The sequence below is a fragment of the Malus sylvestris genome, chromosome 3 (genome assembly GCF_916048215.2).
Source record: "Malus sylvestris chromosome 3, drMalSylv7.2, whole genome shotgun sequence".
Classification (NCBI taxonomy): Eukaryota; Viridiplantae; Streptophyta; class Magnoliopsida; order Rosales; family Rosaceae; genus Malus; species Malus sylvestris.
The window spans coordinates 23,428,841-23,487,340 of NC_062262.1; the positions used below are offsets into that span (position 1 = coordinate 23,428,841).

At 39.5% G+C, this 58,500-nt stretch overlaps 4 protein-coding genes, 1 long non-coding RNA gene and 1 other non-coding gene across 8 annotated transcripts; 2 read left to right on the forward strand and 4 right to left on the reverse strand.

The window, feature by feature from the left end:
* Nucleotides 1-1,885: 1,885 nt before the first annotated feature.
* On the forward strand, nt 1,886-9,174 carry LOC126615350 (uncharacterized). The gene is made up of 12 exons (XM_050283171.1): nt 1,886-2,315; nt 2,597-2,664; nt 3,332-3,415; nt 3,581-3,874; nt 4,457-4,596; nt 5,226-5,313; nt 5,629-5,811; nt 6,812-6,973; nt 7,722-7,915; nt 8,044-8,194; nt 8,448-8,613; nt 8,760-9,174. The coding sequence occupies exons 1-12, from the start codon at nt 1,931-1,933 to the stop codon at nt 8,825-8,827; spliced, it is 1,983 nt and encodes a 660-aa protein (XP_050139128.1). The 5' UTR covers nt 1,886-1,930; the 3' UTR covers nt 8,828-9,174.
* Nucleotides 9,175-17,712: 8,538 nt separating this feature from the next.
* Nucleotides 17,713-24,680, reverse strand: LOC126615349 (origin of replication complex subunit 1A-like). Its single transcript, XM_050283170.1, has 16 exons — nt 23,726-24,680; nt 23,485-23,620; nt 22,008-22,160; nt 21,771-21,908; nt 21,536-21,687; nt 21,337-21,436; nt 21,104-21,226; nt 20,862-21,023; nt 20,647-20,704; nt 20,253-20,431; nt 20,042-20,156; nt 19,051-19,121; nt 18,857-18,952; nt 18,629-18,705; nt 18,084-18,167; nt 17,713-17,945 (listed from the first exon to the last, which is right to left on the reverse strand). The coding sequence occupies exons 1-16, from the start codon at nt 24,568-24,570 to the stop codon at nt 17,882-17,884; spliced, it is 2,553 nt and encodes an 850-aa protein (XP_050139127.1). The 5' UTR covers nt 24,571-24,680; the 3' UTR covers nt 17,713-17,881.
* On the reverse strand, nt 22,023-22,100 carry LOC126617535 (small nucleolar RNA snoR28). Its single transcript, XR_007621408.1, has one exon. It is a non-coding gene; the product is annotated as a small nucleolar RNA snoR28 (small nucleolar RNA).
* Nucleotides 24,681-36,694: 12,014 nt separating the features above from the next.
* On the forward strand, nt 36,695-38,139 carry LOC126617379 (uncharacterized). The gene is made up of 3 exons (XM_050285433.1): nt 36,695-36,784; nt 36,860-37,359; nt 37,433-38,139. Coding segments are annotated over exons 1-3 (1,173 nt in total). The 5' UTR covers nt 36,695-36,783; the 3' UTR covers nt 38,105-38,139.
* Nucleotides 38,140-45,881: 7,742 nt separating this feature from the next.
* LOC126614764 (uncharacterized) lies at nt 45,882-46,736 on the reverse strand. 3 transcript variants are annotated; one of them, XR_007620513.1, is made up of 2 exons: nt 46,526-46,736; nt 45,882-46,252 (listed from the first exon to the last, which is right to left on the reverse strand). It is a non-coding gene; the product is annotated as an uncharacterized LOC126614764 (long non-coding RNA). The 3 variants fall into 3 exon arrangements; XR_007620515.1 differs by having other exon boundaries at nt 46,435-46,736; XR_007620514.1 differs by having other exon boundaries at nt 46,344-46,736.
* Nucleotides 46,737-52,708: 5,972 nt separating this feature from the next.
* On the reverse strand, nt 52,709-57,434 carry LOC126614757 (polyadenylate-binding protein RBP47B'-like). The gene is made up of 8 exons (XM_050282412.1): nt 57,120-57,434; nt 55,058-55,541; nt 54,815-54,894; nt 54,594-54,724; nt 54,202-54,298; nt 53,880-54,041; nt 53,572-53,669; nt 52,709-53,144 (listed from the first exon to the last, which is right to left on the reverse strand). Exons 1-8 carry the CDS (start codon nt 57,303-57,305, stop codon nt 53,054-53,056), a joined length of 1,329 nt encoding a protein of 442 aa, XP_050138369.1. The 5' UTR covers nt 57,306-57,434; the 3' UTR covers nt 52,709-53,053.
* Nucleotides 57,435-58,500: the final 1,066 nt, after the last annotated feature.

Sequence of the window (58,500 nt, forward strand, 5' to 3'; positions counted from 1 at the left end):
GAGGACCATTTGAAGATAAGAAAGACGGGCGCCATATATTATCCTGATGCGGCTCACCTGTATTAGTCCTAAGACTTAATTCTAAGCAAATGTTAGATAGGCAAGCTATTTTTAGAAATTGATGAAAGAAAAATGTTGGATATAATGAAATCTCACAAATACACCAAAGACAATTTTCACAAGTGGGAAATCTTCAAAGTGTGCAAATTTGAATACAATCAATACCTCTATAAAAGAAGAGGCAACAGAGCTACTTGTTCAGAGATCGAAAAGGCACAACTTTCTGAATTTCAAAAGCCAGATTTTCCTAAATAAAGTTCGTTGGCATTTTTCAGACGCAATCTCAACTTTTTTAGATATCGCATGCAACTTTGTCAAAGATCTCTAACAAAGTTGAAAACGCATAAATCTTACTATTCCAACTACAACACTATTGCTGACAAGTGTGGATGACAAAGCCACATCCACACCACTACCTGCTATAGAGAAATTCCTATATATGTCGACCTCTATCTTCCATAACAAGAAAGACCTGCAAAAGTATCTAAACTCTTCCCTCGCTCCGAAAATGCATCTGCAACCAATCCTCTCAACATACTCAGTATTCTTTCTCTCCGAGAATACATTTTCAAAACAAGTCATACCAAAGCAATAGTACCTCATATCATCAAGGACGAGAGCAAGAGTATCTCATATCATGCACTCTCCCTGTCATTTCCTTTGTCCTTGTTCTTACCTGCAAGACAAGGATAAAAAAAGCAATCAGTCAGAACCTGCAATCAACCTTCCGGTAAGGAACCGATTGCCTGAAAACTTTCCTGATTGCTTACCTAGTATTGCTCTCGAGTAGTCATCTTCAACTGTTGATGGAGCTGGATCTCTAGTCACCAAGAAGTGATGAACCATCCAAATGCAAGGGTTGCATTCCACTCCTGCATCAAGGGACAAATACTACAAGAGAAGATGCCACACATGCATGGGAGAAAACCGGGGAAAATACCACTTATGCAAGGAGAACAGATAAGGCAAGTAAAAATGATACATTGAAACATGTGGAGACAAGCGCAACAAACACGTGCTGATTCATCCCCGACAAAGCCGAAGATCACTTGCCACGCGAAGCTCCTCATAGTCCAATTTCATTCAAAATCAAGCTTCAAAGGTCCTTGAAGAAATCACAAGTCCGATTCAAGATCAAGTGTCCACCAACCTTGAATCAAATTCCGCTCCAAATAAAAGGAGTAAATTCAAACCTTTGATGCAAGTCTAGCAGAAAGCCCTCCAGCCCAGTTCAAGAAATAGCATGTGGAAAGTCAACAAGTACAACAGATGTGTTACTACTCGTCAGGGGGAGCATCCAAAAATAGATCAAGGTTTTAACGAGTCAATCGAAGACTTATGGCCTTCTAAGGAGGAGTGTTATAATATTATGAGCCATTCAATGTGTGGATGGCCAACCCACTACATCCCACTCATTCTACTCTACATGTCCTTCCACTAGGAGCTGCCACTGCTTGCTTTTGGTGCTCTTGCTTTGCCTATAAATCAAAGGAGATACCAAGAGAATAAAGAGAAGAAAAAGAACGGAAGAGAGAAGCCAGAAGGCTCATGGCAGAGAGAGGAAAAACAAATGAGAAAATAGAGAGTTATCTTTGTAATCTTATTATTTCAAATTATAAATGAAAGCATAACTACTGGCCCGAGGACGTACTCCAGTCACGGTGACTGTAGAGGAACCTCGTAAATTTTATGCCTTGTTTATTTATTCCATTGCACACACCATCAATTTTACAACAATTTTAAGTTAAAACTCCTATTTGGCTAATGATTAATTGTATTTAACAATTTATAAAATAAGCATAAACCCCAAAATGGAATTGGATAAACCTCCCACCCGCCAAACCCCGAATACGCAGTCTCACACAAAAAAATGGCAGCCCCCTCGGAGCTCTTGTGCTACAGAGGAACCACCACTTCTCCCTCTCTCTCCAAAACTCTCTCTCTCCTCTCTTCCCCATTTCCAATTCCCAAATATTTCTCTCGCGATCTCCGCACTCCTTCCCTTTCTCTCCACACTTCTCTTCACACTCTTCCTTGCTTCGTTTCCCGCCTCCCTGCCAACGAATTCAATATCTCCTCCACAGCAGATGACCAACAACAACAAGAAGGCGATGGCGAAGAGGAGGAGGAGCTCGTTGACGAGTCCGACGGCGGCGGCGGCGAGTTATTGACGGCCGACGTCGACGACCTGGAAGAAGACGCTCGATACTTAGTTGAAGAGTTCTCTTCCTCTTTGTCCACCCAACTCAGAATTGGTGTGTTTTTTCTTGTGAATGGAAAAACCCAGTTCATAATTTGATTGCATATGCAAACCCCAATTCGTAATTCGATCGAGTTATTCCGGAAGCTGCTGAATTTTTCCCAAAATTTCTGCTTTAAGTAGTGGGTGTCAAAATATTTATTTTAAAAAGATTTTCATTAAGAATTTTACTCCTTTAAACTTTGACAAAATAGTGAACTTGGGTTTTGGTGGAATTTTCTCGTTTAGTTTGGGATAATTGATGGGTAAGTTTCTAATGTGTCTTGATGGTTTCAGAAGATGACAAAGATGACCAAGAAAAAGTTGGTCGAAAGCAGAGGAATCAGAAGAGTACAGTTAAAACTGTGAGTATCTTCTCATGGTTATTTCATTATTTATTTATTCAGAAGAAACTAATGAGAGTTTATGTTTGGTTGATGCTCACGGATAATGGTATTACCGGTATCCTTCTAAAATTTTGGTGTTATTAAGATTGAGATGTCAGAACCATACAGCATATTCGAGCTGCTATTAAGAATGAGATATCAGAACCATAAACTGTAAGAAGTTAGTTGAAACTTGCAACAGATGTACGGTGCCCGAGGTCTCCAGGCATGACCAAGCTAGTTTAAATGAGTTCAAGATCTTCACGTTACAGTGGTTACCATGTTTCCAGCACTTAGGACCGTAGGCCCTTTATCTTAGGAATTGATAAAAATGAATATACTTCACTTGAAGGATCATAAGTAGGTGGGACTTCAAAAAATTACTTCAGCCATTGTTTTGATTAATCGTTTTTCGCAAATAGTTTCATGAGCAATTTTTTGGAGTGAGACTTTGCATATGGCCTCAGTTCTGTTTATCTTATACGTCTGGAGAACTTTATTATATTTTTCTTTTTATATTCCAAGTATACTGTTGATTATAGGATCAAATCAAATATTATTTTCCAATGGTGTAAGTTGGGGAGTCATTGTGTTGGAATGAAGGAAAAAAATATAAGTCTCTAAACCATTCAAATTTCAATTACAGATCCCTGACCATCTTCTTCCAAGGGTTGCAATTGTTGGAAGACCGAATGTTGGCAAATCAGCATTATTTAATCGTCTTGTCTCGGTACTTAACCAGAATCTGCCCTTTCATTTTCTAGTCATCATCAATACTTTTATACAATTAACAATTTCAAGCTTCCAGATGCAACTATATCTATGCTTGTACCTCTATAAATTGACTTCCCTTTTGCTTTCCTTTTCCTATTTCTATATTTGTTATGTATCTCAGGGGAACAAGGCAATTGTAGTGGATGAGCCAGGGGTTACTAGGGATCGCCTGTATGGTAGATCCTTTTGGGGTGACCATGAATTTATGGTGGTGGATACTGGTGGTGTACTTACAGTTTCAAAGTCCCAGGCTAATGTCATGGAAGAATTAGCTATTTCAACAACCATTGGTATGGATGGAATCCCACTTGCCTCAAGGGAGGCAGCTGTTGCTAGGATGCCCTCAATGATAGAGAAACAAGCTACTGCAGCTGTTGAAGAATCATCTGTCATTATATTCCTCGTTGATGGCCAGGTACAGTTTTTGGTAAATATATGCAGGACAACTGCAATGTGCCTTTTAGTTTTGACTTTCAGCTTCTTTGTGTTGAAAAGGAATATAACCTTAAATTCCTTTGAAATTCTAAATATAATCATATTCAAGCATTGGCCAGTGATACTGGTCTGAAAACTTTTTAAAAGTTAACAAGTAAATTTTAATATACTGAATAAAGTTGATCATAGAAATTGTACAATAGTATAAAATATACACATGATACAGGTTTACGATAATAAGGTGGAGGAAGTGAATTGACATTTTTTTCTTTCAAGACTTGACTTTTGGATGTCATTAAATAGCTTGGTTTTGGCGATCTTTGTGAAAGACTTTCAAATTTCTTTTAAGTGTCATTCATTTGATTGGTGGGACTTTGAGTTGAATGCAATGTGGTTTTGCTTGAGTTATGTCATTCTGATTATGATAGATTTTCCCATCATGCTACTTGTACTGTTATTCCTATTTGAACTTTTGAAGGTTTTTAAATTAAAACATACTTTGGTGAATATTGGGTTTATAATAGTAAAGATTTTAGTACATGGTATTGACAGTGTTAAACAGGCAGGTCTAACTGCAGCAGATGAGGAAATTTCAGATTGGCTACGTAAAAACTTCTCAGATAAGTACATCATTCTTGCAGTTAACAAGTGTGAATCTCCACGTAAAGGGATCATGCAAGCATCAGAATTTTGGTCATTGGGGTAAGCTAAACTCTTGTCCATTTTGTTCACGTATGTTACTTTACTAAATTTTGAGAAAAGGGTTCTGGTTAAATGTTTTTATTTTCTTGTAAAAAGTAAAACTGATAAATAGTAATGTCTTCAGGGTACCTTGGTTTTTCTTCAATACATAATAACGTAGGATTGGATAGTAAATTTCTCTATTTCTTTCTTACAACACCTGGGGTGTGGATTATAGGTGCAGGGTTGTGCTTAGGTGATGCATGATAGCATCATTCTGGGTTTAAATACTTTTTTTTTGTTATGTCTGATACACTTTTCACCGATATAGTCTTGTAAATGTTTCAATTTAGCCCTGCTTTATTACCAACTTGGACAAGACACTAAAGACTCAAGAAAAAGGGTAAATAATCTGATAATCAAAAGGAAAATTTGACTTATCTCGCAAGTTTCAAACCGTACCAATCTGTTTGTTTATAATTAGGCATGTGAATATTGAACCGTCTTGATAAGAAAATACAAGAACTAATGCTAGGATAAATTTTTATTGTTCCGATAAAAAAAACTCAGGCACATTTCAATTCTCTAGCGGACACAATAGGATACTAATATTAATTTATGAAAGGTACGGTTTTTGGTTGGTTGACCAGGTTTTCACCACTTCCTATATCTGCTATATCTGGAACTGGAACTGGAGAGCTTCTTGATCTTGTGTGTTCAGGGCTGAAAAAGAATGAGGTTTGTAATCAGTGATCACAGAAATTTTAATGTGGGTATATTAATAATTAAGTTTGACTGTCTTTTGTTGAATATTGAATTTCAATTGGCAATTGGCTTTGGCTTAACTGTGCCACATATTACTCACTTTTCAGAGTACTTTGAGCTTGTTAGTGAACTTTTCAGTTTCAATAGTAGAATCTTTTCATGCTTCTTATTATTTACTTGAAATTTTTGGTGCTTTTCGTCATCTATTAAGCCCAAAGATGCATTTCTTGCCTTGTTCTATGAATATTTTCATTTCTTTATGATTTAGTTTATTATGCTTCTATATAGGACCCGGAGGATTTTGCTGAACAGGAAGAGTATGTTCCTGCAATTGCAATTGTTGGCCGACCAAATGTTGGTAAAAGTAGCATTTTGAATGCATTGGTTGGAGAGGACAGGACAATTGTTAGCCCAGTCAGTGGAACAACCCGTGATGCTATTGATATGGAATTTACTGGACCAGATGGACAGGTTTGATTGGTTTACAATTTACATTCTACTATACCGCCTATTGTTGACAGTTATTACAAAAATCTATTATGTAACATAACTAATCTGAAACTGAAGAATCAGCAAATAACACTTCAGATTCGGTGATTTTAATACCATTATTTATCTCCTTATTAACTGACGTTATATATAAGTTTCCTTTTTGGATTTCTGCCTAGGAATGTCAAGAGACTTTGTACTGAAATCAATGATTTGCAAAACTTTGACTGCATACTTGTATGTCGACACTGAACCATGAATCTGATCTCTAGCATAAGCTGTTCATTTACTTGAATTGCATTATTCTTCTTTTACTGAATTCATGTATTGATTTTGTTGACTGAATCATGGAATTGGGTCTACAAAAGAGCCTTGCCACTTTCGAGTTGTTCAATCTCAGATAGCTAAAGCTTGTTCGTTTATTTTCCTCTGCCTGTTGGTGTGTGCTGTTATGCTGGATTTTCATTCTGTTTGGTATTGACACATGGAAATTATTCTAACAATAGGCAGTCTAGAAATTAATTCTTTGCCGACAAATATATCGAAATCCTATTTGCCTCTCTTTTAACTTCTCTTTCTTATCTGTTTTCCCCTTCCCTTTGTCTTCTTCTCTTTCTCTCCATCTTCTCCTTCTGTCTATTGATTCTGCATCTTGATCCGAGGAGTTGCATCAAGGCCAATTTTGAGCCTGTTTAAGCAAGCTCAAGTGTAGGTACAGCTCTGTTATCAACATACCAAGCCGAGCTCAAACAAGTAATAGCTTGGTTCGGATCAACTTATATGCACTCCTAAGTAGGATCCTAAAGCTATTTTGGTTCACATGCTTGAAATCTTAGCGGACAACTGTCAGAGCAATTATCTATTATATTATTCTATTTTACTTTCTTTCTGATTCCCTCTTGATGTTAAGACAATCCATTATTGATATTCAAATTTACTTGGATACTTATAATTGCAACATTTTTTTTTTCTTATCTTGCAGAAATTCAAACTAATTGATACTGCTGGAATCAGAAGAAGAGCCGTCGTTGCTTCATCAGGTAGCATGACAGAGGCTTTATCAGTAAATCGAGCATTTCGTGCCATTCGTCGTTCTGATGTTGTGGCTCTTGTCATTGAGGCCCTGGCTTGTATCACAGAACAGGTACTTTGTCCATTCTTCTTGAGTTATCATTTCTGTAAATATCTGAGAACATGCCTACAGTTTCCTGCCCGCATGTGCGCATGGTTACAAAAGTACAAACTAAGTCAGATATTGATTAATGTTTGAAACTTTTTTTGTACAAATACAATGCATTAATCACATTCAAGCGAAACCAAAATTTGAAAAAAAAAATCAAGTTAAGGTGGACAAACTTCTCAAAATAATCGTGATATAACTTTATGGATGTTTTAGCTATATGTTGAATCTTTTCTGGTATTGTAATTGTAACAAAAATACTGTGTAAATGGAATCACGTTCCTCTCCATACCCTAGCAAGTCCTAGCAGATTTGAAAGGCAGTTTCATTCATGCCAACCTAGCACTTTGCACATGTGATGCATGTGAACGGAAATAGAATTTCTATTGAGCTTAAGGAAGTTGCGGTTTTCCTGAATTGATTTGAGCTTTTTGTGCGCCTTCTTGGTGGCTGTTCTAGTTTTATCTTGTCGGTGGTTTTAAAATAAGTTTCGATGAACAAACTTTTGCATATTGTATTTCTCTAAATCTTCAAGAGTGAAAATAGCTTTTCTTTTCTCAATTTTTAAGGATTTTAATTTTATTTTTGTAAGTATAGCTTCTATATAAAATTTGAAATTTAAACGGCATCTTGGAATTTCAATGAAATGAGATGTTTACTTTCCACAAGTAAATTTCTTTTAACTATATTTCCTTCTGTATTGAACTCCTAGGATTGCAAGATTGCTGAGAGGATAGAAAGAGAAGGCAAAGGTTGCCTGATAGTTGTAAACAAATGGGATACCATACCAAATAAAAACCAGCAGACTGCGACATACTATGAGCAGGATGTTAGGGAGAAGCTTCGTATCCTTGGCTGGGCACCTATTGTATATTCAACTGCAATAGCTGGTCAGAGTGTTGATAAGTACGTTCTGAAACAGCATCTCTTTTATAGCTTAACTTGCATCATAGTTGCATTCTTCAGCTAACTTCTTGTAAACCCCAAGAATTCATTTCATATTGCTGATATTTTGGCTTGTGGAGTGGCTTTAGGATTATTGATGCTGCTAGCACAGTTGAGAAAGAAAGATCAAGAAGGCTTAGTACTTCTGTAGTAAACCAAGTGGTCCAGGAAGCACTAGCTTTTAAATCACCACCGAGGACACGAGGTGGCAAAAGAGGCCGCATTTATTACTGCACTCAGGTACTTGTTTTGTGCAGGACTCTTTCATTCCTGTTCATTACATATCTTCCCAAGTGACACCCTTGTTTATGCAAACTTTGGATGTTACCGTCCACAAGATTACGAGAAGTTCTTGGAATAAACATTAATGATGTGCCTATCTTTATGGTAGTATCTGTTCTTTTGAACTTGCATTGCGTGTCATAAACAACATATCCGGTATTTTCTTATGAACATAACAATAGATTGTGTATTTACTTTGTTTCATGTACAGGCAGCTATAAGGCCACCAACATTTGTGTTCTTTGTCAATGATTCAAAACTTTTCCCCGAGACATACCGGCGTTATATGGAGAAGCAACTCCGTTCAGATGCTGGGTTTTTAGGCACTCCAATTAGGCTTCTATGGTCTAACAGCAGAAAAACAGAAAAAGAGGAAGGTCAGTTCTGATGTAGCCTGTTGTAACGCTCACACATACATTTTTCTTGCATGCATGCCCACATGAATTTCCATGTTTTTGTGATGCTTGAATGCCGTAGAAGACAAATAATCACCTTTAAGGACTGTAAAATCATATGTTTGCAGGAAAAGCTGCAACGCGAGCACAGGCAAATCTTGTGCCACGTGACCGAAAATTGGAGTTAGCTACATGAAGCATGTGTCGTATCATCTCATAACCAGCAAGGCATTTGTTTTGGAAAGGCTTTGTGCACGGGGAAAACTAGTTAATATCAGATGCCGAAGGTAAACTTGCAATGTGGTTCATGTAAAACTGTTCTCCAGTTGACGCTTCGGACTTGGTATCAGGAAGAATTTTCGATGCAACCAACCCATCTACGGAAAAGAACTGTAATTTCATGTATGTACCCAAGTTTTGATGGCTTGGAGCTGTAGCCTTTGAATTGTAATTTGAAATCAATGTAAATAACAAATATGATACGAAGATCCAGACGTAGAAGATGTCATCGATAATCAGCATATGCTTAATCCCTTCTCCTCCTGATCCCGTCTTCGAAACTATTTAAACATTTTACATCGATATATTCTGTTCCATTAACTAATGGCTTCAAGGGAAATGAAAGTTAAACTTAACCAAATGGTTTTGATATGTATTTGCGAATCCGATAACCCGAACCTGAACCACTTTCCGTAACTATCAAGTGCTGATGAAGGTGAGAAATGAAGGAATTCCACTTCCAGGCAGATATATTTTGAAGATATTAGAGGTAGCCTCCTTATGAAACATGGCCATCAGATTCCATCTGAAGCCTTGTTGTGCTAGGATAGCACCAAACCAATTGGAACCAACTCAAGCTAACCCGCAGGAAATATATCAAATGGAATGCAAGAACAAAATATAAAAGACACCAAGAGTTTAACGAGGTTCCTCAACAATCAGTGTAACTGGAGTACGTCCTCGGAGCAGTAGGAGCTCACCCAATAATCCACTATCAACCAAATGAGAGTTGACAAAGTGTTGGCAAGCTCACAACCCAAAACCCCAATACAACCAATAACTCTCACACACCAAAGAAACAAATAGAGAGAAATATAATGAATAATTTCTTCTCTATACGAAGCTCAAAGCTAATACACAAATACAACTTTGATTGAGTGAGAACTAACCAAGAAAGAAAATCACCTTCCTTTCTTCTCTTCAAATGGGGGTTGCAGCACCTCTTTTCTGCTGTGTGTTTGCCCTCTATTTTCTGCTCACTGTTTTTCTGCTCTCTTAAACAAAAGGGCAGCAGCTCCCCTAATCCATAACCTAGCCATTCCCGTGGCTTTTCACATGGGCCAAAGAAAAAACAGGACTTTAGACAAGGTGCCTTTTTTTCTCCCCAAAACAAGGAAGGGACACAATGATGTTGTCCACCTTTTCTTTTCTTTTATTTAATCAAAAGTTGGCCACTTGGCCACTAATTCAACAATCTCCACCTTGGCCAAGTTCTGAAAACGCCATGATAAGCCAACCAACACAATCAACACAAAAATTACTCCCAAACACTAGCAAGAGAACAACTCATGCCGAGCCAAATGCTCCAAAACTCCTACTGCTCAACGCCTTCTTTATATAGGCATAATGTGAGCCAAGTTCAAACAGTGAACAAACTTGGCTACACCAACAACCTTAGTCAACATATCAGCGGGGTTGTCTTTAGTTGAAATCTTTTGGAGAATAATCTCTCCTTCACCAACAACTTCACGAACAAAGTGATAGCGCACATCTATGTGCTTGGTCCTCGCATGATGAACCTGATACTTAGCCAAATAAATGGCACTCTGAATATCACAATGTACCTCCACCTGCTTCTGATCAACCCCCAAATCTCTGATCAGCCCATGTAACCAAATGGCCTCCTTTATAGCTTCAGCAACTGCCATATATTCAGCCTCTGTAGTAGACAAGGCAACAGACGACTGCAAAATGGACCTCCAACAAACTGGTCCTTTAGCCATAGTAAACACATAGCCTGTAGTAGACTTCCTTCCATCCAGATCACCTGCATAATCTGAATCAACATAACCAACTGCAAAATGACCAATACCAGAGTTATTCCTCTCAAAGCATAAACCAACATCTCGAGTACCATGGAGATATCTCAATATCCACTTAGCTGCTTACCAATGCTGTTTACCTGGATTATGCATATATCGACTCACCATGCCAACTACATGAGCAATATCTGATCTAGAGCATACCATTGCATACATCAAACTACCAACCAAATTTGCATATGGTATATTTTTCATTTGCAGCTTCTCTTTATCAATTTTAGGACACTGTAGAGAACTCAATTTAAAATGAGGAGCCAAAGGGGCACTAACCAGTTTGGTTGAATCATGAACTCCAAACTTCTGAATCAACTTCTCAAGGTATTGTCTTTGATTCAAACTGATCAAACCCTTCTCTTTATCTCTAGTGATCTCCATGCCAAGGATCTTCTTCGCTTCACCAAGATCCTTCATCTCAAACTCATTCTTCATTTGCTTCTTCAATTTCTCAATCTCTTCGACATTCTTTGAGGCAATCAACATATCATCAACATATATCAACAAATAAATGAAAGACCCATCTTGCAACTTTTTGAAGTACACACAATGATCATATTGACTTCTAGAATAATTTTGGCCTCTCATAAATTTATCAAACCTCAAATACCATTGCCTTGGAGATTGCTTCAAGCCATAAAGTGATTTCTTCAATTTGCAAAACAAATCCTCCTTCCCTTTCACTATATACCCATCCGGTTGACACATATAGATCTCTTCATTCAAATCACCATGTAGGAAAGCCGTCTTCACATCAAGTTGTACAAGCTCAAGATCATACTGTGCAACAAGAGCTAACATAATGCGAATTGAGGAGTGCTTCACAACCAGAGAAAAGATTTCATTGTAGTCAATGCCCTCCTTTTGTGCATACCCTTTAGCAACTAATCTTGCTTTGAATCTCACATTACTTTTCTCATCAGCATCTTCCTTCTTGGCATACACCTATTTGCAACCGATAGCTTTCTTGCCCTTAGGCAATTTAGCTAACTCCCAAGTTTTGTTCTTCAAGAGAGAATTCATCTCATCACCCATGGCATTGCACCACCTCTCATTCTCCTCACTCTCAATAGCTTCCTCGAAATTGGATGGAATATCATCAATGATAATAGGAAAAGCAAAAGCAACATAGTCACTATATCGAGCTGGCTTGGTAATTTGTCTCTTTCCTCTGTTCTTGGCAATAGACTCTTGAGGTGAAACTTGCTCTTCAACTTGAATAGAATCTTCAAGTTCAACTTCTTCAACATCCTCATGGTCTCCAACTTCTTCACTTGTAGTGGCTTCAGCATCAGCAAAAATAGGATTTGAAGTACCAGAGGCAACTTTCTCAAGCTCCACCTGTTGGACATCTTTCACATTCTTCTCAGAGTCTTTGAACATACTTTCTTCATCAAATGTCACATCTCTGCTGATTACAAGTTTTTTCATCTCTGGGCACCACAACCTGTAACCTTTGACACCACTACTAAAACCAAGAAAGATAGGTTTTTTGGCTCTAGGATCAAGTTTATTTTCAGTCACATGAAAATAAGCAGGTGAACCAAAAATACGGATATAGTCATAATCAGAAGAAGGTTTTCCAGTCCATACCTCCATTGGTGTCTTGCCCTGAACAGCAGCTGAGGGTAACCGGTTGATGATGTGACATGCATAATTAACTGCCTCTGCCCAAAATGACTTGCTTAAACCCGACTGAGACAACATACATCTAACCTTCTCAAGCAAGGTTCGATTCAATCTTTCTGCAACTCCATTTTGTTGTGGAGTTCCCCAGACACTAAAATGTCTCACAATCCCTTCCTCTTTGCAAACTTTAAAGAAAGGGTCGGATGTGTATTCACCACCATTATCCGATCTCAAAATCTTAATCTTTCTCCCAGTCTGGTTCTCAACCATTTTCTTCCAACTCAAGAAAATGCTCAATACCTCACTCTTGTGCTTCATAGTGTAGACCCAAGACTTTTTGAATAATCATCAACAAAGGTCACGAACCAATGTCTACCACTCAAAGAGGGAGTCTTTGTAGGACCCCAAACATCTGAATGCACATAATCAAGAATGCCCTTCGTCTGATGTACTGCAGTACCAAACTTCACTCTAGTTTGCTTTCCCAAGACACAATGCTCACAGAAATCAAGCTTACAAGTCGTGGCACCTTTTAGAAGACCTTGTTTCACAAGCCCTTATAAAGCTTTCTCACTGGCATGGCCTAATCTCATATGCCACAGTCTAGTAGTATCTGAATTGGATGTGCCCATATTTTCTGAGACTACAGACGCTTCACTTGTCACAATGCTTCCTTGCAATAGATACAAATGACCACATCGAGGAGCTTTCATCACAACAAGTGCACCATAAGTAACTTTCAATGTCTGTCCATCTGAATGAAACCTGAAGCCCTTGGATTTTAAAGTGCCCAAAGAAATAAGATTTTTCTTCAAATTCGGTACATACTGAACACCTGTCAACTCTTTAACCATACCATCATACAACTTCAAACGAACTGTACCAATCCCTTTTGTTGTATAAGGATTGTCATCTCCCATGAACACAACACCACCATCAAACTCTTTCAAGCTTGAAAACCAATCCTTGTGAGGAGTCATATGATGAGCACAACCCGTATCCAACACCCATTTAGTTGCACAATCAAATGATGAGGAAGTGGTTAAAGCAAAATAAAAAAAAAATCTGTTTCAACCTCAGCAACATTGGCTTCAGAACTTTCTTTTCCTTTGGTCTTCAACTTAGGACAATCTTTCTTCCAATGACCCTTATTATGACAAAAGGCACATTCATCCCTTTCCAAGGTTTTTCTACCTTTAGAGTTTCCTCTAGGTCGAGAGTGTGATTTTTTCCTACTAGAAGATGACATCCTCTCAGATGATCTACCTCTAACAAATAAAGCTTCAGAGGTACTATCATGATTTTTATCTCTATGCCTCATTTCATAATTCATCAAGGCATTTGATACATCTTCAAATTTCACAATTTCTTTACCATGCATAATAGTGGTAACAAAATGCTCATAAGAGTCCGGCAAGGAATTCAACAATATTAAGGCCTTATCTTCATCCTTATTATCCTCATCTAAATTTAACAAGTCGGCAATTAACTTATTAAAAGCATCAAGGTGCCTAATCATTTTTGTACCTTCTTTGTATTGGAAGCGGTAGAGTTTTTTCTTCAAGTGTAGCCGGTTCTCTGCACTCTTCGTCATATACTTGTCTTCCAATTTTTGCCACAACACACTTGCTATTGTCTCCCGCATCACAAAATAATTCTAAGTTTTTGCAAGGCACAACCGAATTAAAGAACAAGCCCACAAATTTAATTTCTTCCATTCCGGCTTCGACATAGCTTCTGGCTTCTCTCCCAAAGCGGCAAGTAGATCTTGTTGAGCCAACACATCTTTGACCTCACATTGCCACATCCCGAAGTTGTTTGTGCCATCAAACTTTTCCACTTCAAACTTTGCATTTTGCACCGTAGTTCTTGCAAACCCGGAGCTGCTTCCAAAAGGATTCTCGTCTTGCTTGTCTGACATCTTTGGCAACTAGACAGTACCCAAGAGCAACCAGTGCTCTGATACCAATTGTTATGCTAGGATAGCACCAAACCAATTGGAACCAACTCAAGCTAACCCACAGGAAATATATCAAATGGAATGCAAGAACAAAATATAAAAGACACCAAGATTTTAACGAGGTTCCTCAACAATCAGTGTAACTGGAGTACGTCATCGGAGCAGTAGGAGCTCACCCAATAATCCACTATCAACCAAATGTGAGTTTGCAAAGTGTTGGCAAGCTCTCAACCCAAAACCCCAATACAACCAATAGCTCACACACACCAAAGAAACAAATAGAGAGAAATATAATGAATAATTTCTTCTCTATACGAAGCTCAAAGCTAATACACAAATACAACTTTGATTGAGTGAGAACTAACCAAGAAAGAAAATCACCTTCCTTTCTTCTCTTCAAATGGGGGTTGCAACACCTTTTTTCTGCTGTGTGTTTGCCCTCTATTTTCTGCTCACTGTTTTTCTGCTCTCTTAAACAAAAGGGCAGCAGCTCCCCTAATTCATAACCTAGCCATTCCCGTGGCTTTTCACATGGACCAAAGAAAAAAAAGGACTTTAGACAAGGTGCCTTTTTTTCTCCCCAAAACAAGGAAGGGACACAATGATGTTGTCCACCTTTTCTTTTCTTTTATTTAATCAAAAGTTGGCCACTTGGCCACTAATTCAACAAGCCTATTATGTGCCGAAACCTGAGATCGAAAACTTGGTAAGGGAAATGCTAACTTCTAGCATGTATTATCCAGCTAGAGCCAGGCAGCAGTCTTGTTGCTTCTTCGGGCTTGTCCTATTAATTCACAGTTGAACAAGTTCAGCTCATTCCTGGCTTCAATCATCGATTCATAAGAATAAAAACAACAATAACAAAGTCTTATCCCACCAAGTGGGGTTGGTTGTATGAATCCTAGAACGTCATTACGCTCAGTGATGTGTCATGTCTTCCGTTAGATCCAAGTACTCCAAGTCTTTTCTTAGAGTCTCTTTCCAAGTCTTCCTAGGTCTTCCTTTACCCCTTCGGCCCTGAACGTCTGTAGGTCTTCGTTTCACACAGTGTTCTAAAAATCGGCCTAGGCAGCCGCCTAGGCGCTGGGCGGGGTTGTGCCGATGCGATTAGGTCCAAATTGTTCAGAAAAATTGGGGAGCTGTTAGGCGCCCGCCTAGGCGCTCTTAGGCGACCTGGGTGGTCTAGGCAGCTGTCTAGGCAGCGATCTAGCGGAGTGAAATGGTTTGCTGGGAAAAAATTCGCTGCTTTGACTCCCTTTCTGTGTGTAGTGTGCACCACGACTTTCGTAGCTGTGGCGACTCCCTCTCTCTGAATTTTGAAATTCATCGAAGAAGAGGAAACAAAAAAGAAAAAAGGGGGGAGAATTTAGATTTATAGAGGGAAAACGGAAAAAAGAAAAAGATGAAGAGGAAATGGAAACAAGACGAAGAGTATGAAGAAAATGAAAGAATAAAAAAGAATAGAAGTTTCCGGTTTTCAAGGGTTCAAAATGGGCTCCTTGGTTTGGGAGTCTGACTGTCTTTGCTGATAGGGGTGGAATTTTTTGCCAAATTGCCATGCCAACCGAATTGCCAACCGTGCCATACCGATTTTGTGCCAAATTTTTTGTACCAATCGGTAATGGTACGGTATTGTACTGTACCGAAATATCATGGTATGGTATTGGTAATGGATACCATTACCACGGTATTACCGTACCATACCGAAAATACAATATAATTTATAATTTATATAATACATACTTATATAACACATATTTATAATATTCCAATAATTTGAAAATAATACCCTACTTATATTAGCATTGTTGTTGGTGACTTTGATCTCTTAAAATTGTGGAAATCAAACACAAAAGAGTTTAATTCTTTCACAAATAGCCAAAATATCTTTGTAACCCCCACTTCTACTGTTGCTAGTGAAAATGCATTTAGTTTAGGGAGGAGGGTTGTGAACCCTTTTAGGGTATCCTTGACTCCTAAAATAATGGAGGCACTAGTGTGTACTAGTGGTTGGCTTAGGGCAGGTGAAGTAAACTTCTATAAGGACCAACGGAAGATATGCTTCAATTTTACAAGGAAATAGAAGAAGAGAAAACAAGAAAGATATGCTTTAATTTTTTTAGTAAATTTGTTATTAAATGGTTTTCAACTTTAATTCTTCTTGCTACTAATTAATATGTTTTCTTTGTTTGTAATGTAGGCTTGACACAAACTCAATCTTCTACAAGTTCAATGCCTCCTCCAAAAGCTTCGACATCTCAAGCTTGAATAACTGATCAATGAATTCTCTTTTTTGAAGTTTACTTCCAATTTTCATTTGGTTTGAAACTTTAATTTCTATTTGGATTGTTAACTTCTATTTGTTTTGGTTCGTAACTTCAATTTGGATTGTAAGCTTAATTTTCATGATGAATCTTGATGCTTCATTTGAATTATTATGTGTGTGAATTGTGAATGATGAATAATAGATGAATTTAATCTATAATGTATGAGATAAAGGTACAAAAAAAAAAGTTTTGCCCTTGAATTGGGTTAAAAAAACAAAAACATATTTTGTCCCAAAACAAAATGGCAATTACCATTGCCATACCATGCCAACCAAACTTTTGGCAATACCGAACTTCGGTATACCGAAAGTTTGGTACGGTAATGGTAATAGATTTTACCAAACCGAAAGTTTGGTACGGTAATTGGTACAAGGATTTTGGTACGGTAACCGTACCGAACCCACCCCTATTTGCTGATGTGAGGCATGGGGACTAGGGTTGCAGGGGAGGGGTCACACCACACACTGTGGGTGGCACACAGATTTAATATTTTGATGTTGACTTGTCTACACTAGTTTCTTAACGATAAGGAAACCCTAATCAAACAAAACTACCAAGCTAATTTAGAGTAAATTTCCTTAATTAACCGATAATTTAATTAGATGCATTTTGATTCGTTGTCATTCATTTCAAGAAACGGTTGTGCAGCTATACCACCCACATTGTGCTTGGGGAAGGATGCATATGCACCTTTTCATACCAACCCATGGGATTTTTACTTATAATTTTTAAAAATTAGATATAGTCATTCAAAATGTTAAATTATATGATATATATATATATGCTTGATGTATTTTTAAATTTTGGATTTGTTGGATATTATTTTTGTATTTTGTCATTTTTTTATTATCTTATCGATATACTTCATACAACTATAATTTTTTTGTAAGTGTCAATATGAACTTATTTACAAGATATACAAGAAATTTATCTAAATCTGCCTAGACGCCCGCCTAGACCCTGCCTAGCCGCCTAGGCGCTAGGCGCCAGCCTGCCGCCCGACTAGCGCCTAGCGTTTTTTAGAACCTTGGTTTCACATATCCAAACATACAAATAAAAACAAAGATGCTTTCAAAAAAAATATGTTCCTTCTGTTTAAATTTCTCAAGTCTCACTCAAATAATTTAAAACAAATGTAGTTTAGGAAAAATAATTAAAGATGATAGTCAGTCCCGAAAGGAATTTATGACAAGAATGTATGTAAATGAGGAGGTTCTGAAACTGATTGAATCTGAAAATCAGAGATACTTGGCCAACCAAGGTAGCTCCTTGTTGTCTTTGAGTGCAAACGCTACATCGTCACTGAAACGCAGCCATTTCAAAATCATATCAGCAGCGAGACCATTGCAACTACTAAGGTCACGAAAGCCTACGGACAAGCAACCCGAGTCTAATCGGTTGCTGCAATGCTAGGACTGGACAGTGGACAGACGAACTAACCTTGGAAAGTTGAGCTGCAACTTCTGCAACCTGTGCTTTGCTCCTGATTCACACAAAATAATTCTGCATTCGCCGAGCTTACAACTGCCAAAAACAATACAAATGAGATATATCACATAATGTAAGTATATATAAACTTAATCGGTACCAACTCTAGAAATTAAACTCTAGTCGTTCGTTCTCAGTGAATATTCTTTAATAAGACAATTGCAGATACAAATAACATCATCCTTTTGCAAGGATCAGTCTGAACAAAGGGCCTCAGTCATAAATGTTACGTCCAAAATACACAAAAAACGAAAACACTCGTTTTAAAACGGAACATATCATATTTTGACCATTGCTCCAAATGAAGGGCCTATGAATAAGCTTGGGATTGCGCTAAAAAGTTTGTAAAACTCGCAATATTCTCTTAGTCAAAAGCCAAAACTGGTACAGTTGGACAAACACTCACATGACAATAAGAAACAGAGGAGATCAATAAACAACTATGTTCCTACGTACAAATGTATGTAGAGAAGAATTAAAATCATAACACGTCTTACCCTATCTTTAATAGTGTGTCATGTCCAGGAAACGCTTCTCCATTGCTGGTACAGAGACATGAGACTGTCATTGCCAACTGCAACGAAAAAACATAACTAGAATGAAAACACTATTACATACAGATTAATCATAAACCTCCGGCACTGAAAGTCTACAGCGAAGGCATCAAAGAGACTGGTAAACCAAAAAATCAAAACAAAATGGTGTCTACTTATATTATACTTCACCTTTTCAAAAGTAGTTTCTCCCATTCCTGTTTTATACAGTTCATACACCATAGCAGTCAAAAATACTTTACTCAGTTTGGAACAAGTTTTCATCACCTGCAAGGAGAAAAACAAAGACGAGTTAACGTTAATATAGAATAAGTTTGAACAGCAGAAATCATTGTTTGTCAACAATTTGGCATAAGTTAACTCACTTGAATATGAGGTGCCTGGAACATTTCTTGGATGGCTGCTTCCACCTCTGCCATACCAACAAGGGTTTTTCCTGCAAAGTGGAAACATATAAATCCTGTAAGCGACGAGAAAAAAGCTTCACAAGAAAATTAATAACTTTAATTCCTTGGTTGCATTATCTCAAGATTATTGGTTAAAAGGCTGCTTATTCAATATGTTCCAGAATGATACATTAGGAATATAATTCAATTTCCTCTATATTTTGAGGAGGTCCCAATATGGGGCCATGTTGGAGGAGAGAGGCAAATATAAATTCCCTTGAGAAAGAGCTTGTGCATCTCTAGAACCAAACTATCCACTTCAATGCATCAATTAAAATCAAATGTTTCGTGTCCTTGATCTAACAAAGGTGCAAATTAAAATATTCATACCAAGCAAATCAAATTTACAACTATTGGGCATGAAGGGAATATCTTCCCAGTTCCCAGTTTCTAGTGATCAAGAAGTCCTCAAGTAGAAACACAATACTTATATTTCAAGACAGATTGGAGAATGAGAGGTTTTTAGTATTACGGCCCGAGTATCAAGTGATGATCGTGGATGGTTAAATTATCACTCTATGTTCTGTTCATGTGGTAAGTGGAAACTAAAAGCCGAGATTAGTTATTACTTATTAGTTTGAACTAAATGAAAGCAATAAGTTGAGAGTTCAAAAGTGTGAATTGTGATTGAAAGCACTCACTCTTTCCAAAATTTGCAGGACATTGACAAATACGAATAACTTAAGATATTTCTCTCTACTAGATCATTCCAGGAATTGAAGCTTATCAAACATAGTGATAGAAGTTGAAGGGAGAGCGGGGAGTGTAGGACAGATTACCAAAACAATAACAGAGCAAGGATCTTTCAGTTCAAGTTTCCTACTTTAAAGGAGTTGTTCCTCATTGTTTACCTTGCACCATCAATTTATGAATACGCTAGTCTGATAAATCAATGGTTAAAGTTCAATACCTTCAGATGCATCATTAGGGGTTGAGGCTAGTTTCTTTAGTCGATAATCTGTGATTTCTGCTGCACGCCTGCATATCTCCAGTGCACGACGTGCATCCCCTGAAATAGCTGCCACCTGAATATATTATCAAATAATAGGCTGAGTGTCCAGTGCGAGCATCCAGTAATGACTTTATACAGTTTATGACGAAACAGAGAACATACAACTCACCTTTCTTGAAGCGAACTCTATAGCTTGTTGTTTAAATGCATTAATTCCTTTAAGGCGGCTCGAAACTATTTCTTGAAGCTGTTGGTAATTATAGGGGCCAAAGCAAAGCCTTTGGATTCCCATACGACTTGAAATACGAGGAAGCAACTTCTCAGGAAGATCCATGGTATTTGCTATGCCTGAACAGGTTTTTTATTATGACAAGTTAATGCTCCAGTCATATAAAATCTCATAGTCATCAGCATTATTTTTGCAAGAACTGTTTTTTTTTTTTTCTTTTTCAACTTGCCTTTCTGTATTTGAGTATCCATTTATCTCAGAAAAGAAGGATCACTGTGAGATAAAAGAGTGCAATCATCATTCAACAAGGATGTGTACTGGAGATAAAGTTTACCTATTACAACTAACTTTGAGTGTGGCTTAGTAGGCCAGTCAAGAATGTTGTATAGAACCTGAAACCAAAAAAGGACTTGTATATTTCAATAATACGCATAGTAAAACAATCTATACCATATATAACTGCATGACTGGGATTATATTTAACAAATATTCACATCACAAAATACAGACACTGCTAACTGATAGACTGATAGGGGAAAAAGTAGTTACCGACTGGTTTCTGGTCAGGAGAAGATCGAGTTCATCAATGAGAAGAATACAAGGTTTGTCATCCTCTTTACCAATTTTCTTTCCTTCAGAGAACCGCTCATTTAGCAAGTGGAGAGCCTTTTTCCAACCAACTCTGTGCCCGCTTAACGCTTCATATATAACCTGTGACAAACACAAGTATTACAAGGTAACAATGGCATGCCAGCATGATAAGGTGTAGCAGGTCTAAATATAATTTTTACCCTGTAGATATTCTCTGGTGATGCCAACTTCAGACCATTTATCTCCACAAAACAGTAGGGTCTTATACTTCCGGCATCAACTTCAGACCTTAGATTCTTCATTACTGCTAGCACACTCATTGTCTGCGGTTACAGAAAGATATGACAAGAATAAGTGAAACTCATATCATGCATCATAAGTACATAAAAGAAATTTATAGGCAACGTCACAAACGCTTCTCAACGGATCGTACTTTGCCAGTTCCAGGAACACCATGAATGTACAGGCAACGTCCCAAACACTTATCATCGGAGATAGAATCTTTGATAAATGCAGTTATTTCCAACATTTCTCTGCATGCAAGCAGGTCATTATTACAAACAATGTTACAATAATACAAATAAAAGAAGAAAAAGAAGAAAAAAAACCTTTAACGAATGACTCTCACATACTTATCCCTGCAAGGCAAAGACTTAGGCAAGGATGACAGCAGAAGTGCTGCCTTTGCTATTTCAAGATCAGTCTGCTTGTGGCATCTTACGTGCTCTGGGATTTTCTTCATTCCTATCTTTTGAAGTCCAAAGAACCGCCCCTTCTGTGAATTCTGTAGATACACAATTGCATAGTTTAGTTTGAGGGAGAATACAAACTAAATCCCAGGTATGAGATGGAAGGTAGTGTCCATACTGCAGCCAACTCATGAGCTCGAAATGGTTTAGCTAGTATACTTTTGATGCTTTCCTCGTCATAGTCCATGTCTTCTGAATCAAAGTCCAAGTCTTTGCCAACTTTCCAATCTTCATCACTTCCAGCTTCATCATCATCCTACCAAATTGTTAAAATCCGTAAATTTCAACTCAATTTCAATCCATTTGGATTTAGGTAGTATGTTCAATGCTGCTTCTCATTGCCTGAAACACTTACCCCTTCACCGTCATCAACTTCAGCAAGACGCTTGAAGCTGTGCCAATGAATATCATATTCATATTCGCATAAAAAAACATCATCCCCTTCATTGCTTGCTTTGGCATATTCTTTAGGATTCATCACAAAACAATGTCGAAGAATAGATTCCATCTGTGAAAATATGAATTCATCGTAGACATTTTATAAGTTAGTGAAATAGCTACCAAAAATGTTGAAGAATAGATTCCATGTTAGACGGCACAAAAAGCATGCCCTCCAGTGCAGAAATGTAAGAGGCACCTCACCAAAAAGTTACCAGTCAAAGGCATACACTTCATTCGCATATCTAGTTGTTAAATTGCAATAGTTCGTTATAGGACTTCTGCTAAAAATTGCACCTATTGCTTAGCCTTCCAACTTTCCAATCTCTTCTAAGCTCCAAGAATGCAAATCACTGCAGACTAGCCTTTCCCTCTTAGAAAAGCCCAAAATAAATTTAGAGATATCCGGTAAGAACCCCACCTTTAGCATGTTCTGCCAGCTTTCAATATCTTTAGGAGCTATCTAAAGGAAGGAAAACTAGTCATATACAAACAGGAAAACTAGTGGTATACAGGCCTATTCGACTACCCTAGCTGCTTCAGCTTCAGCCACTCGAATTTTTTATATTCCTTTTTTGGTCTTAAGAATGCTGGTTTTAAGAATGAGTGATTGCCCTTCTCCGACCCTTACTGCCCAACCTGAAAGCGGACAGCTAATGCGGTCCCAGAAAGAGCTGATTTGAGGATGAGGAATTAGCATTCCAACCCGCTTTCTTCCTTTACCTAAAACTAGTGGTATACAAGCCTATTCAACTAACTTAAACAAGAGAAGTTGCTTGATATATGGTTCTCATCTTCTCATTCACAAGTTTTTTCAACTTATTCAGCATGATCCTGTAAACTTAATCAGCATAATTCTATGAACTTAATCAACAAAATTTTGTAAACTTAATCACCACAATATTTTAAACTGAGTCTGCCTTTGCACCAGAGTATGACTTCATGGAAGACCAACTCCAACTTTCTCCATAAGGAAAATAAAGGTATACTCAATTTTGCACTATTTTGAACTCATAAGATACTAATAGAAATCGCCTGCCAATAAAAGTAGTCAAAACTGCACAACCTGACGCGTTTGAAATGCAGGCGGGTCACAAGGGAAAAGAAATTACTGAACATCAAAAACTTATGTGAAAATCTGTGTGCATCACTTAACTTATAAAACCAATGTGCAATCAACTCCCTTTAAACCAAGAGTTAATCCTACTTTATATGTATTGGTTTTGGCTAAATATGTGTTTGTTAATCTATTTTGGCTTCTTTTTACTCTCGGGCTAAGCATATGTCCCATCGTGGTTATTCAAACTGAAAAGGATCCTTTCATGAAGCAATCACAGCTATACAAGAAATAATTCTTACTACAACAATAATCAAGATTTGTTAGTATCTCTCACCTCAATGTCAGCAAAATCATTTGTGCGATAAATTTCTCTCCGCAAATTATGAGGTTGTCTTCCAGTTGCAGTCTCTTCTGGGATTATATACCAACGTACCCGACACCAATAGCTTCCATCTACTTCTTTCCATATGCTGCACAATTTCAAATACACAAAGACCAAAGTCCACATGCATTACAATAAAAAACTACAGCAAATGTCACACCGTACACAAAATTAAATCAAATTACAAATCTACCTTTCAATGTGGGCAGCCCACAAATCGCTGGAGAGAAGCCTCTCCCTCAATGTTCTAACCAGCTTCTTCCCCTCTGGAGGTGTCGGAAGCTGGACCTTTTTACCCAACTTGTGAGCCTCACAAAACCCGCAAATCCAGTCCCCTTCAGGAACATCCTTCAGTGGAGGTTTCAAGCATTTCAAATGAAACCCACCTAAGCAATCATCACACTCAATCATCAAAACCTTCCCAGACTTAAAGCAAACCCTACATTCCTCCACTTCATCCAAATCCTCATCCGAACTCGCATCCTCTCTCCTCCTCACATACACGTTATCCCCTACTTCAAACTCACCCCCATCATACACAACCTTCTTATAATAAACCCGTCTTTTCGGCACTGACTTAACGCTCTTGCTCTCCTCAAAATTGACATTTTTCGAGGCCCTAGAACGCGTAACCACCGTGCTTTTCTGCTCCCTTTTCCTCTTTTTAATCTCCGACTGCCCTGGAGTCACAGGAGATATTGAAATTTCAACCTCGGTCAAATCTGCCTCCTCTTTATCCTTCCACATCTTGCCCTTCTCAGCAGATTTTGGGGTTTTTGCAGTTCCCGCATTTCCCCCTTTTCTTCGTGTTTTGCCCGAATCATTTCGCAATTCGTGTTGAGGCGTCGCGTCTTTCTTCGGCGAATCTTCAAATAGCTTCTGGGAAGTGGCGGAACCGGCCTGCAGCGAGGCCCGGCGAGCCGACCGGCGGGGAGTAGGGGTTCGTGGAGTTGTGGGAGTTAGAGGCGGCGGTGGCTTGGAATTGGAACGCTTGGATTTCTTGGGGGACTGCAGGACCCTCTTCGGAGTGTCTGCCATGGCCGCTCAGACTCCAAGCGTGCAGAAACGATGGCAATGTAATTGGAGAAAAAAAGATTCGAAACGGACACAGAGAGCGAATTTAGGGGTTGAAAAATGGCGGGAAAATTGCTACGGAGGGAAAGTATGAGATCCGAATCTGATACGGTAACCTTGATGGCCCACCAGCTACTGCTACTTGGCCCATTGCCCTCTTTCCCCATTTTTCATGTCACCCTTGGAATGACAATTTTCTCCGTCGTGAGTACCCAAACGTTACGGTCCATTTGTGATAAATAATAATAATAATAATAATATCGTATCACAATATTTTTTTTTTTTTAAAGAAGACAACTAGTGACAAGTTATGATTATCCACTTATTCCAGAGGCCTGGAAGACTTATAAAACCATTTCAGCCTCTCCCTAGTCACAAGTCTGATATCCACATCAACTTAAATCTCAATTATTTAACTGGTCACAATTGAATTTGACAATATATATTAATCTAATCAAATATCGACGATGCATGTAGGCTAAAATAATTAAAAGGGAAAATTTATTTGAACCCGTCTAACCTCTTTATACACCCAACTTAAATTTTAAATGTGAAATGTCTTTATTACCCTCTTACATAATTACTATCAAGTACAAAATAAAATTAACAAGAAAAACAAGATTTATCTATAAACTCATACCCAATAATGAAACCCTAACCATCACTTAATTTTTCTCCTTCGTTATGCTATAGCAAAAATATGACAACCCGTCCCAAATTTTATATTTTTATTAATTTTTAAAGCGTGACTTTACGAAAATGCCCTTAGAGGCGGGAGTATTGACTTTCGTGGACCAACGTATAGTGAGACGTACGAAATATTTCTATAGTATATTCCTGAAGTTCTCGATAAAAATTTTGTGTGTGTGTATATATATATATATATATATATATATATATATATTGCTATTTTATATCTTCGCATAAAAAGATACTGTTATTATTATTATTAGGAGGATGTGGAGATTATAGAGGAAAAGAAATGAGAGAACCAGCAGGGGAGGAGGAAGGGTAGAACTGCCCAACCGGTGAGAGAGAGAGAGAGAGAGAGAGACATTAGCTGAATCAGGAGATGAGAGAGCAAGGGCTGGCCAATCAGAAAGCAAGAAAGGAGGGAAAGGAGAAGGGGGAGAAACGGGGGAAAGGGAGAAACAAGTTCCCCAACCCGCGTGACCCGTGCATCCATATCTCCATATTTTCCGGTGGTTTTCCACTAGATTTCTCACGAATTGGATCAAGACACCACCACCAATCATCTCCTAGTCCTTTCATCTTCCATTTCCACCCAAATTTGGAAGGGATTTGATTGTAAGTTGGTGAAAAATACCCGTGGGTGCTGCGGGGAACCATGTGTTAAATCCATCAATTGTGAAACCATTCAATTACCACCACTAGAACACTCCCCTAGAACCCAGGAATAAAGCCCAAGCTGTGGTGAAGACGTTGGAACACCAAGGATGTTGAATTGAAGAACACCCATTATAGGGTTTCCGATGGATTTGAGTGAAATTGGAGCTCTTTGCAGCCAAATTGGCCTTGGTCACAGGTATGAAAGTTGCTCCACACATCGAGATCTTCATTTCTGCAAAATTTGGTAATTTTTAGAAATAATTGAATTTTCCGGCGAGTTGGGGCGGCCGATCGCCACCTACGGCGGCGCCTGACTAGTGGGCCGCCAATGCTATTTTTAGGCTATGTTAAATGTCTTGAATTCAGTTTTGATATTTGTATATCGTAGGTTGATTGTTTGGACCTAAACTCATTAGGATACGCTACTTGGTAAAGATATGAATTGAAGATCCGACCGTTGGATCGTCACCAAACTTTAGTATATTATAGTACGTAATAATTGAGGACCATAGGAACTTACGGATCTAGAATATGATATACGGATCTTCCCGAATTGGATTCGTAAGTTTATAAAATAACAAGTTAACTACCACTTGGTTTTGGCAATTGGCGGAAATCCGACCGTTGGATCGTAATGGGACTTTAGGATGTTGCTCTAGAAGTATAATGTGGGTCTTTGGAAGCAACGGATCGAAAATCCGTGGTGCAAATCATTCGAATTGAATTACATAGAGATGCGTTTGATGTGAATTGTGTATTTTATTGGTATGAATTCTGAGATGTGATTGATAATTGGTCATAGGCGACGATGGTTCGTGATGTCTCGATATGCGTGCTAGAGAGTCGTAGCGCGGATCTCAAGTGAGTGGGTCTTTTCCTTTCTATCGTATATTATATATATGGTTGACAATTCCACAAACGTTTATAAATTGATTATTGCATATAATTACTGTGAATGCTTTGAAGTACTATTGCGAACTACGAATGGCTTGATCCCTATTAGGGTACGTAGGCAGTCTAACGAGACGTTAGATGCAGCCATACTATAAATGAGACTAATTAATTGAGACAATAGCCTTGTTTGGGAAATTGTGCAATGTGAGGGACATTGATGGAAAATGTGAGATTTAACCTTATGATTTTATTGATGCACAAAATCAGTGAGGACTTTGGTACAACAGAAAATGTTAAGTTTGTAACCCTCGCTAGATTGCTCCGGTCACTAGTATGGATAAGTATGTAAATTGATAGAGATAGGGAAGCAAACACAAGATGTATGTGGTTCACCCAGACTGGCTACGTCCACGGAATATAGGAGTTCTCATTAATTGTGAAGGATTTACACAAGTACATAGGTTCAAGCTCTCCTTTAGTGAGTACAAGTGAATGATTTAGTACAAATGACATTAGGAAATATTGTGAGAGAATGATCTCTATTTATAGAAGAAAGTTTCTAGTTTCATTCTGACATTGACACATGTTGTGTTGTGATTGGCTTCTGATGTTGACATGTGTCGCGCTATGATTAGCTTTTGATGTCGACACATGTCGCGCTTTGATTGGCCTTCTGGTTGGAGGGAAACTCTTCTGGGTCCTTGATGGTATAACGTTGACCTGTGTTCAGTAGTTTCGGGATTGGTCAAGTATGGTACAAACAGTGCTCCCCTAAGTTCCTGAGTGAGGGAAGCTCCTCGGTTGGGGACTTGCAAGATCCAAGCCATTGAGTAATCATGAAACTTCTAAGTACCGAAGTGTGGTATCATTTTCACTTGCCTTATCTGTCTCATATGTAGATGTGGCATCTTCTCTGGAAGTACTTTTCCTCCATCCAAGGGTGGTATCTTTAACCGATGAAGATGCACAAGGTAATGTATCAATTTCACTTACAGCTTACTTGTAGTTTCGGGCTTGGTCAAGTGTGATACAAACCCTATAGTAGGAGTCCCCCAAGTCGCCGAACTAGGAGATTTGCTGAAAGAGGTAACAGACAAGGTAAGCAATCAGACTTCCAAGCAAGCAACCTGGATCGGAGGTTCGACTTCGGCTTTCGGTTAATTGTTCTCATTCTCCTTGTGTCGTAAATAGCACTAAGGATAAGGAGAAGCAAATGGAGAAGAGATGATATGAGATACTTTTGTTTTTGAAGAAGTAACTTTCCACAAGCTTATTCTTGAACTGGGCTGGAGGGTTTTCTGGTTCCCTTCAGAGTATAAGGCCGACTCAAGAATTTGAGGGTCAAAACAAGTCCATCAAATCTAGAGTACGTTCGACCTTGATGATATTGGATACTTTTGCTATTGACAAAATAGTAGATGTATCGGCACGTGTTCTGTTATGCTTGTCTCCACATGTTTCCTTGTATCCTTCTCACTTGCCCTATTTGTTCCTCAGGTAGATGTGGTATCTTCTCTGGAAGCATAAGATGTTGAAGATGAGTACTCAAGAGCAAAGCTAGGTAAGTAATCAGGCAATGGGTTCCAGGCAATCAGTTCCTGACTAGAAGCTTGATTCCAAGTGCTAACTGATTGCTCTTTTTCTCCTTGTCTAGCAGGTAAGAACAAGGCCAAAGGAAAAGACAGGGAAAAAGCATGATATAGGATACTCTTGCTTTTAACCCTGATGATATGAGATACTCTTGCTCTGGTGTGGCTTGTTTGCAGAGGTATTATCGGGAGGAAAAGAAGCTGAGTATTTCGAGAGACTCTGCTGAGAGTGCCCTCTTGGATGTGAAGAAAAGTTGAGCATTTTTTTTTATTTGCAGGTTTGCTTGGCTGTGGAGGATGGAGGTCGACATATATAGAAGCCTTCCTAACAACAAGTAGTAGTGTTATTCCTTTACCCTTCTTGGTCGTAGCAATGTAGTGGGAGCTGCAAGCTTCACGTGTTTTAACTTTGTCAGAGCACTTTGAAAAAGTGGTATGCGGTATCTGGAAAGCTGATGTTGTGTGTGAAGATTACAGACAAGCTTTATCCAAGGAAATCTGGCTCTCAAAGTTCAAAGAGCGATGCCTCTTCGGTTTTCAAACAAGCAATCCTGTCGGGGATCTGGCTCTCGAAATTCGAAGAGCGGTGCCTCTTTGATTTTTGAGAAAGCAATCCTGTTGGGAGTCTGGCTCTTGAGATTCGGAGAGCGGTGCCTCTTTGATTTTTGAGAAAGTAATCCTGTTGGGAGTCTGTCTCTAGAGATTCGGAGAGCGGTGCCTCTTCGATTTTTGAGCAAGTAATAATGTTATTCCTTTACCCTTCTTGGTCATAGCAATGTAGTGGGAGCTGCAAGCTTCACATGTTTTAACTTTGTCAAAGCGCTTTGAAAAAATGGTATGTGTTATCTGGAAAGCTGTTGTTGCGTGTGAAGATTGCAGACAAACTTTATCCAAGGAAATCTGGCTCTCGAAGTTGGGAAAATGGTGCCTCTTCGGTTTTCGAACAAGCAATCCTGTCGGGGATCTGGCTCTCGAGATTCAGAGAACGGTGCCTCTTCGATTTTTGAGAAAGCAATCCTGTTAGGAGTCTGACTCTTGAGATTCGGAGAGCAGTGTCTCTTCGATTTTTGAGAAAGTAATCATGTTGGGAGTCTAGCTCTCGAGATTCGGAGAGTGGTTCCTCTTCGATTTTTGAGCAAGCAATCTTGTTGTGAGTGTTTTCTCGAATATGAGTAAAGGTTGGGCATTTTTGCCAGTCTGCCTTGCCACGGAGCACAGAGGTTGACACACATTGGGACTTTCTAGTTATCAAGTAGTGGTGTTGTTCCTTTACCCTTGTAAGTAATAGTAGGGTAGTTGGACCTTCAAAATTTATGTGTCTAAACTTTGTCAGAGATCTTTAGCAAAGTTATCTATGGTACCCGAGGAGCTGATGTTGTGTGTGGAAAGTGATGCCTCTTCGAAATCCGGAGAGTGGTGCTTCTTTGGAATCCGGAGAGTGGTGCCTTTTCGATTTTTGAACCAACGGCCCTGTTGCCCTATCTTTTATAAGGGCACCAATTATGTGCAAGGGGTTCATTCAGAGAGTTATTGCTTGTAGGAATTTTCCCCTTACTTCAGAGATTTATTGCACCTCATTTCTCCTTCATCATTTCTGAGAATGTCTGGCCCATCCGACCGTCGTTTTGACTTGAACTTTGGTGAAAAGGCAGCCATGCCTTCTCAAGACAACATATGGCGCCCATCCTTCTTATCCCCTATTGGTCCTCTTACTGTTAGGGACTCTGTGATGAAGAATGATATGACCGTTGCGGTGGTGTCCAGGAATCTTCTCACTCCCAAAGATAACAGACTACTTTCCAAACGGTCAGATGAGTTAGCTGTTAAGGATTCTCTGGCTCTCAGTGTTCAGTGTACAGGTTCTGTGTCTAATATGGCCCAACGCTTATTTGCTCGAACCCGCCAAGTTGAATCATTGGCGGCTGAAGTGATAAGTCTCAAACAGGAGATCAAAGGGCTCAAGCATGAGAATAAACAGTTGCACAGGCTCGCACATGACTGTGCTACAAACATGAAGAGGAAGATCGACCAGCTGCAGGAATTTGATGGTCAGATTTTACTTGATCATCAGAGGTTTGTGGGTTTGATCCAAAGGCATTTATTGCCTTCGTCTTCTGAGGCTGTACCGTGTAATGAAGCTCCAAATGATCAACCTTCGGTGCCTCCTCCTTCTGGGGTTTTGCCTAGTACTGAGGCTCCAAATAATCACCTTCTGGTGCCTCATCTTTCTGGGACTCTGCCTACTGCTAAGACTTCTCCTGAGCAACCTTTGTGAAGGGTCTCTCTTGTTTGTTTATTTTGATTCATGTATATGTACATATTTGTAACTTATCAGAGATATCAATAAACAAGTTTTGCTTCATTTCAACGTAGTGTGTTAAATACACCAAGGCCTTCTTCACTAAGTTCTTTGAATTTTTCCTTTTGTTGAAGCTTGTATGTTGAAACTTTGTGAGTGAAGCATGTAGGTTGAGGTAGTGCTCCCTTAATTTCCCGAGTGAGGAAAACTTCTCATTTGGAGACTTGAAAAATTCAAGTCACTGAGTGGTCGTGAGACTTCCAAGTATCAAGGTGCAGTAGCATATGATAGGAGTCCCCCAAGTCTCCGGTCGAGGGAGTTAACGAATAAGGCATTTCCTTTCTAAGAGGTAGCCCAAAACTCCTTCATATATATTTGTTATGAAAGTTGTTAGGCCCAAAGAAAAGGAGGGCTAGGCAATTTTTTATTTTTATTTTTTCGAAAATTTGTTTTCAATTTTTTTTTTTAATTTTCGAATTTTTGAATTTTCGAATTTCTGAATATATATATATATATATTAAAGCTTTGTAGGTGAAGCTTTGGTGTTGAAGCTTTGTAGGTGAAGCTTTGAGGTTAAAGCTTTGTTGGGCACCATGAATTGATTTTGCTTCACACTATCTTGATCAAGATAGTGTGAAGCTTTTGTAGGTGAAGCTTTTGTGTTGAAGTTTTGTAGGTGAAGCTTTTGTGGGTCAAGCTTTTGTGGGTAAAGCTTTTGTAGGTGAAGCTTTTGTGGGTGAAGCTTTTGTAGGTCAAGCTTTGTTGGGCACCATGAATTGATTTTGCTTCACACTATCTTGATCAAGATAGTGTGAAGATTTTGTAGGTGAAGCTTTTGTGTTGAAGTTTTGTAGGTGAAGCTTTTGTGGGTCAAGCTTTTGTGGGTTAAGCTTTTGTGGGTCAAGCTTTTATGGGTGAAGCTTTTGTAGGTCAAGCTTTGTTGGGCACCATGAATTGATTTTGCTTCACACTATCTTGATCAAGATAGTGTGAAGCTTTTGTAGGTGAAGCTTTGGAGTTGAAGCTTTTGTTGAATTTCCCTTTTTTTTTTTTGTGAAACTAGAAATTTGAAAATGTGGGAGAGACAACATATACAAATTTTGCTTCCACTGAAGGAAAAAATTTGTCCTAGCTAAGAACAAGTATGAACATTTGAATACACATGCAAGCTATCAACACTTTAAAGTAGGCATGCATCCAAAAACAATTCATAAAACCCATGACTTTCAAAGCCTAGTATATGGTGAACCAAAATAAACTCTTTAACAAAATTAAAGAGAAGTAAAGATTTAGTGATTCTTTACCCTTGAAGCTCATCCTTGTTTACACAAGGGATTCACCCAAGTGGAGGGCCTTCAAGTCACCTCCAAGCTCCTTGAATCCTCCTTGTGTTTTCCTCCCTTTAGTGCTCCTTTGATGATTAGAGGAAAAATGATTTGTTCTCCAAAAACATCAAAAGCTTGATGTCTCTAAGTCTCTTCACCAAGGTTGTATATTGTGAAGATGATATGGATGACTTAGAGAGATTTTAGATGCTAGTAAAAATCCTCTAAGTGGCCGGCCTCTATGTAGAAAAAGAGAGAAAAATGTTTCACCCAATTTCTATTAGAAAACCCTAATGAGAAAATTGCTATAAAGTTGCTTTTATAACATTTTCTTTGGTGAGTGGCAAACTTGCAATTAAGCAAGCTTGCCCATTCACCCTAATGGCCGGCCTCTCCTTGTTATTGGGCTAATTTGCCCATTTTGTTTTAGTTGTCATACAACTTAAACATAATGGGCCTTGTGGACCAAAACACTTTTGGGCCCCGAAACCCAAAACCAACATGTAAGCCCAATACGAACCTTTCGTATAATTAATTAACTAATTAATTAATCTTGACCATTCTTCAATTAAACCATTTAATTGCTTATCCATTTCATATAATTTCTTCACTAACATCCTTATGTGGTGTGCGATCCATTAGGTTCCAATTAGCGAGGCAGTGGGCGATGTTACTCTTAACGATCGATTGTGAATTGAAACCACATTTCAATTCTCCCTTAAGATTAGTGCTTGCTAATCTTCAGGGCTTCCACAAACCATGAGTGACACCTAGCAGCATATCATGGTTACCCAAGCTAAGTAGAATTGGTTGGAGAACCTATCCAGTTACAACTACAATGCAATACGGTCCTTCTCTAATACAATACTCTTAATCACATTGTTTAAGTGATAGTTTGTTTCATGTCTACTATCCAATGTGATACTTTCCTATATGATTCCTTTGAATATGATTTGGAACAAACTTCCTAAGTCATATTCATATGCTTTGGCCAAAGACTTTAGAATCATATCTTAGAGTATTCTCCTTCCACCATGGAAGGTTAGAGATCCCTTGTTGTGCATTCATATGCCTACATGACTAGATAGCTTGACCCCAACAATGCCGTGGACAATCCGAAGGAATGCCATTGACATGATCAAAGATCAAGGACCTAACCATTAGACATCTATGATGCCTCAGGTCAAAGGACTACTTTGCATATTGCAACTTTAGAGTTCATACATGACATGTATGTTCGAACTCTCTTTTGATCGACGTTCAGTGTACTCGATTACTCTTTCGAGCACCTATGTGTTTGTCTCAGTGTCCAACACCAAATGACTTGAGACTAGTTCATACTCACGTTTGAGTCAACATAACACATACTAACCTTAGCGGATTGTCAATGCCCAATTGGCAATCCTATGGCTAGGAACGTTTTAGGAATGATCATAAGAGAGAGGTCTCGATAATCTAACTCATTAGATCACTTCTCTCTTAGAACAAATACATTCCTTGGATTCCCTTATTGCTTAAACACATGATACAATAAATAGTGATTAACAATAAGCTTTGCCCTTCATTAAACATATAAAAGTTTAATACAATAAGTATTCCAAAAGCTATTACATCAAATGAGTGGCTTTGTGGGCATACTTCCAACATCCACACTGTTGAGCAAGAGATTGTGATGCAAGCCACACCTTGTAGTAGTTAAAGGTTTGGATGAACCATATGAATTGAATTTGCTTCGAACAGTCTTGAATTTGCTTCGAAGGTTTGAGAATTGTAGTTGCCCTCCATTGATGAAGCTTTTGTTGGCACCATAAATTGGTTTTGCTTCACACTGTCTTGATCAAGAGTGTGTGAAGTTTTTGAGAATTATGGTTGAACTCCTTTGATGAAGCTTTTGTTGACACCATAAATTGGTTTTCCTTCACATTGTCTTGATCAAAAGTGTGTGAAGCTTTTGAGAATTGTGGTTACCCTCTATTGATGAAGCTCTTGTTGGCACCATAAATTGGTTTTGCTTCACATTGTCTTGATCAAGAGTGTGTGAAGCTTTTGAGAATTGTGGTTACCCTCCATTGATGAAGCTCTTGTTGGCACCATAAATTGGTTTTGCTTCACACTGTCTTGATCAAGAGTGTGTGAAGCTTTTGAGAATTGTGGTTGCTCTCCTTTGATGAAGCTCTTATTGGCACCATAAATTGGTTTTGCTTCACACTGTCTTGATCAAGAGTGTGTGTGAAGCTTTTGAGAATTATGGTTGCCCTCCATTGATGAAGCTCTTGTTAGCACCATAAATTGATTTTTCTTCACATTGTCTTGATCAAGGCGTGTAAAGCTTTTGAGAATTGTGGTTGCCCTCCATTGATGAAGCTCTTGTTGGCACTATAAATTGGTTTTGCTTCACACTGTCTTGATCAAGAGTGTGTGAAGCTTTTGAGAATTGTGGTTGAACTCCTTTGATGAAGCTCTTGTTGGCACCATAAATTGGTTTTGCTTCACACTGTCTTGATCAAGAGTGTGAAGCTTTTGAAAATTGTGGTTGCATTCCATTGATGAAGCTCTTGTTGGCATCATAAATTGGTTTTGCTTCACACTGTCTTGATCAAGAGTGTGTGAAGCTTTTGAGAATTGTGTTTGCCCTCCATTTATGAAGCTCTTGTTGGCACCATAAATTGGTTTTGCTTCACACTGTCTTGATCAAGAGTGTGTGAAGCTTTTGAGAATTGTGGTTGCTCTCCTTTGATGAAGCTCTTATTGGCACCATAAATTGGTTTTGCTTCGCACTGTCTTGATCAAGAGTGTGTGTGAAGCTTTTGAGAATTATGGTTGCCCTCCATTGATGAAGCTCTTGTTAGCACCATAAATTGATTTTTCTTCACATTGTCTTGATCAAGAGCGTGTAAAGCTTTTGAGAATTGTGGTTGCCCTCCATTGATGAAGCTCTTGTTGGCACTATAAATTGGTTTTGCTTCACACTGTCTTGATCAAGAGTGTGTGAAGCTTTTGAGAATTGTGGTTGAACTCCTTTGATGAAGCTCTTGTTGGCACCATAAATTGGTTTTGCTTCACACTGTCTTGATCAAGAGTGTGAAGCTTTTGAAAATTGTGGTTGCCTTCCATTGATGAAGCTCTTGTTGGCATCATAAATTGGTTTTGCTTCACACTGTCTTGATCAAGAGTGTGTGAAGCTTTTGAGAATTGTGTTTGCCCTCCATTTATGAAGCTCTTGTTGGCACCATAAATTGATAAAGCTAATGTGTTCACCTCTTCCCCCCCCTTTTTTTTCGGATTTTTTTTTTTTAGGGGAAGAGGGGGTGCTGCAAGTTTGAAATTTGAAAACTCCTTAGCTTGTGTGGAAGTTTGAAGACTTTCCATGTGGGGTTTTCTCATGGTTTGAATTTTGAATTTTGAATTTCTTTGGCCATGTTGAACCCTATAAGAATGAGAAGTTTCCACTCTTTTCATTGTCTTCATTTGCTCATTTTGTAGTGATTTTTTAGAGATAGAGTGCTCTTATAGTTGAGAGGGATTCTGGCATTGCTTTGCACCATCTTCAGGTTGGTAGTCTTCTCCACTATATCACATGCTTTCATTCTTGTTGAATTGTTTGAGTGTTCATGTATTTGGTTGAGAACATAATAAACTGATTGAGCTTTTCTCCACGCCCTAGGAACTTTCTTATGTTTTGATCTTTCATGTGGTGATAGAGTTTGTTTTTGTTTGTTGTAGATGTCAGAGTTTGGAAGTCCTAGTGATGGGGGCTCCCCTAACTCTAACTCTAGGTTTGAGCTTGCAATGCTGGAGTCTTTAGGCCTTTGTTGGAGTCCTGTACAAAAAATTCAAGATTGGGTGATCTTCGCAATTGCCAAGCCTTAGCCAATATTGGTTCTTCCTCCTTCATGTCAGTGGGTGAGGGGGTTGTTTGTGACGCCATACCCATATTTCGCTCTGAGTTCATAGCAGACCATTTAGTGCAAAACTTGTTAAATAGCAAAAAGCAGCTTGAGGCCCTAGGGCAATCATGCAGTATCCCCCGTAGTGTAGGAATGCATTTGGTGCATTATGAAGAATTGTCCTCTAAACCACCCAAGGGTCATGTTATGTTCTATACCCAGATATTATTGACTTTAGGGGTGAAGCTGCCTTTGCACCCGTGGTTGCAATGGATGCTGTCTTTCATTGGATATGCGCCTGGGCAACTCTACCCTGGTTTTTTGGGATACCTTGATCGGGTTTTATATTATTTGGATGGAATGTGGGTTAAGTGAGCCTTCCTTTCATCAATGGCGCTACTGCTATAAGATGCACCCGGTGAAAGCATGCACTGGGTATGCCGAGTGTGCATGTTGTAGTGAGAGAGAACGTATTGTCTTTAGTAAGAAAAAGGCGTACTGCACTTGGAAAAACCGTTGGTGCTTTCTTTATAATGATTGAGAGTATGCTAAAGGTGTCACGCCTGAGTGACGTGTTCCTACTCACTTCCAGACTATAGGTTGTAATGTATCCATTGTTTGCATTATTTGCTATTTGTCATGATTTTCTCTTGCTTCTAACATTTTTTCTTCGTGCAGTGACGCGAGGGACCATCAAATTGTCTGGACGAGAGCTAGCTGACGTAGAGAAGGTGTTGAGGGTGCCCAAAGATGATAGACATTTGGGCAAGCTACGACCCTTATTTCGAAAGTACGGTTTCCAGCCCCTAGTGTCGGAGTGCCAGAGACGAGCAAGTAAGTTGTGTTTTTCATTTCGTCCCCTTTTTCTTTTACAAAGTTGCATTCCTTACTTTGATTTTTCTTATTCAGTGGAGAAAGTGGGCAAGAAAGGGGAGACTAACGCCAAGAAAGGGAAAACACCCATGTTAGTTCCTGTAGATGACATTTTGTTTCACAAGGGAGCTCGTAAACACCGGGTGAGGCCAACCCCTAAACCTAAGTCGCAAAATGAGGTCCTCAAGATTGCTACCTTAAAGAAGGCTGAAGCTGAGGCCATCGGGTGTGCTGCTGCCATAGTTGCAAGGGATGAGAGACGACTGTTGCCTCCTCTTCCTACCATCAATCCCATATTTCCTCCAACCATGGAGTTTGCTGACCAAGAAGGTGGCCTTAGCTGTAGCCGTAAGAGAAAGTACAAGGAAGAGGTTGGCAGCATTCATTGGAAGGACTTGAAGGTTTCCATGCAGCCAAGTAGTTTTAGGTATGTCAATAATTGCCTGGCAGGACATCGATCCACTATTGATGAGTTTGGCGAGCCACTAGATGAGAACGAATCAAATCGTGATCGGATGATGAGGCTATCTTCTTATGTAAGTGTTACTTTGTCATTTCTCTGCTTTCTCCCCTCTTTTTCCTGGTAGTGATGATTATCTTGTCATGTAGGTCATGACAGAGTACGATGACAGATTGCGAGAAGTCGAGCGGTACAAGGTAAAGTTTAAAGAGAATAAGCAGTTTGTGAATGACGCCAGAAAAACGAGCAAAGCTTTGGCTAATGCAATCCGCCTTAAGGATGAAAACTTTGAGAGTTTGAAGAGGCGGAATGGTGAGAACGTGAGGCTGAAGAAACAATTGGAAGCGACTAAGGAACAGTTGGAGACAACCATCCTTGAGGTTTCCAAGGTTAAAGGGGAGTTGGATAGTGCCTTGGTTGAGGTTTATGGGCTGAAAATGAGTATCCCTACTGAGAGGGATGCTGCTGTGCAGGAGTTCTTAGGTTCCCAAGCCTTTCACGATGCTTTTAGACCTCACTGCATCCGAGCGACTAATTTTGAGAAAAGGAAATGGATGGCCGTCCTTGAGCGTTACGACAATGAAAGCATTATCCGAAAGTACCGTGATGAGATGGATAAGTACCGACAAAAGGGTGAAGCCTTCGTCCTCGTAGTTGATCCTAGTAGTGATGATGACTCTGATAATGAGGCTAGTATCAGTGAGCAGTCTCAGGAGAGTGAGGATGGTCCTGGAGATGCTGAGGAAGATGGTGATGGCGATGGGGTTGAAACGCAGAGTGATATTGTCAGGGGTTCGGCCTCAGATGAGGATGACTCGTAGTGCCCTCTTTTTCTGCATGTACTCTGGATGTACGAGTTTGTTGTTTGTGTGGCATGTGCCATGTACTCTGAATGTACTAATTTGTTGTTTGTGTGGCATGTGCCATGTACTCTGGATGTACTAGTTTGTTATTTGTGTGGCTTGTGCCATGTACTCTGGATGTACTAGTTTGTTGTTTGTGTAGCATGTTCCATGTACTTTGGATGTACTAGTTTGTTGTTTATATGGCTTGTGCCATGTACTCTGGATGTACTAGTTTGTTGCTACTTACCAAGTATTTGCACTATCATTGATGAATGCCTGGCTATGTTTGAGCAAATCCTTTGTTTAGATATAAGCCATAACTTGGATGTACTAGTTTTGTCCAGTACTGTTTGTTTATTTGTATAGTCTTGTTGACATATACTTAGACTTGATTTCCTATTGGAAGCATTCATGTTGAAGCTTTGAACTCGAGTGTTTCATTGCTAGGAATGTAAAAGGATTAGGATTGAGTTATCTAAATCACCTCTTTATTGAATTCATGCTAAATAGTTTTCACTACATAGGATGCCGAACGGCTGAAGCTTAACACTTGTACAATGTAAGTTTACTTGTAATAGTACTTCAAGTGATCAACATTCCATGGATGGCCAAGGGTCTTGCCATCGGAGCTTCTAAGCTTGTAGGAGCCAGGGCGACTGATGCCAACAACTTCAAATGGTCTATCCCAGTTTGGACTAAGTGTTCCTTCAATCGGGACTCTGTCACAGAGTAATCTTTTCTTCAATACCCAATCCCTTACTTTGAAAGAACAAGGTTTGACCCGGGAGTCATAGTAGTTGGAGATGCGCTGCTTGTAGGCGACATTCTTAAAGTGTGCCTAGTTTCTGTGTTCCTCGACTAGATCTAAGTTGAGGGTAAGTTGCTTGTCATTTTCGCTTTGCACGTAGTTCTGGACTCGGAACGTTGCTTGCTCAAGCTCAACTAGGACAACTGCATCTGTACCAAAGGCAAGTGAGAATGGGGTTTCTCCTGTTGATGTCCGATACGAAGTGCGGTATGACCAAAGAACTTGAGGTACAAATTTTGGCCAACAACCTTTAGCCTTGTCCAAGCTGGTTTTCAAAGTTCGCTTAATTATTTTGTTGATGGCTTTAACTTGTCCATTAGACTGGGGATAAGCTGGGGAGGCAAAACATAAGTTGAAGTTGAACTTAGAGCAGAACATCCTGAACTTATTATTGTCGAACTATCGCCCGTTGTCAGTGTATCGCATTGGGAATGCTGAATCTGCAAATGATGTTCTTCCATACGAAGTCTTCTATTTTTGCCTCAGTAATGGTTGCCAAGGGTTCTACTTCGACCCACTTTGTGAAGTAGTCCACTGCAATGATTGCATAACGAACCTTGCCCTTCCCTGTAGGCATTGGGCCTATCAAATCAAGTCCCCATTGGGCGAAGGGCCAAGGGCTGATCATAGGAGTGAGCGGCTCAGGAGAGGAGTGAGGAATAGTTGCGTAGCGTTGACACTTATCACATGAGCGGGATATTCTGATGGCATCTTGGTGGAGTGTTGGCCAGTAATATCCTTGGCGAAAAGCCTTGTGTGCTAGGGATCGAGATCCAGCATGATCTCCGCAGACTCTTTCATGTATTTCCCGAATGACAGTTTCCGCCTCTGTGGGCGTAAGGCATCTTAGGTATGGTAGGTTAAAACCCTGCTTGTAGAGTTGGTCATTAATGATCAAGTAACGGGTAGCCTTGTATCGAATCTGCTTAGCTTGGACTTTGTCATTTGGAAGGGTGCCATGAGCAAGGAATCTATAAATTAGGGTAATCCAACTATCCCTTTGTTGTAAGTTGCATACTTCCGCAGCCATGGTGCTTGATGCTACCAACAATTTGACCTGAATTTTTCTCACAATCTTGTCTTCCACCGCTGTGGTGAGGCGAGCCAAAGCATCTGCATGACTGTTTACCGCTCGAGGAATTTGGGTGATCTGGTAGTGGAAGTGCTTAAGCAACAATTATGTTTGTGCCAAATATGCAACCATGGAGCTATCCTTAGCGTCAAAGTTGTTGGTGACCTGGTTAACCACCAATTGGGAGTCACTGAAAATATCAATTCGTTTAACCCCAAGGTGTTTGGCTAAACGTAAGCCTGCTAGGAGGGCTTCATATTCGGCCTCATTGTTCGACGCCTTGAATTTGAAACGAAGAGCATACTCCATTGCCACTTTGTCAAGGGTCGTAAGGACTAGTCCTGCTCCACAACCCTGTTGGTTGGACGAGCCATCAACATATAGACTCCATGCTGGGGCTGTTGGTTCTATTTTCTGAGCTTCCGAGGGTAATGAAACCACTTCTTTAGGTGTAGAAACAATGTTAACAGGATATGTGAAGTCGGCGATGAAGTATGCCACTGCTTGGCCCTTCTCAGCTGGCTTTGGTTGGTAGGAGATGTCAAACTCACCCAATGCTATTGCCCATTTGATCATTCGCCCAGAAGTGTCAGGACTTTGGAGTATCTGTCGAAGAGGATGATTGGTAAGCACGATGATGGAGTGTGCTTGGAAGTAAGGGCCAAGTTTTTTAGCAGACATGACCAATGCTAGAGCCAATTTCTCAATGTTGGAGTATCATGTCTCTGCATCTTGTAAGGCCTTGCTAGCGTAGTAGACAGGCCGTTCGACATTACCATCCATTCGAATGAGAACAGAACTTACTGCTGAAGCCGATACCGACAAATAGATAATGAGAGTGTCACCAACCTCAGGTTTGGAGAGCAAAAGGGCTTTACTCATGTAGTCTTTGAGGTTCTTGAATGCCTCAGCATATTCATCAATCCATGTAATGTACTTCTTACTTCCCTTAAGTGCTTTGAAGAAAGAAGCACATCTGTCTGTGGCCTTAGAGATGAACCTAGTTAAGGCTGCCACCTTGCTAGTAAGGCTCTGGATGTCTTTTGAAGTTATCGGTTCCTTCATGTCGAGGATTGCTTTGATCTTCTCGGGATTAGCCTCAATGCCTCGTTGGCTTATCATGAAGCCTAAGAATTTGCCAGAGCCTACACCAAAGGCACATTTGTTGGGGTTCAACCTCATTCGATACCTCTTTAGAATGGTGAAAGTTTTAGATAGGTTGGTGATGTGTTGGTCAGCATGTTTGCTCTTGACTAACATATCATCAACGTAAACTTCCATGCTCTTCCCAATCTGTTCGGTAAACATTGAATTGACCAGTCTCTGATAAGTTGCTCCTGCATTCTTTAGGCCGAAAGGCATGACTTTATAGCAATATAGTCCACTGTCAGTAGTGAAGGCTGTGTGTTCTTGGTCCGGAGGGTTCATGAGGATTTGGTTGTATCCTGAGTAAGCATCCATGAAGCTCAAAAGTTCACACCCTGCCGTAGAGTCTATAAGTCTGTCTATGAGAGGAAGAGGAAAGCTATCCTTCGGGCATCCTTTGTTTAGGTCGGTGTAATCGACACACATTCTCCACAAGACCTTTTGGAGCAAGAGACTTTCCTTGGTCGGATTCTTCTTAACAAGGACAACATTTGCTACCCACGTTGGATAATTGACTTCGCGAATGAAGCCTATGCTTTTGAGTTTTTCAACTTTTGCCTTCATTGCCTCGTATCGTTCAGCGTCATAAGATCTTCTCTTTTGTCTCACTGGCTTGGTCTTGGGGTCAATACTTAAACGATGACAGATGATATCGGGAGAGATGCCTGGCATGTCCTCGTATGACCAGGCGAAGACTTCAGTGTTCTCTTGCAAAAAAGAGATCAATGCCAACCGAATGGGTGGTGACAAGGTGGTGCCAATCTTCTCCATGCGATCCGGATAATCTTTTGAAATAGAGACCTTCTCCAACTCTTTAGGGGGTTGTGCTTGCTGGGTGAAAGAGTCATCTCGAGGATCGTCGGGTTGACTGTTGCCACCGTGAAGATCCAAGTTAGCTTCGTCTGGGCTGGTCTTTATGACTTGGTCATATATAGAAAGGGTTTCCTTGGGCACAGGCAGGTGTTGTTGCTTAACCGAAGTGTTGTAACATGATCGTGCATTAAGTTGATCTCCTCTGATGTAACCATTGCCATAGGGGGTTGGAAATTTCATCAACAACATATGTGTGGATACCATGGCCTTGAGATCATTAATGCCTATGCGTCCGAATATGACATTGTATGCCGTTGGGCAATCAACCACCAGGAAGTTAATGGTAATGGTAGCTGTGTAAGGGCCTGTACCAATGGTGAAAGGTAAGTGTATGCTTCCCAAAGGTCGCACGATATCATCGGAGAAGCTTATCAGAGGGGAAATCGAGCGATCGAGCAAGTGTTCAACTACATTAAGTGCCCTGAAAGCTTCAGCAAACATGATATTGACCGATGCCCCCATGTCTACCAGGATTCGTCGTACTTCAAAGTTGGCTATGTGAGCTTCCACGATCAGTGGTTCATTGTGAGGGTAGATGATACATTTTTCTTCCTCAGGGTAGAAACATATTGGATCCCAGTTAGGCTTTTGATACTTATCTCCCCTGATGTCTTCCACGTGAAACACTTGGTGGCCAGACCTTAAAACTCGTTCACTATTTTTCAAGGCCCTGTTGGAAGATTTAGATATGGGTGTGCCACCACTTATGGAATATATCACATTCACCTGGCGTTGGTTACGGTTACCCCTTGGAGGGTGAATGAGGAATTGATCAATTTTTCCTTCACGTGCCAAAGCTTCAACATGATCACGAAGGGTGATACACTTCTCGCCGTCATGGCCGTTATGCTCGTAGTAGCAGCAAAACGTGCCCGTGTTCTTCGTGGGCTTGTAATCCGGGTGCCTCGGTTTTGGCTTTGGTATCAGGTGTGTTATGCTGGGGTAAATGGCCGCGCATGTGGCGTTCAAAGGTGTGTATGCCTCATACCTCGGGGTAGAGGCTGTCCTGACACGTGCTTGACCCACTGTGTTGACTGTCTGGGGTCGGGGATTATCATGGCGATACCCTTGGTTATTGCGGTAGTGTCCCTTACTCTTTTTACTAAAATAAGACTGGTGAGGATGGAAATCTTTCCTTTTGCCCTGAGATTGATATGTCTATTGACTTGGCAAAGTATTAAGTAAGGCAGGGGAAGGCACCGCTATAGTTTGGAAGGTCGAGGTCTTCTCATTTGGTTGGATCTGGCTTCCACTTCCTACTTGCTGATAAGGGGTGGTTGTGAGGGGTTTCCCTTGATATGTCCTTGCCTCGGCGGAGGCATGGTTGTACGCCTGTGCCATCACCTCAGAATAAGTCTTCCAAGTGTTGGCATTGATCATGTACTTGAAGAAACAATTACGTAGGCCTGCCGTGAAAGCCTTGAGGGCGATCTTGTCATCTGCCTCAGCGCAGTGAGAATACTCATGGCTGAAATAACCAGCATACTCTCGTAGTGACTCATCTGACTTCTGGCGAATAGTGTACAAGTCATCTGCAGAATGCAAACGATCGGTCTAGAAGATGTGTTGAGAGACAAATAATTTCCTCAGTTTCTCAAATGAGTCTACTGTCTCAGGTGGAAGACGGCAATACCAGTTTAGAGTTCCGCCAGAGAGGGTGGAGGGGAAGAGAAGACATCGTTCTTCGTTGGTGTGCATCCGATATGCCATGGTGGACTCAAAGAGGTTAAGGTGTTCAATTAGGTCTTCCCTTCCAGTATAGAGTTATAAACCAAGCTTTTGTTTTGTCTTTACTTGAAGGGGGTGTCGAGGATCCTCCTTCTGAGAGGGCCAGGCCTGGGTTGGTTCCAGTTAGGTATCTTGGCCTAACGTTTGGCCTTCAACTTGTTTACTTCCTCGATGAGCTGTAGGATAAGGGGGTCCTGTACCACTGGTATTTTCTTTCGTAAGTCTCCATCGCCTCTTGGAAGTAGTAAAGTTTGAGCAAAGACGTGTGATTTTTCCTTAGACTCGCCATACTGACTTCTAGGGTGAGTCTATCGGAATACCTCAGAGTCCCATGTACCTTCATGTTCCTCTAGGACCTGTCGTTCCTTCCCTAGATTGGCAGCTAGCCTGGGTCATGGGAGGGGATGGAGTCTTTCAAGAACCCTTGGGTCATTGATCTTCGAGCATATGTGGAGGGGATTCTCTCGACGTTGCTTTAGGAAGTCTCGGCAGTCACGATAAACGGCTTTCGATCCTTCCAACCCTTCTGCAAGGATGTGTCTTCCTCCACTTCTCCTGCTTTGGGTCGAAGCAGCTGGGTTGTGAGATGTCTCATGTTAATCAATGTTTTGATGATTAGCTCGCTCTTCATCAGGAATACCCATGTCGAAGGAAGGTGACCCTTCATGTTGGAGGGCACCAGATGATGGTTGATGTCCACAGGGGTAACGAGCTCGTGTGTTTGAGTACGCCTTGTTTCATGGAGCGTCTCAAAGAGTTTCTCATACTGCTTGTTGATGCACAAAACCGGGGTGGTCTTGGAACAACGTAAATCCGACCGTGAATCTGCACAAACGCTCAAGAACATGAAGAACACAAAGAACACAAGGATTTTATCGTGGTTCACCCCAATGTTTGGGCTACGTCCACACTGATTATGTATTTATTTGAGGGAATAGAGAGGGAGAGGGTGAGAGCTTCTGAGAGTTTCTGAGGGTGAGAGAGGGGATCTCAGGCCTATGAATTGGCCTCCGAGAGTGAGAGTGAGGCCTCCCCAATTGTGAGGGTGAGGGGTCCTTTTATAGAATAAGGACTCCTCACTTATTACATATTTGCCCCTTCCTTTATCCCATAATTACATTTAAGTCCCCTGAGTATTTGTACGAGATCTAAATACGAGGCCCTAAATATGGTATAAACAGTAGTCCCCCAAGTCTTCAGTCAAGAGAGTCTTTTGGCTGGAGACTTGAAATTCAGTCCATGTGTGGGCCGAAGTAACTGATGCTCGATATGAGGCGGTGCCCAATCTGAAATGATGCTCAACTAGAAGTAGCACATGTTGTGAGGCCGCTTTGCTTGTAGCTTATGTTGCCTTGGTTGGCTTGGCTTGTGGCGTTTGAAGGTGAGGGAGTCCCTTTTATAGAATAAGGGTTCACTCCTCAGTACATGAATAATGGGCTAGAGTCCCCCAAGTATTTTTCATGAGGCCCAGTTGAGGCCCAATATATGGTACATAATGTAGTCCCCCAAGTCTTCGGTCAATATAGTCTGTTGGCTGGAGACTTCAAATTGAATCCATGTATGGGCCGAAGTGGCGGTTGTTCGGAGGTGGTATTTGTATACCCTGCACTGAAGCTTTGTAGGTGAAGCTTTGTAGGTGAAGCTTTGCAAGTGAAGCTTTGAAACTAGAGCTCTGGAAATGAAGCTTTTAAAGCTAGAGCTTTTGTAAATGAAGCTTTTGAAGCTAGAGCTCTGTAAATGAAGTCTTTGAAGTTAGAGCTCTTGTAAATGAAGCTTTTGAAGCTAGAGCTCTGTAAATGAAGCTTTTGAAGCTAGAGCTCTTGTGAATGAAGCCTTTGAAGCTGATTTGACATGAGTGATGCTCATGCATGTTTATGTTGATTGACATGAGTGATGCTCATGAATGTTTATGTATGATTGGATGAGTGATGCTCATGAATGTTTATGTATGATTGACATGAGTAATGCTCATGTATGACTTGAAGTACTGGGCGTACTTTTGATCACCTGGTTGGTGGTAATAGCGGCGTTGCCGAATAATTGTGGAGTACTGGGTGTACTTTTGATGACCTGGTTGGTGCTATTTCAGGCCTATGGGCCTTTGCCCTCCACAACATGTCAGCCCATTTGTTTTGGGCTTTTCCTTTTTTTTTTTCTTTTTTTTTTTTTTTTTTTTTTTTTTTTTTTTTTTTTTTTTGACCCTCTGATGGGGTTTATACATATTACCCTCTGATGGGGTTTATACAGATGTCTCCGAAAGATAATAAAAATAAATTACATCATTCGGGTGAGGTGTTTATTCCTTGCTTTTGCAGTGTTTTTCTACTGCCCTCTCTCTGTCTCTGGCAGACATAAAGAATCATAATAATACAAAAAATCTTTTGCTTTTCTCTTTTCCTTTTGCTTTTGTTTCTGTTTTTTCTCCAGACATCCATTTTCTTTTTCTTTTGCCGTGTCTTCCACTTCTTTGTGGAATTGTTTACAATTCCACTAACACCTTTTTCTTTCTTTATTCCTTTCCTCCATTTTCTTCTTCTTTTGTCGTGCCCTCCATTTCTTTGTGGACTTGTTTACAATTCCACTAACACTTTTTTCTTTCTTTATTCCTTTCCTCCATTTTCTTCTTCTTTTGTCGTGCCCTCCATTTCTTTGTGGACTTGTTTACAATTCCACTAACACTTTTTTCTTTCTTTATTCCTTTCCTCCATTTTCTTCTTCTTTTGTCGTGCCCTCCATTTCTTTGTGGACTTGTTTACAATTCCACTAACACTTTTTTCTTTCTTTATTCCTTTCCTCCATTTTCTTCTTCTTTTTGGGTTTTGTAGAGAGATAGAGAGAGAGGAGGTGGTGGTTTGGAAATGATGGCTGCGAACGTGATGTTGCAATTGACAGCAAAAATCTTGGTTTCGCCGCCGACGTAGCAGAGCCGGTTGTCTTGCAGGCAAGGGAGGAACCTTCCGCCGTAGCTGCACATGAACTTGGCCTTGTAATTTTGGGTCTCTCTCTTTCATGCATGCAACCACTCCTGTTCAGCCTCCCATTGAGCTTAACCACAATCTTTCCAGCTCTATGGTCATCACCATACTCAAAATCTGGTTTCCCCAGGAGGCCCACTTCCACACTAATATTTGAAGAATAAGTATAATAATAAAAATTATTAAAACAATCTTGCTTTAAGAAAGTGTGGCCAGCATCTTGTAGTAAAAGAAGACTTATCTTCTGTGGTTTGGATAGTGGGATTGTGGGCTGGCAGATAGTGGGATAGTGTCTAACAAGCAAAGTTGATGTCGTTGATGCTTTGTCGCTGCTGCCAAGTTGATGCTCTGTCGGTATTTCATGATTTCGTGCTGCTGGTCTTTTTTAGAGCGTGCATGGCCATGTCGGCCGCTGGTAGTGATGGCGGTGGCGGTGCTCTGTTCTTTCTTCATGGTTTCTTTGTAGAAGATGAGGTGGTGGTGTTGTTGTCGATGGAACGGTAAATGGAGTCGAGGAGGGAGGAAGAGAAAGATGTGTTGAGGAGCAGCAGCAGTTGGGGCTGCAGCTTCGGCAACACCTGGGGCAGCGATGGAAACTGCATCGCCAAAGCCAGCATTCAGGACAAGATCCTCGATGTTTCTCTTCCCATAAAGTTTGGCGAAGAGGCCAGGCCAGTAAGACTTGTCAGGGACATTGGCAGCTTTCACCAAGGTTGCAATTTTCTCGGCAGTGACGGGGATGCCTTCGTCTTGGAGGAAGGAAGCTTCTGGAGACACTGCACCGTAATCGCGGGGAAGTTGTCGGTGAACTGGATGTACTCCGACAAGATCATCGTACCTCGGGCCACGAAGCTGTAGATGAACGATTCCTGAGTCATTGTCGAGTTGGCGAGTGAGTTCGCTCGGAGGTGTGGAAACAGCGGTAGCAGACAAAATTCAAAGCTCTGGTTGGTCTTTGTTTCTTTGTTATCATGGCGATTTTTCACATTTAATGAGCTGATTTGTTTCTTTCTTTGTTTTTGGTTTCTGTGTGTGACTGGCTGACAAAGGAAGAGAGAGGTGGTTGGAGGTCTGCGACATTTTTTTTTTTTTTTTTGAAAAAGCTCAAAGAGTGAGGTTTTTGGGTTCTGCAAATTTTGCAGATTCACCGTGGAGGTTGTGAAGTTTTCACGATGGTGAGATGAAAAAATGAAAGAGAACCGACATAGCTTTTTGTGTCGTTTCCCACAGACGGCGCCAAATGTTGATGCACAAAACCGGGGTGGTCTTGGAACAACGTAAATCCGACCGTGAATCTGCACAAACGCTCAAGAACATGAAGAACACAAAGAACACAAGGATTTTATCGTGGTTCACCCCAATGTTTGGGCTACGTCCACACTGATTATGTATTTATTTGAGGGAATAGAGAGGGAGAGGGTGAGAGCTTCTGAGAGTTTCTGAGGGTGAGAGAGGGGATCTCAGGCCTATGAATTGGCCTCCGAGAGTGAGAGTGAGGCCTCCCCAATTGTGAGGGTGAGGGGTCCTTTTATAGAATAAGGACTCCTCACTTATTACATATTTGCCCCTTCCTTTATCCCATAATTACATTTAAGTCCCCTGAGTATTTGTACGAGATCTAAATACGAGGCCCTAAATATGGTATAAACACTGCTCTTGGATGACCTCATTCTTCATTGCTATTTTGTTGTTCTGAGCTTCTAGCTCATCGACTTTAGCTTGAAGAGCAAACCTTTTTCCTTCCTTCTTTCGTTGCTTTGCACTAGGTGCAAGAGGGGTGTCATTCTGTGTGATGTGGCTTCCTTCGCTCCCCATGTTGGAGAGGGATGCTTGGTCGAAAGAGAGTGTACGAATGGTGGAAACCAGCTTGACAAAGCTGAAGAGAATGGGAATTAGTGTCGTTCCCACAGACGGCGCCAAATGTTGATGCACAAAATCAGTGAGGACTTTGGTACAACAGAAAATGTTAAGTTTGTGATCTTCGCTAGATTGCTCCGTTCACTAGTATGGATAAGTACGTAAATTGATAGAGATAGGGAAGCAAACACAAGATGTACGTGGTTCACCCAGACTGGCTACGTCCACGGAAATTGTGAAGGGTTTACACAAGTACATAGGTTCAAGCTCTCCTTTAGTGAGTACAAGTGAATGATTTAGTACAAATGACATTAGGAAATATTGTGAGAGAATGATCTCTATTTATAAAAGAGAGTTTCTAGTTTCATTCTGACATTGACACGTGTCGTGTTGTGATTGGCTTCTGATGTTGACACGTGTTGCGCTATGATTAGCTTCTGATGTCGACACATGTCGCATTGTGATTGGCCTCCTGGTTGGAGGGAAACTCTTCTGAGTCCTTGACGGTATAACGTTGACCGGTGCTCAGTAGTTTCGGGATTGGTCAAGTATGGTGCAAACAGATTTAGTGATGGGATGTTGGTTATAAATCATTATGTGAAGGATTGAGAAATTGAAGTAAAGAATCATAAATATTGATAGTTAGTTAAATTAATGTTTAGTTGAGCTTGCCACCGATAATTATTTCCGAAAATGAATAATTCAGGAGTAGGGCGTTACAACTTATGCATTTTAGGCCACATTATATATATATATATAAAATTGGAAATGCTATAACATGGTTGAGTATCAGATTTCATCATGGTTTATCTATATGTATATTACCTACACATAATTATTATGAACGCTTTGAAGTGCGAAGGTGATCGCAGGACACCTAGGTAAGTTCAGGTGAGTTTATGGTATTAGTTGAAATGATGGGGTTATGGTATGCCTACATGTATGTTTAGGCAACTCCGACCTTGTTGTATAGGTTGCAATGATAGGCAACTACGACACTGTCGTACAGGTTGCCTATGAATTATATATGATACAATAGATACAGTTAGAGCTCATAAACTTGCATCCCTGTGTTAGTGCTCCCGTCCATGGCCAGGGCACAGTCCTTCACATGATGTTCACTTCCTGCACCTTACGCTCATTTTGGATCCAAGGTATGTGCACAGTCCTGTCGTACAGACCACTATAGGTGGTTCCGACTCGTAGGTGACCCGCGATTATTCGCACAGTCTTCATGTGATCATAGCACTTGAGCGTATTTATTTACACCCAGTCCTATCATACAGACCACTTTAGGTGATTCCGACTTGTGTGCAGGTATACTTATTGAGCTATGGATAAGTCGTACAGGTCACTAGAGGTGACTCCGACTTATGAGCTAGCATATGTGATGAAATATGTGATGAGCTAGCATATGTGATGAGATATGGATAAGTCATACAGGTCACTAGAGGTGACTCCGACTTATGAGCTAGCATATGTGATGAGATATGTGATGAGCCAGCATATGTGATGAGATATGGATAAGTCGTACATGTCACTATAGGTGACTCCGACTTGCGTGCTAGTATGGGTTATTAATCACATGATTATTGATATTGCTGATGAGATGCTGTGTTATGGTATATTTATGATTTTTCTGGAAATTATATAGGTATTATAGCGAGGAGTTATAATGTTTTATATGGCTTCTATTAAAATTTTATTTTCAGGGCCACTCACCCTTGTCTTGTTTTTGCCCTCCAGGTTTTGTTAATTGAGCTTTCTTATCGTCGAAGATTCGTGACGATTCTTAATATTGGAGATTATTTCGAGGGTACGATTCTCAATTCACTCTACTGTACTTGCTTATGCTCTAACGTCACGTGTAAAGTGAGTTCATTCCCGCTCACCAGCACATTCTGGTATTTAGGCACTCTTAGGTTTAAATTTTTTTTCACATTTTTTTTCCACATCATCATACTTTATGGCTTCATCACCCTCCAGGTGTCGGCCAGCACAGCTCGATTCAGAGTCCTAGTGGACAACCCGGGTTGGGGTGTGTCAAAAAATCCTAAGACGCTCTCATAGAGAAAAACAAGCTCTTTTTGTCGGATAAACGTTAATTTTGAAGTTTTGGATCCTCTAACTAAGACATGAATCGGTTTATGTAAGAGTTGAATTATTGGTTTATATGTCATATACTAACGTTATGATTGTTGTGGGCTGTACAAGTTTCCCAAGTCTTTTCATGTTCATTTTGGACACTATTTACCAAGGCTTCTACTTAATTTACATAACATAATCATGACATCGTGCTTTCTTTTATTGGATAACAACAGCTTGTTTCATTGTTTTTGCATTCTTCCCAGCTTTTCATTTGATTCTTCAATTCACCACCATTCTAACTCTCTTCATTACACCACCACTCTCACTCTCTTCATTGCACCGCCTTCTTTTGGTTAACTTTCTTTGCATGTTCTTCTAAAATTGAAAAAGCCAATAAAAAAATTTATATATATATCAACGTTTATATTTTCCAATTTTTGTTTGTCCCTCGATTTAAATTTTGTCATTTCACCTTTGTCTTAGTTTTACTTTGCAATTTTATTCCCCAAAGAACATTACTTGTTACAAGAAAAGGGAAAAAGGAAACAAAGGACTCCCTGTCATTTCACCTATAACCTATATGTGCTTATAGGTTATAACTTATAAAAGTCTTTAAATCATCTAAAACATAAAAAACTCAAATTCATATGCAACATGCATCATCGAGCAAGGCAACCACAGATTATCAAGCAACATTGTAGAGGATGATGAAGACTCCATCAAAAACAAATGTTGGAATGAGAGAACGTTAGAGGAGAGAATGCTTTGATTTTGATTTTTAGTTTATTTTTTAAATGGGTGTAAAGATAAGTTAACATATATATTGAAGGTTGAAGGCTGTTTAGCCAAAATGATCTCTGAGATTTGCATAACTCCTCTCTTTAGTCCCTAATATTTGAAATCCATAGAAGTGGTCCCTGACATTGTTCATTATCAATCATTTTGGTCATTGGATGAAAAATTATGTTAAATAAGGATCAAAATGACCAAATTACCCTCAATTTAATAAACAATAGGCCAAAATGATTTGACCAAAATTGAGGGTATTTTTGTCATTTTATCCTTATTTTATCGAAATTTTTCATGAAATGACCAAAATAATTGATTGTGGACAAACTCAGGAACCAATTCTATTGATTTCAAATCTTAGGGACCAAAATGAGGAGTTATGCAAATTTCATGGATCATTTTGGCTAAAAAGCCTATATTGAATTGGGTTTGTAAGGGTAGCTTAAGTTGTAAAGTTGGGTTTAAAGAGATATTGATTGTTTAATTGAAAATAATGAGGGTGTAAAGAGTAAATTGGGCATAGAAAGAAGTTATACGAGTTCAAATAAAATTTTCCTAACTAAAAATTATATCTCTAATGTTAACTGATCGTAATTAAATATCGGCAATATATTAATTAAATAATGATGATATATATCAACTAAAATAATCATAAATCAAATCTCAATTGTTTAATTGGTCATAATCAAATCCAACCACATAGCAATAAAAATTAACAACATAACAATCAAATATTGACAATTATAGCAATCAAAATCAATTGATCATATTTTTTTTAGTAGTGCTTTGAGTTGTTTTTTCTTTCAAATTTAGAAAGTTTTTGTAATAATAATGTTTGGCTCCTCAAGGTTGAGGAGTTTCTTCTAAAAACATCTCGTGACAGATTCCCAACTTTGTAAATATAATCAAAACCGTTCATAGCATAAATTACTTTCTTAAGATCATCTCTGTATAAAATTAATTAAAACCAAAGTACACCGTAGCAAATAGGTAGACAGTGATAATGCTTTTACCAAATTTGTTAATATGTTTTTATACAGTTTCATAGCTAAGCGATCTCATATCTTATTGATTTTTTGGCAAAACAATCTTTACCAACATGATTTATAATATTAACAGTTATGATCATAAGTACGAAATTCCGTGAATTGGTCACAAGGTATTTTTAAAAGGTACTCCTAATCTCGATTAGCCAAGTTAATCCCTTTTTCCTCAAAAATATATATAATAAGAAAAACAAAATAAAAAAAATCTGTCTTTATACCGTTTTAAACTTTAACAATCGACCTAGTTCATGAGGATATAGATGCAATATGTTTGATAATTCAAAAAACTTGAAGCAAGGAAAAAAAGGTCCCATAAATCTCAGAGACAACCTAAACCTATGCCATAAGCACCAGGTCTCAACGTAACACAATTTCATATTGACATCCATATCGCCACCATATGATTAGATCCTACGGAGTACTGGATCAAAGCGGAGTGCACCACTGTACTCTTCCCGGCCTCGGTTTCGCTCCATTGTTTATAAAGGCGAGCCATATCCTGATCGCTTCTTCTCTTGGAACCAAACATTATGCGAAACATGGCTAAGCTTGCTGCGTAAATGATGATGTTCTCAGCCACAAAGGCCGGCATAAGATGGCCCTTTCGTGGCGGGCGAGGTAAGCTGCATTTAACCTAGAAATCAACCAAGAGAAGAGAACAAGTCAATACACAGTTATGTATAAAAATATATTGGTTTCCTCTGTGTGCAAATGGTGCCAAGAGAATCTAATATGACAATTCACAACTTCGGTCATTGAAAGTAGGGAGTTTTTGTTCGGTTCTTTCTTGCCTTAGAAGAACCATTAATGCAAGTAATGTAATAAAAAAAATAGAAATGTCTGCATTTCAACAGAAGCAATGCATGTCATGCGAGGCCATTTTTTTAACAGTTTATGAATATTTCCATAATGGTTAATAGTTAATACAATGACCTTTTCACATGGTTAAAAGATTAAAATCGACAACATATATGTTTATATATTAACTCGTTCAACTTTAATTTACTAATTATAATTCAGTTAAAAGATGTTGCATTAACAGAAAAGGTGAGCAGATGTACTTATCAACGTCCGGTGTAGCCAAGGGATCATCCAACTCTTCTCTCTGTTCAACAGATGGGATAGCACCTCCCGCAGTTGCAGCATCTTGACCTTCAACCTGAAAACAGAACATCCAAAAATATACTCAGAAAAGCAAACAAGTTGCAATCGTTAAACTATCACGTCAATTCCTAGTCCCAGTTGTAGATGAAGTACTCCAGTACTAGCTTGCTTAGCTGAACAATATGGAAAGACTACAAGTTGAAAGGTCTTTAAAGAAACAATAACAGATAACAGGATACATGCAAAACTGAATTTATAGACTAGCCTGTTGAGGATATTGGCCATAGCCAGCATATGCACCATATGCATATAATGATGGATCAGGAGTCGCCGCCCCGTAAGCATAGGCATCGTAGCCTTGTCCATAACCATAATATGCAGCCCATTGGTTTGGATCTGCTTGCTGACCCCAGGTACCAGGTACGTCCTAAAATGAGGCAGTTTTTCATGTTATGCTTGCAACTATAAATGTCTCTTTTATGCATCTGTAAGTGGATGTAATAAACTCGAGTTCTCTTCCATGCATTGTACATCAAGGAAAGAAGAAATAAATAGAGAAAAACGATATCATGCAAAAATTAAATCACCTGTTTAGCTGTTGGGCTCCTGCCCCAAGAAATACGGACTACTTGTTGACCGATCATCTTTCCCTGCATCCTTTGGATAGCTTCTTCAGCAGATGCCCTGTATGGACAGAAGTGAAACCAATAAACAACAAAAACTAACATTTTGTCTTTCTTCGGGAAGTTGGATGGCCAGACAAAGACATTGCAACATTCTTTTGCCTCTTTCCTGCATACTTATGCGATGCCGTTTGTTCAAGCAAAGGATAAAATCGACAAGGGCTAGCCTAAATAAACCAACAGTCTAACTCTATTTAGCCATGTATTTGGAAATCAGTAGGAGGGGCCAAGATGGAGGGCAAACCATTTCTTAAGAAAATGGAACAATCAAGGGAAGGCCTAAATGCTAAACAAACCTTGTCCCAAACTGTACAAAACCACATCCTTTGCCGACAGGAATCTTGACATAGAAAATATCTCCAAACTGCATAAAAGTTTGCTTGAGTTCATCCTCCGCCACATTAGGATCCAAGTTACCAACAAAAATCTGCATTGGACATAATCGTGTAGGTCGTAAGAGTAATATATTAGACACAAAAACGAAATAAAGTAATAAAGTTAAGCATGTCAGACTTACAGTGGTGTTGTTTACGTCATAATCTGCTGTAGGAAGCACGGGAACTGCTGGTGTAGTGTATGCTGGGACAGGATATACCGCTGCCAGAAAAATCCACAGGTAAGTGCATTGAGTCAGGTTAACTAGACTTTTTTCAAGAGAGCATTGTGGAGGCAACGTAAGCTTAATCCATGAAGACAAATAGGAGCACATCCTGTCCACAACTTGAATTTATTGCTATACCAGATTATGATATGATCTTACCTTTTGCGGCAGCATATTGTTGCTGAAAACCAGTGGTTTTCTTCGGTGTTGCTGCACTGATACGCATCGGTCTACTTGAGCAATACTGACCATTCATTTCTGACATAGCTCGGTTCCTTTCAGTCTCATCAGCAAACTTGACAAACCCATATCCCTTTGGGCGTCCAGTGTTAGGATCAGTCACAACCTTGGCACCTCTAACTGATGGATAATTAGTTCGAAAGGTTTCTTGCAGCATATAATCTGTAACATCAGGGGCTAAATCGCCTACAAAAATAGAGTGCTCAGGCCCAGCATCAGGACGTCTTTCCCCAATACCAAAGGAAGCCCAGTTTAGCCTAAAAGTTTGTTCAGTTCCAGGCATTTGTGTCCCATTGTAAGCATGCAGAACCCTTTCCGCTGCAGCATGAGAAACAAATTCCACAAACCCATAACCCTCCGGCTGGCCAGTGATTTTATTACGTATTATCTTTATTGAAATTACCTGCATAAAGTAATCATCTAACAGTAAAAAATAGCACACTGTTATAGAATTGCATGCTTAGTTTAAACTTTAAATTAAGCCACCTATCAAGCTTGCTTTGTTTTCTTTTGTGGATGGGAGTCTGGGACACAAAAAATTTCATTAAGCAATATAAAGAAAAAATACAACCAAAGATGGATGAGATGTCCAGCTATGTTGAGACCCGCAAAACTAAATTCTTTAATATAAAATATCCACTTCCATCACCCTATCATCAGACTCTATTATTTCATTCAAACAAATTTAAACAGAATCCAAAACTAGTGTACCACAGAATTTCAACCAATATAGCCTGAAAAGAACTATCACTAAATTCTGAAGCTACTGATGCTGAAGGGGAAGGCCAAAAACGAAGTCTATCCCATTGAAGGTTTAGCCTCCTCCTCTCTTACTCCCAAAAATTCCTTCTATTCCTCTCCATCCACACCCCAAAAATATTTCCGAGGACCGACATTTCCCTAACATCGTGCCCATCTTTTTTCCATAAAAAATTATATCTCTAACACAATAAAGCAACGCAAGAAGCTGGAGTCACAAGCTTGAATGGGCCTCCCTAAACAGTTTTCTCCACAAGATCAAAGGATCAAAACAATAGAACAATGAACACCACCAAGGCTGTTTCCTCTTTACCGTATTTACAAGTACATATCCTCCCATGAGCTATGATCCAAGCAAACACCCATACCTTGGGAGGTACCTTGGCCCTTCAAATTGCATGAAAGGGAACGAGAAACAATTGCCAAAATGTTAAATATCAGAAGTGTGGCTTGCTCTCTTAACTCTTCTAGAATAACCACAAAGTTTAATCTAGTAAACTGAATAGAACCGTCAAAATCATATTGGCAATTTCACTTGGCCTTTTCAAAAAATGGACTACTAACCATCTAGTGATCACAAGACTCCAATCACACATGATTTGATAATCATTTAGACACCAGCCATGGGCTCTACACCAACTTAATTTCCAATTACAAAGCGACAACATGCAACATATCCTCATCCTCGCTGAAAAAATGTCAGTTCCCTAATTTTTTTTTTCTTTCCCTAGTTTGGGTTACAACGGAAGGGAATCGAACCCTTCACCCAGCCTAATCCAAACACTTTTCCTCACCCACCCTCATCACTTCAGCTAACAAAACAACAATAGTCGGCTACAAAGACGATAAATTTCTGTTTCTCGTAGACTCAATGCCCCACCCTATACCTATAAATTAGCCCGAAATATGTATTCACAAAGCCCGAAATACATATTCACAAAATCCATGGTTTATCAATAACCTAGCAAACAACTTTTGAACCAAAGACGCCTCCATCAGTCCAGTCTGTAATTGTAACACAAATATATACTTATATACTCCAAAAAATATAATCAACCCCTAGAAGAAAGCAATTCCAGGCAACCCCAAACAACACATAACAACAAGCAAAACGCGAAATACCCATTTTTCTTCCAAGTGAATAATGATTATTAAACACAAAATTTCCAAGCAAAACCCTAACAGATAGTATACACATGAAGAGAGAGGGGGAGGGAGAGACCTCGCCGGTGTGAGCAAAGCAGGTATTGAGGTAGTTTTCGTCCACCCAATACTGTAAATCCCCAATCCAGAGGGTTCTGACCTCCTCCACTGAAGTTGGCTGATGATGATGCTGGTACCCCTGAGAAGACGTGGTAGGAGCCGCCGCCATCATACTACTCGGCGGCTGAGGCTGAGCGCTCATCATTTTTCCACCGGTATCGGGAACAAAGAAGGAACCAGCAGCACCCGGGAATAACAGCTTTGGCGACAGCGTGTTCTTGCCCCGACTAAATCAATCAACACTCCGTTTTTGCTTCCCCCTCTGAAAACAGAACCCCTTTCTAGCCCACGAAAAGGATGGAGAATTTACTTTTATTTTTTTGTTTTTGTTTTATTATCTAAGAAACTAACGAAAATTCCAAAAAAAATTTAGTTTTAATGGAAAATGATAAATAAATGTGTAATGAATAGTAACAAGAAAAAGTAAAAATATGGTATTTCGTTAAAACTCCCTATTATGTTTGGTGAGAAACAAATATATGACCTCTCATTTCTGATCATGATTGATAAAAAGTTAAATAATATTTTTCTCTTTTTATTGTGATTATATTTTCATTCAAGCGATGATACACAAAGAAGAATGAAATGAAGTGAGAGGGCTGGGGTTAGGGATTTTTTTTATAATTATTTTTAGGTCTCCAGGTCACTTTTTTCTTAAAAGGAAAAACAACTTACATGAAACATGTTTATCATCATGTGACGTCCAAATTTAATAATACAAAGACACATGAGAAATTTACATATTGCCACGTAAAAAATTATAGACACAAGAGATCAGGAATGGTCACCCTTTAATTTCTGGAACACTATAAAATTGAGAAAAGTTCTTTAACTTTGATTAATAATATGATAGGATTACAACCTAAAGGCAAGGTGACCTATTTGTAATGTACTTAGCCCTAAAACTCTAGGAATCCAAATAGGGGAAAAAAAATAACAAAATATAAAATAGATCCTAAAATACTAAAATCTCGTTTTGGACTGATCATTTTCTTCGTATCTATATATAATCGGCCCAAAATTGACATGTCAAATGAAAGTTACTTGGGACAAAATTGGTGTTATTTTGGGCTCGGGAAAATTAAAAGAAGGAGGTTGCGTTTAATCAAGTAAAGTGATTAGAGAACTGGTAATTACGGGTTAAAAGGTTATTTGTTGCCAACTTCTCTTCAAAGTGGATGTTTTGGACTGGTAAAAGTTACAATTTGGCCGAATTCTGACTAGGCTTATTGCAACAAGTCTTGTAATAGGCCCAAAACTGACATTCCAAATAAAAGTTGCGTTAATGTGAACAACCCAAAAAGTCCAAAACATCCACCTCTGGGATATGCTAACAAATA

Coding starts and splice junctions, on each gene's coding strand:
- LOC126615350 (XM_050283171.1), top strand. CDS start 1,931: ATGGCAGCCCCCTCGGAGCTCTTGTGCTACAGAGGAACCACCACTTCT. Junction 2,316..2,596: donor GTCCACCCAACTCAGAATTG/GTGTGTTTTTTC, acceptor TGATGGTTTCAG/AAGATGACAAAGATGACCAA. Junction 5,812..6,811: donor TTACTGGACCAGATGGACAG/GTTTGATTGGTT, acceptor CTTATCTTGCAG/AAATTCAAACTAATTGATAC.
- LOC126615349 (XM_050283170.1), bottom strand. CDS start 24,570: ATGGCAGACACTCCGAAGAGGGTCCTGCAGTCCCCCAAGAAATCCAAG. Junction 20,705..20,861: donor TCCTGACCAGAAACCAGTCG/GTAACTACTTTT, acceptor TTTTGGTTTCAG/GTTCTATACAACATTCTTGA. Junction 18,706..18,856: donor GAGAAACTACTTTTGAAAAG/GTGAAGTATAAT, acceptor TTTTCGTTGCAG/TTGGCAATGACAGTCTCATG.
- LOC126617379 (XM_050285433.1), top strand. Junction 37,360..37,432: donor TGATGAGGCTATCTTCTTAT/GTAAGTGTTACT, acceptor CTTGTCATGTAG/GTCATGACAGAGTACGATGA.
- LOC126614757 (XM_050282412.1), bottom strand. CDS start 57,305: ATGATGAGCGCTCAGCCTCAGCCGCCGAGTAGTATGATGGCGGCGGCT. Junction 55,542..57,119: donor GCTTTGCTCACACCGGCGAG/GTCTCTCCCTCC, acceptor TACTTTATGCAG/GTAATTTCAATAAAGATAAT. Junction 54,725..54,814: donor ATGACGTAAACAACACCACT/GTAAGTCTGACA, acceptor TGTCCAATGCAG/ATTTTTGTTGGTAACTTGGA.